Below are 72089 nucleotides of genomic sequence, written 5' to 3' on the forward strand. Positions count from 1 at the left end.
ACCTGGATGACAAAACCACACATCAATTACAAGATATACATTCCTTTAGAGTCAATTCTTGTATCACAGGACTCGCAAAATAGCTGCTTGGTGTCTAGATCACTTCGGCATTGGGTTAAAACTACCACACACATAAGCTATTTCTTCAGTCAGAGAGAAATGGCATAAAGTCACAATGCGAAAAAAAAAAGAGAGAAGGTATTTCTTGTGAAAGCAGAAGAGAATAAAATGAAATGGAGTCATGTAGAAAAACTAAGAACTTACTACTCTGGACAATCAACTCTGCAGGCCCTCCCCACAAATACCATCAATTAGAAATGGGAAATGCTAACACTTCCTTGCCGGTTCCAAACTCAACACGGTGCAAACCAAGGAAACTTATTACTACACTCACTCAAGTAGTGATTAAACGTTCTAAAGTTTGGCCTGGTAGCTTAAGATGATCAAATAGTAAATTTAGCTTCCAAAGAAGAGCTGTTTTAACATTCTATTATAAGAGCAAGAAGGGGGAAAAAATTCATTCAAGGATTAGCGTGGCCACTTCATTTCAGGTGCCACTTTTGTCTTTCGGTGAATATACATAAAACCAAACCATGTTCCATTAGTTTTCTATTTGGCTTCCCTAGCATCACTTACAGAGTTTAATACAGGATAGTGCTTTAAGAGCTTTCTTATCTGGGACAAATTTAACTCTAATTCACACGGCAAGTAATGTACAAATATGTTTGGAACTTGCCAATCTGTCAAGCATCTTAAGAGTCCATTAACATACAAAGCAATATAATATTTATAACCAGAACCTGTATTGACTGGTAAGTAGACACATCATATCATCTGTTTTGTTAAACTCTACCCAACACATTTGCTGTTTTTTTTTTTTTTTAATCAAAAAAACTTAAACCTCAAGTTATATGGTTTTACAATCAGGTCCCATTGAAGTAGCACACAGTTTTCCTTTCTTACAGACAGGTTGATATTCAGGAAGAACCCACTGACAGCACACTGGCAAACCTGACATGTTGTACTCTCTGGACTACAAAAAATCTTGAATTAATCTGAAGACTTGGCAAGGAATTACCAGAGAAATTATGTAGTGGCCTTGATTTTTATTTTTCTTTATCGAGAATTCTACAACTCCAAAATTTATCAATTGATTTATCTTTTTAATAAACAGCACCAGTCTTGCCCATTGATACAATTAAAATTTGACCTTTTCAGTTCTTAGTTCACAAGTTTATTATGAAAAACACTGCAGTGCTCTTGTGCAGTAACATCGTCTTATGGGGCGGGGGGGGGCGTGGTGGGGAACAGTTCTGTTCAAAACAACTCACCAGGTTCTGACAATAACAAAGAACAACATGGGGCTGAGATTGAAGAGGGAAATAAACTGAGTGCAGACAAATCGTACAATTAAATTAACCAATGTCCCTGAAAATAAAACAATTTCAAAACTCACAAGTAGAGGGGAGGCCTTGGTACTTATTTTTAAAAATGTTCATTAAGCTCCAATGATTGTTTGATGCTATCCTTATCTACAGTCATGCTGAGTAAAGCTATAGCTAAATGGAAGTTAAATTGTATTCACGAGGTGTTAATGTTTACATCTTAATATCTGCAGTCTCTCTGAGAAAGCAAAAGTAACTACAAATAGCTCTATGCCAGAAACTGGTTTCTTGACCAACAATGTCGCTTCAGCATGCAATGAACTGGTTCATTCTAAAGTGGTCACGGCTGTTGATGACAAGAGGCTTTGTATTTTTATATGGCACATCTTTTGGTCCGTGTGAAAACAAGTTTTTTTGAATGTAACTATTCTGATATTCTGGAGTTACTGTTGCTCTTCCCATTTCCAATAGGTCAATACATGGTTCGTGGCAATACTGTACAAGTTTAAAAGCTCATTACAGGAAGTAGTCTGGAGTACGACGAGTAACATGTGGTTCGCCTCTGCGAGGCGCTGGGTCAAACTGCAAGCTGGAAAACAAGACATATTTGCTGTTTATATTCCACAATATCGATGTATTGACAATCATAATCAAGAATTATCAGTCTTTCAAACTTTGCACATCTTTTTTCCTATCCAATTTCAGCTTGCCTTATTGTAACAGCACCCTAATCACAGCTTCATCACGCATTTCATGTTAAGTGTCTGCTAGATGCACTCCTCTCCAGAAAAGCCAAAGTAACTGTGGCCACAGAGGCTGTGCTTTCATACACTGGGGCTCCTTCTAAGCCTGTTTAAAAGGAGGGCTCTACTAAATGAAGTTAAAAAAATCTAATGTACTTATCTGTAATCTTATCCTCAGGATATACTTTATTAAATCCACAATAAAAACATGGGCTTAAAAGTTAAAACCCTAATAATTTTATTACGGTCTATATATAAGTTAGTTTCTGTTGATGTGTTTCAACATACCACAGGTCTACTTCATAGAAAACTTAAAAATCAAATTAGAATCTGATTTAGCATTAGCTCTTTAACTCTTAATTTAATATCTCATTAAAACCACATATTCAAGTAATGGCAACCAGCTGCTCAGATGTAAATACTTACAAAGAGTATTTTAGAGTATCATCAAGTTCCATGATTGCAGCTTGGTTACCACAACGATAACAATAGTTTGGAGCACTGAAAATTGTTACTACGTTCCGGTCATGGCACCAGTTATAACCCTACAAGGAAAAGAAAGAGTATTTAAAAACCTACTTTTATTCCCTTATGTACACAAAACTAAATGTGACTGCACTCGAGAGAAAAGATGATCTCCTTTTCTCTGCATAAGGCTTCAGAAATGCTCTTGCTTTACTTTTGGGTGACTTAATCATTTTCTGTACCTTGCACAATATAAAAAAATATACATATATTTATTTTTTCACAATACTTTTTTATTATAAAAAAAAAAATAGCACTAACCACCAAGAATAAACTGATTATATGTGGCCTTTTGAAAGTACATCAGTGTCTTATTAAAGAGACACTGAACATGACACAAGAATGAATACGTATATGGACATTCCTTTTAAAGGCAGACCAGGCAGACTCACTCCTAGAGACCAAAAACAAAACCCATTGCCATCAAATCAATTCCAACTCACAGCAACCCTACAGGCAGAGCAGAACTGCCCAAACAGGGTTTCCAAGGAGCGGCTGGTGGATTCAAGCTGTCGGCTTTTTGGTTAGCAGCCAGGATCTTAAAAATTCTCTAACCAGTCAGGTGAAGGCCTTAAGTTGGTCCCTGGCCAGGTGCAAAGGAAAAATGCCTCTAGGATGTCCAGCCTCACTCCCCCAAAGTCCATCGGAAACCATGAGCTACTTTTTAAGTATTCTTCACAAATTTCTTTCCCTATCTTTAGAAAAGTCAGACTTTATTGACAATCACATAATTAATTGTATCAGCATTAATCTAAATACGCCCTATTTTAAAAGTACACTAATCAATGCCGTATGTTAAAAAACTTTGTCTCTCCTTTAGTTCGTTCTTCTTTCAAATCACCTGTAATCCTAGCATCCAAAGGACAACAGTAAACATTTTGCTTTATTTCTTCTCAATCTCTCCTCCATACATACATGTGTTAAATACATGAAACAAAGTTAGGATCACAGAATGTTACATCCTCTTGCCGCAACTTACTTTCTTACCCTTATGTTCCAAGCACTTCCTAGCCATTTAAGAATTCTCTGGAAACATGTATGTCCTTGTGACAAAAAGCTTGAGATTTTAATTCTAGTATCTGCAACTACTGAAAGGGCTCAGGCTATAATGGCAAACTCATCAGAAGGAATATATGGAATGTTCTCATTCAAATCATTAGTTTAAAACTAATATCTTCTTTACCAAATTTATTAAAAAGCAAACCAAGTTTCAAAGAACAGAACATACCTCCATTACCAGCTGGTGAGCTCTAGATACCAACGTGAGGCCATTGGCATGATTAAATGTCTCAGAAATATCTTGTCCAAAGGTGTAACCAGCTCCTCGAGGAGATATACCCCAACCACCTCGGTCATCTGGATCTGACCACAGCAAGTCACACATTGGGCCCTAAAAAACCAAGTTCAAGTTATAAACTGCCACTTACAAAAATGGTCAACACAGAATTTGAGTAATTCATCAAAAACAGCACCCTACTAATAAGGTGCAACTTGACTGGTATTTGCTGAAAATGGTAATAGATTTTGCAGTTGAAGTCAAATATCTGTGTACCAATGCTAGCTCAAATAATAAGACACACCTCCCAGATGTTCTTATGAGGCACAGCCTACATCAGTGGGCCCCAACAGCAACATGCCCTAACTAACTGTTCTGCCTATAGTATGTAAATTTCAATGTTAGGCAGTACAATCTAGTGGCTAAGGCTCTGAAGTCCAACAACCTTAGGTCTGTGATCTTCTGAAGAATGGGGTCGATAAGATGAACTAAGTTACAATTACGTCCCTCTTTTCCCTAAGAAGTTTTCCGAGAAGATTTTATTAGCAAATAAAAGTCAGTACCTCATGGGGAACTTCTTGTAGGCGATCAAGTGCTCTGATGTGATCCAGTGTATCTATGGATGGTGAGAGGCCACCATGTAGACAGAAGATCTGAAAACAGTGGTTTATAATGTTAACTTCACCCAAGAGAAGCTCTGAATATTCTGGATTAAGCTGCAGGAAAGTTAGCCCTCATCACTTGGCCCCGCTACTGTTTCTATGCTCTACCTGAACCAGGCTTGTCTTTGGAGGACCATTCTCACCTCCAACCAGCTCTAAACTATGAGTACACATTCTCTGTCTGATAAACCATCATTACTGCATCTAGACTCGACCTCAATCAGCTCCTTTAAGAAAACGTTTCCCTGACCTTAAGCCCACCCCTCACTCCCCACCCACAACAGAGAATAGTATCTTCATTGTCACAAAATTTTCCTGCAAGCCTCTACCAGGACCAGTGAACAGCTAATTACATCTCCCAGACTTATCCAGAAACACCCTGAAAGGATGGATGGGCTACATCTTCCATCCCTGCAATCCAAACACACAGTGCACTGCCTGATACAAAGAAGGCACTAAAAAAAAGGTTGGTAGAATGAATGCTATCAATGTCCACCAAGAAAAGCCCAAAAGGGACGTGTGGGTGGAAAAAAGTCACTGGTGCCTAAACACTGAGAAAGTAGATTCCTGAAAATAATCAACAACGTGAGTTTTAAGAAGAACCACATACCTGCCCATCCACCAAGGCAGTGAGAGGGAGATAGTCAAAAAGATCTGTAAAATATTTCCACACATTCGCATTTCCATATTTCCTTAAACATTCATCATAGAAACCATATACTTGTGTTATCTGTCTGCTCTCATGATTCCCTCGAAGAATGGTGATGCGTTCACGGTAACGAACCTAGAACAACAAAATGGAAAACATAAAATAGCTGGCTCTTTCAAAAAATCAAATGACAGCTCAGGAAACTTTGAGGGAAATCCAGAATTCCAATTTTGTGGAGATAAACATCGCTATACCCTCACATCTCACCAAACAAATCAGATGTGTCTGCCTACCTCATCTCAACTAAAAGCAAGCTCTCCCTACCACCAGCTTTACAGCAAGCATACTCATGGCATGTAAACTCCATACATGGATTCCCTTTTTTTCTTACAGTTTGGTTATATAACCATCACAATCCAGCTTTAGAACCTTTCCATCATCCCGAAAAGACCCCTCATGCCTGCTTGCAGTCACTCCCTGCTCCCAGTAACCACTGATTTACTTTCTGTCTCGATAATTTTGTGAACTATGAAAACAGCCTTGCAAGCTAACCTGTGCTTAAAGCTTTCACTTCTAGATGTTTCATATAAATGGAATCATATAACATGTAATCTTTTGTGCCTGGTTTCTTGGATTTAGCACAGTATTTTTGATGTTCATCCCTGTTGTAGCATGGATTAGTGGTTTGTCCTTTTTTACTTTTTGTTTGTTTTTGTTCTTTTCTACTGCTACACAGTATTTCATAGTATGGCTACACCAAATTTTGTTTATCCATTCACCAGCTGATGAACACTTCAGCTGTTCCCAGTTTTTGGTTATCACAAATAACGTTGCTACGAGCACTGCAGGTAAAGTTCTGTATGGACATACGCTTCTGTTTCTCTTGGACAGATTCCTGGGGTATAACTGCTGTGTGTTAAGTATATGCTCTGCTTTCCGAGAACTGCTAAACTATTTTTCATAATTGTACCATTTTATATTCCCATCTGCAATGTATGTTTGTTGTTATTATGTATGAGGGTTTCAACTTCTCCATCAACACTTGGTATTATCCATCTCATTGATAATGGCCATTTTAAAGGGTATGAAGTAGTACCTCACTGCAGCTTGAATTTCCTTAATGACTAATGGTGTTGAACATCTTTTTATGTGCTTATTCAACCATTCATGTACCTTTTTCAATGAAATGTTAATAAAATATTTTGCCCGTTTTAAAATTGAATTTGTCTTATTAAGTTGTAAGAATTTTTTTTTTAAATATATTCTGGATATAAGTATTTTAACAGGTATATGATTTCTAAATGTTTTCTCTCAGTCTGTGACTTCTCTTTTTTCTTAATGAGAAGTTTTTTAATTTTGGTGAAGTCCTACTTATTTTTTTATGGATCATGATTTTGGTATTAACTCTAAGAAATCTGTACTTAACCCAAGGCTGCAAAGATTTCCCCCTTTTTGTCTTCCTAGAAGTTTTATAGCTTTAGCTCTTACATTTTGATCCACTTGTGTATGGTATGAGGTAAAGCTCTAAGCTCATTTTTTGCATATGGGCAATCAACTGGCCCAGCACTATCTGCTGAAAGGACAGTCCTTTCCCCCTCTTACATGAATTCCTAAAAGCAGCATAATCATTCCTCTTCTGAGCAGTGGGTCTCCTCCTGGGCTTTAAGCACAGGTCAGCTTGCAAGGTTGCTTTCATAGTTCACAAAATGATCTCTATGACAGTAGAAACCTTCCAGCACCTAATTCCTTTGTTTTACAGATGTAGAACGTAGCGGCCTCCAAAAATGTTTTGTAGCATTTTACATGATTCAGATTAATAGTTTTACACACATACACATTATATTAATCGCCGGAAGTTCAGCTCTTGCCAAAACCACATTTTACTGCTTCTCTAATTTAAGTTTGTGACAGTCAATTTATCATTCTGCACACTCTTCGATAAAAAGAGGTCTCCTGGCTAGGAAAATCAAAGATCTCTGCACATTTCACAAAGCTACAATTGGTATACCTATCGTTTCACAACTTGCTTTTTTCAATTATCACTTCTGCTGTTCTAGAATATTATCATGTCATATATAATCGCTGCAAAACATCCCACTGACATAAACCATAATTTAGAAATCCACCTACTGGATATTTAGATCAATTTTTTTCTTTTTGTGATATTAAAGGTAATGATACAATTTATCTTTTCACATAAATAAAGCTCTTTCCACTTGAATTTCTTTCTCAGTAAAATTTTAAATATAGGATTACTTTCTCAGGGGTATAAACATTTGACATTTAATATGTTTTGCTCCTTCAGATTACCTCACCACATCCCAATTTACTAAACTGAAGTTTCTATTTGACAGGCTCTATAACATGTTTTCAAATAATTGATTGAGGCATTCTCTTTCTTAGAGGATAACCCTTTTGTTTTTATTCTGTAACATCCCCTTACTCAGAATGAAAACAGACTTATGATTCATAAGCACAAAACCTGAATACTTGTATTCCTAAATGTGGAGTGTCTAAAGTTTAACATTCAGATGAAGAAAATTACAAATCACCAGGAAAATGCAAACTGAGGACCGTCTTAACCAGTTTGAAATGTCCAAACATAAATTTGAAATTACCTTAAGAGCTACCAGCAGTGTAACTGTTTCAACTGAATAATATCCTCTGTCAACATAATCTCCCATAAACAAGTAATTTGTATCTGGTGATTTGCCACCAATTCTAAACAGTTCCATGAGATCATGAAATTGCCCATGTACATCTCCACAGACAGTGACTGGACATCGAACCTCCTGCACGTTGGATTCTTTTGTCAGGATTTCTTTAGCCTACAGAAAAAAAGGGGAAAAAGTAAACCAATACATTTGGCATTAAACATTAGCAGATAAGTTTGCTTACGCTTTAATGCATCTTAAGGGGTAGACTCAGTACAAGATGAAAAGTTATTTTAATGTCTACTCTCTACAGGCATTTATGATTTCACTGAAATAAGACAAGATATGGCTGGATTCTATCCATTGGCTGTCTCACCCCTGATACCTAGAAAAATGTGTCTTGTTATGGGTAGCCCTGTTTTTCTCATCGATATCAGGAGTTTTTAGGCCTATCCGTTGTTATCTAGTTAATGTTAAAGAGAGAACCACTAGCACCCTTAAACAAGATCAATGAAAAATGGAACAAGACATTCAGGTACCTACTTCCTTAGCTTTAGGGTTCTAACTGTAATGCTGGCACTCCAGGATTCCAGGCTCCGAGGAGACGTTCGGAGAACTGCCTCAATTTTTTTTTTAATTTTTGAAAGGCATTAAAATTTTATTTCTTTATACCAAAATATAAAATTTTTGTTTTACATTTGTGACTGTTCAATAAGCATGTTTTTTATGCTGCTTTAAAAAGTTACACGGTAGCATATGCAGTCCCCTATGTAATCATAAATTTAGATGTTACACTTAAAGACAACATACCATTTCACTCAGTAGAAACACTAGCATTCATTCATTAAATTTTTATTCATCATTTACGGTATGCCAGAGACTGTACAGTGCATTGGGAGATAATCATTCATTTGCTGAACCATCTCAGTGACTACTATGTACTACCAGACCCTGTGCTAGCTACTGGAGATACGGCAGTGAACAAGATAGGGTCATTCCCATTGCTGTAGGGGGAAAAAGGCTACAAACAAGCACACCAGAAAGAAAAGGAGACTGTGCTTATTGCCATGAAAGAAGGGGGAGAGTAACTGGAGAAGGCCACTTTAAATAACATGTTATTACAACAAACAGGACACTCCATAAAAGCACACAGTCTAGCAGGAGAGTAAGACAAGAAAATGATCATTACAACAGAAAGGGCCAAGTGACAAGACATGTTCTGTGTAAGCAGCACAGTGTTCCAAGATCACGAACACTGATAGACAGCTAAGAAACCTGTCTGCCTGGGGTCCAAAAGAAGCACAGAAGTTATTTACAGCAAAGGGGTGGGAGTAGGAAACTGGAGGTGGTCTAGCACAGAGAGGTGCAATCATGTGTATAAAGTCCCAATAGTTACGAGGAAAAAGTTAACATCATGGCTGAAGCAGAATGCTCAAGATGAAGACAAGGCTAGACTGGAGTCTGGGTAGGGTGACCAACCACCTAGCCTAGTTTTAGCACTGAAAATCCCTTACCCCAGGAAATCCCTCAGTCTCAGGCAAAACATGACAGTTGGTCAACACAGGTGAGTGTGTACAGGTAGAACAGGGGCATGGTCAGGGACTGATGGACACTAAACAAGGGACTGAGATTAGAGAACAAGTCTAACTGAAGTAGCATTAAAACAATGATTCACTGACAGAAAAACTGATGAATGAATTTCGGGTTTCAGAGTCTTGGCCATTAAGGTGGGGAAGCCCTGGTGGCACAGTGGTTAAGAGCTCCGGCTGCTAACCAAAAGGCCGGCAGTTCCCATCCACCAGCTGCGCCCTGGAAATCCTATGCGGCAGTTCTACTCCATCACATAGGGTCGCTACTAGTCGGAATTGACTTGATGGCAAAGGGTTTAGTGTTTGGTGACCAATCTACCACCAAGTCTTGCCTAGTCTACCTCCAAAAATATCTCAAATCCATGTACTTCTATCTTTATAGCCACTACCCTGGTCCAAACTACAATTATCTCACCTGGGTTACTGTACCACCCTCCACACTAAACTCCCTGTTTCCATTCTTCCTCCCTCCCATCTATTTTCCATGCAACAAAATGACAGCTTTTTAAAAATAATTTTGTTAACATATGCAGCAAAAGCACACAACAATTTAAGTTTCTACATGTACAATTCAGTGACATTGATTATATTTTTTGAGTCAAAGTCATGGTTTTTAAAACGTTCAGATTAATTTTTTTCACCCTCCCCTGATTTTTTACTACTAAAATGTAAAATTTGCTAGGCATATTCCAACAAGTCTGTGCGGCATTAACACCATGCCTAGTTTTTTTTTTTGTACCTAGTACATACTGATCAAAATAGATGCAAATGAAATGATACTGCCAATTTCAAGGAAATTTGCAAAAATTACTCAGAAATTAAAAAAAAAAAAATGATGTGAGAAAACAAATGGACACTTACCCTGTAAATGCCGCTATGATGGCATGTGTGCATTTAATTCTATCAGAAGTTAAATTTCTAAGTACATCGCTAGATGCCTGAAATACTGATAGTACCATGAATAAAAGATACCTATCCTTATCTGCAAGGAGCCCTGGTGGCTCAGTGGTTAAGAACTCAGTTGCTAACCAAAAGGTTGGGGGTTCAAACCCACCAGTTGCTCCACAGGAGAAAGATGTGGCTGTCTGCTTCTGTAAAGATCACAGCCTTGGAAACCGTATGGGGTAGCTCTACTCTGTTCTATAGGGTCACTATGAGTTGGAACAGGAATGGGTCTTTTTTTATCCTTGTCTGTAATCAGCTACTAGCCTAAAAGGTTGGAGGTTCAAGGTTGCCCAGCAGCTCCACAGAAAAAGGCCTGGCAAACTGCTTCTTTCAAGTTCACAGCTAAGAAAACCCTATGGAATAGTTCTATTTTGTAACACATGGGATTGCCACGAGCCAGAATCTACCCTGAAACAAGTTTGGTTTAGTTCATAATTATTTTAAGGCTATTCTCTATAGAAATGAAAGTTTCTTCTAACACTCAAAATTTCTATTCAAATCATGAAAGGAAAATTAAGTCTAAATAAATACTATTTGTTCCTCTTAAGCTACTCACAACAATAAATACTGTACCTACTTTAATCATTTTTTAAAAATTATACAAGTTATACAGTGATACATTCTTGTAAAATATTTAAGCACAAACATAACTAAATATCCCCTCTAACTCGAGGGCACTGGGTGTTTTTTGGTTTTTTTTTAACCACTCTCCTTGTGTACCCTTTCAAATTTTTTTTACACATATGTTGTATGTCTACAGAAGCATAGTTTCCTTTACATTTTTATCTTAAACTACAAACAGTATCGTTTGGTAGGCTACTTTTCTCTCAAAAATATATCCTGGAGAATTCATAATTCATACATTCAGATCTGGTTAATTCCTCAATGGCCGAGAATTTCCTAACTGATGAACAATTACGATACTGTTTTTAGGGGGGGTATAGTAAAAAAGGAGCCCTAGTGGCACAGGGGTTAAAAGCTATGGCCGCTAGCCAAACGGTCAGCAGTTCGAGTCTACCAGCCACTCCTTGGAAACCCTATGGGGCAGTTCTACTCTGTCCTATAGGATCACTATGAGTCAGAATCCACTAGACTGCAATGGGTTTGGTTTTGGTTTGGGAGGGAAAAAGAAAAAAATACTGCAATGTATATCCTGGTATTTGACTCCTTTTACACAAATGCAGTTATGTACGCAAATTTCCTGAGAGAAGATACTGTGAAGTGGATCTATTAGTGTACCTAGTAGTTTGCATTTTTTAATGTTCACACTATCAAACTGCCCTCCAAAATAGAAAGGTTATAATGTAAAAATTTAACTTTTAAATCTGGGAAAGCTAAGCAAAGTTTCTTCTTCCCTTCCAACCAAATTTCACAGACCAGAAAAACAATTATAATGAAATCCTGGAGAAAACAGTGTTATGTATCACAGTCGATCTATTAAGGTAACTATATTTATGTAACCTTAACAAAGGTTTTAAATATGCCTTTTGTGTTTTGTCTCAATCGTCTCAAGATGATTTACTACACCAAGACACCCCATCCCAAGAACAATAAAGGCTGCAGATGTCCATATTAAAGTATGTTACAATAAGGAAATTTATCCACTGGCAGATGAAAAATCAGAACCCTCAGCCCACATACCTGGGGGTAACATTTTCATTTCAAAATAACCCATAGAATAACTTAGTTGAGGAAAAAAAAAATTCACAATATTAATGTAAAGTTTGATTCCTAAATAAAGCACTGATCTATCTTATTTGGATAGAGGACACAGAATAAACAGCCTCAGCCATCAAAATGTTTTTAAAAGCATTTATAATAAATCTCTAGACATTCAAAAAAAAAAAAAAAGGAAATCTGATCACAGAAACAGAGAAGTCTCAGAGAAGCTGCCCTTTTATAAGGCCTTGTAAGTCCCAGCAGCACATAACTGTACACCTCTGTGGGTTGCTTGAGTCGGAACAGACTCAACAGCAATGGATTGGATGGGTATGGGTCACTTGGGGCCCCCGTGGCGCAGTGGTTAAGTGTTAGGCTGCTAACCAAAAAGTCAGCAGTCTGAATCTACCAGCTGCTCGCTGTAAACCCTATGGGGCAGTTCTACTTTGTCCTAGAGGGTCGCTGAGTCGGAATTGGCTTGACGGCAACAGGTTATGCGTCACTTAATGGGATGTCTAACGGGCCACCCACTAGATACTAGAGCCTCCACCCTTTCATGAAAGTTTCAGAGATGGCTTCACACCTCAACCCTCGAGTTGAATGTTCCAAATAACGGTAGAATTAGATTTTCAAAATAATTTAACATTAGAGATTTTTTCTTAACAGCTACCCTTTCACTTTCTTATAAGTTGACTCCTTGTGTCATCTGAAGAACACACAGACGCAAATACACACTTTAAAAATCATTTAATAAAAAACTTTCCTAAATAAGGTTAGAACCGGAAAGATTATTTCATTAATAAAAGCTTATGGTAAGTAACTGTGGGAAGTTAAAAATTTTATAGCATCCTAGAATCTAAGCAATTTGGAGATCCACTTGAAGGAAAGCAACTTTTGGAGAAATCTGCTTATTATCGATGTCTTCTCAACATTCTGAGTCTGGATTAAGAAATCTTACAACTTTATTTTTCAGCTTGATATAAAAAAATCAGAAACCCTGGTGGCATAGTGGTTAACAGCTGTTCGAATCCACCAGGAGCTCCTTGGAAACCCTACGGGACAGTTCTACTCTGTTCTTTAAGGTCACTATGAGTCAGAATTGACTTGACGGCAATAGGTTTGGTTTTTTGGTTTATAAAACAATCAGCTATACATTGAGTGACCTACAGACTTGTTTCGACATTTTATTTTTATTGTGCTTTAAGTCAAAGTTTACAGCTCAAGCCAGTTTCTCATACAAAAACTTATACCAACGAACCAACCCATTGCCATCAAGTTGATTTCAACTCATAGCGACCCCACAGGACAGAGCAGAACTGCCTCATCGAGTTTCCAAAGAGCGCCAGGTGGATACGAACTGCCGACCCCTTGGTTAGCACCTGTAGCACTTAACCACTGCACCACCACGCTTTCCAAAATCTTAACACACATTGTTATGTGAGCCTAACTGCTCTCCCTATAACGTGACAGCACACTCCTCTCCACCCTGTATTTCCTGTGTCCACACTCCTCTCCACCCTGTATTTCCTGTGTCCATTCAACACGCTCCTGTCTCCCTCTGCCTCCTCATCTCGCCTCCAGACAGAGGCTAGCCACATAATCTCAATGTGTCTACTTGAGCTAAGAAGCACAAGCATCATTTCATGTCTTATAGCCCAGCCTAATCTTTGTCTGAAGAGTTGGCTTTAAGAACAGTTTTAGTTTTAGGCTAACAGAAAGTCCAGGGGCTATGACCTCTGGGGTTCCTTCAGTCTCAGTCAGACCACTAAGTCTGGTCTTTTTACTAGAATTTGAGGTCTGCATCCCACTTCTCCCCTGCTCCATCAGGGATTCTCTGCTGTGTTCCCTGTCAGGGCAGTCATTGATGGTAGCCAGGCCACCATCTAGTTCTTCTGGCCTCAGTCTCTGGTTTATGTGGCCCTTTTGTCCCTTGAGCTCGTATTTTCCTTTTGTCTTTGGTGTTCTTCATTCTCCTTTGCTGCAGGTGGGTTGTGATCAATTGATGCATCTTAGATGGCTGCTAGCTAGCTTTTAAGACATCAGATGCCACTCCCCAAACTGGGATGCAGAATGTTTTAATACACTTTGTTATGCCAACTGACCTAGATGTCCCCTGCAACCATGGTCCCCAGACCCCTGCCACTCTGTCCCTTGAAGTGTTTGGTTATATTCAGGAAACTTATCTTTTGGATTAGTCCCCTGTATTGTCTTGTTCTTCCCTTCACCTAAAATAATTCCTGTTTACTATCTAATTAGCAAATACCCCTCTGCCTCCCTCCCCATCCTTGTAATCATCACAAAATGTTTTCTTCTGTGTTTAAAGCTTTTCTTCAGTTCTTCTTATAACAGTGGTCTCATACAATATTTGTTCTTTTGTGACTAATTTCACTCAGCTTAATGCCTTCCAGATTGCTCCAAGTTATGATATGTTTCACGGACTTGTCATCATTCTTTATCACTGTACAGTATTTCATTATGTGAACATACCATAATTTATCTATCCATTCATCTGTTGATGGGCACCTTGGTTGTTTCCACCTTTTTGGTACTGTAAAGAGGGCTGCAATGAACATGGGTGTGTATATACCTATTTGTGTGAAGGCTCTTATTTCTCTAGGATATATTCCAAAGAGTGGGACTGCTAGATCATATGGTACTTCTAAGGAAGGACCAAATCCATTTCTAAGGTGGCTGCGCCATTTTACATTCCCACCAGCAGTGTATAAGTGTTCCAGTCTCTCCACAACCTCTCCAGTATTTATTATTTTGTGTTTTTTGGATTAACACCAGCCTTGTTGGGGTGAGATGGTATCTCAATGTAGTTTTGATTTGCATTTCTCTAATGGCTAACAATCGTGAGCATTTTCGCATGTACCTGTTAGCTGCCTGAATGTCTTCTTTGGTAAAATACCTGTTCATATCCTTTGCCCGTTTTTTAATTGCACTGTCTCTTTGTTGTTGAGGTCCTGCAGTATTTTGTAGATTTTAGAGATTAGACACTGATCACATCTGTCATAGCCAGGAATTTTTTCCCAGTCCGTAGGTTGTCTTTTTACTCTTTTGGTGAAGTCTTTGGATAAGCACAGGTGTTTGATTTTTAGGAGCTCCCAGTTATCTAGTTTCTCTTCTGGTGTTTGTGCATTGTTATTAATGTTTTGTATACTGCTTATGCCACGTATTAGGGCTCCTTGCATTGTCCCTATTTTTTCTTCCATAATCTTTATTGTTTCAGATCTTTAGGTCGTTGGATCCATTTTGAGTTAATTCTTGTGCATGGTGTGAGGTATGGGTCTTGTTTCATTTTTCTGCAAATGGACACCCAGTTATGCCAGCACCATTTGTTAAAGAGACTGTCTTTTCCCCATTTAACAGACTTTGGACCTTTGTGTTTTGACATTCTTGGATGTGCGCCATCCTAATCACCATGTTGTTATATGTCATCGAGTGGATTCTGACTCATACTTACCCTACAGGACAGAGGAGAACTGCCCCTGTACAATTTCCTAGGCTGAAATCTTTTCAGGAGCAGATCACCAGGTCTTTTCTACCGTGGAGGAGTCGGTGGGTTCGAACCTCCAACCTTTTGGTTAGCAGCTGAGCACTTAACCATAGCACCATTAGGGCTCCTTCTAAACCACCACAGTAACATGCAATTACAAATAAAGTAGACCTCATGGATCATCCATGCCAATATTTTTCAAGAAAGACAATTAAATGTATGTGTGTGCATGGAGGGGCCGTACTAACAACAGATTCACCAACTATTTATATATTAATTTCCTTAAGGGCAGACAATAGCTATTATCATTTCTAGTTAACTCATACTGTAGAAAAAGCCATGCAACACATTTATGCATTTTCCTACTATTAAATCAAGCAAATATTTTAAAGTACAAAATGATTACAACCATGTCAAAATTCTATGTATAAAGAACTGACTGAAAAACATCAAAATATTAAGAAATCTTGTTTATTTCAGTGGTGGAACTTCCTCCAATCTCACAGTGAGCATTCTTGCTTTACTAACTAAAAAAGCAGCACTTAAAATCTGAAAAAAATTAAGAGCAAAATGTTTTAAGTTGACCTTAATCCTACCATCCTAGCATAAAAACTAGTCTTAATTCTTTGCATTGTTAGCTGCCATCAACCCTGACTCATGTGACCCCATGCACAATGGAATCAGGCCTCTGTGATTCAGAGTTTTCACTGGCTGATTTTTTGAAAATAGACCCACCAGGTCTTCCTGCCTACTCTACTTCAGCGGGAAGCTCCGTGGAAATCTGTTCCACATCCTAGCAGCACGCAAGCCTCCAACGACAGGCGGGAGCTAAGTGTGCTTGAGGTGCACTGTCCAAGACTGAATGCACGTTTCCCACATAAAAGGCGGTAAAACCTTCCAGTTTTTATCCACAGGCTTTGATGTTAGGTGCCATCAAGTCAGTTCCGACTCACAGCGTCCCTATGTGCAAAAGAATGAAACACGGCCTGGTTACTCACACACAGACCTCATATTTATAATTGGTCAACACCTCATTCTGTATCTCAAAGCTTCATTTTCACTAATCCAAGTTCCTACAACATTATGGTGATCATTTTAAACTGCTGTATAATATTCTCCTGAACCGCTCTATACATGTATTATTTATTTATTTTCTTCCAAAAATTTTTCTTGAGTGGTTACAGAGCAAACAGCATGGACATTTTTTTTGTTTGCCAGGTTCTACAAACCTGGATTATGCCAATTTGGAATGAATAAAAGAATGTATCAGTTCTTCAGCTATTTCAGATTGAAATGTTATCTCATCGGTATTTTTCATTTCAGAGTTCAAATTTTTTATTCCTTATTTACTACCAGTCATTTCGTCTTGGAGCCCTGGTGGCAGAGTGGTTAAAAGCTTGGCTGCTAACCGAAAGGTCAGCAGTTCAAATCCACCAGCTGCTCCTTGTCATCAGTGTTCTTTGAACATCTATCCATTGAAAGCTAGATGCAGTTTAGCTGTGTAAGTTTTAATCTGTGATTTTAATTAACTTTTTTTTACACTTCATTTCCTTCATTTTTTAAATACATACTTCAATTTTTTCTGACCACTTTTACTTTGTAATTTTTCTCCTTGCTACAATTGTAAAAAAAAAAATAAAAACCATCACCTTGCCATTTTCTAAGTTTTTTCTGTTTTAGATTTATACTTTAATCCTTGCATTATATGACACGACTACTCAAGTTTGTTTTTTACATCAGTTACCTCAAACCTGAATACAATTTAAAACATTAAGAACTTTTAAAAATGTTCAGTAATGAAGTTGACATACTTTAGAATCCCATATCATCAAAGAGACTCGACAGCAGTGGAATCATCAAAGAATCGCTGAACTGGGATCTAGAATTTAAAAGTATTTTTCTAATTCTTTAAAAACCAATCATCGACATCTAATAAATACGGTAACTACTAAGTAGACTCTCACCCTTTGAGAACAGGTAACATTTACCGAAGAAGTGCTTTTTTCAAAGAAAAAATGAGATTGAAACAACAATCCTTACCCTCATACCACTCAATAGCAAGGCCATCTGTGAGAAGGGCAGGCAAGTTGTCTCTCTGGGTAGCAGAGCACTCTTCTTGCCACCACACTCCAGAGAAAATGCACAAGTGCAATTTTAAAAATAACTGCATCAGGATCTTAAGCAGTAATTTTCTTAGTCTCAAAAACACTTAGTCATATAGCAGTACTTATACTGGAACTAAGCCATACTAAAAGATAACATGCTTCAAATATTGGTTCAGTCTCTGGGTTAATAATATTCACCTTTGGTGTTAGTCACTTGAAAGGGATTATGTCGTAACTAGAAGCATTTTCTTAAATGTGTATCTTTAGAGTGCTTTCTTTCAAACACAGGAAGTACACCCTCTTGTACAAAAGCAATTACTAAGTCAAATGGTGAAGAACTCCAAGGTCTACGCTGAGGAAAATGTGTTCAGGTTTATCAGACGATGGATGATCTGTACTTAACTAAAGAAATAAACTTTTTGTAACATAATTTTTGGCCTTGGTGGAAAAAATCATTGTAAGTATAAGACAACTAACTAGCAATTCTCTAAAATAAGGAAAAAGCCAATGCTGGCCTTAATCTATCTTCTCTGTGGGATCAATCTCAAATGGGACACAACTGACCTCTTTACAATCTCAGTATTACCCTTAGTACTTTATTTGACATTGCAATCATTATTTTTTCTTTTTTTATTGTGGTGAAAACACACACACCAAAATATCTGCCAACACAACTTCCATATTTACAACTCGATGATACTGATTACATTTTTCATGTTGTGCCACCATTATCGCTATTCTCATCCAAAATATCCAGCCACCACTGACATAAACTCAATGTCCCCCAAAACAAAAACTCCTCTTTCCTTCCTCCTTCCCAATCCTGGTAACCATTTATAATCTTTGGTTTCTATATATTTGCTTATTTTATAAGTGAGATCATACAGTATTTGTCCTGTTGTGACTGACTTATTTTGCCCAGCATAAAGCACAATGTTTTCCAAGTTCGTCCATGTTGTGGCATGTATCTTTTCTCTTTACAGCTGCGTAATATTCCATTGTATGTATATACCACATTTTGTTTATCCATTCATCTGCTGATGGACATTGCAGTTGTTTCTACCTTTTGGCTACTGTGAACAGTGCTGCAATGAACACTGGAGTACAGGCTTCTATTTGCATTCCTGCCTTTACTTCTTTTGGGTACATACCTAGGACTGGTATTGCTGGGTCATATGGTAATTCTATGTCCAATTTGCTGAGGAACCACCAAACTGTTTTTCATAGTGGCTACACCATTTTATATTACCCCCAGCAATGGATAAGGGTTTCTCCATGACCTTGCCAACACCTGTTATTTCCTATTATTTTTTTTGTTGGTTGTTTTTCTTTTTTTTTTTTAACTTTAAATCATTGCTATTCAAATGGGAATGAGGTGATAATCTCATTGTGGTTTTGATTTACATCTCCCTAATGGCTACAGGGTCACTATCAGTCCGAATCCACTCAAAGGCAGTGGTTTTTGGTTAATGGCTAAGTGGAAACCCTGGTGGGCAGTGGTTAAGTGCTATGGCTGCCAACAACAACAACAAAGTCTGCAGTTCGAATCCACCAGGCACTCCTTGGAATCTCTATGGGGCAGTTCTGCTCGGTCCTATAGGGTCACTATGAATCGGAATCAACTCAACGGCGACGGGTTTGGTTTTTGTTTTTAATGGCTAATTGGAAACCCTGGTGGAGTAGTGGTTAAGAACTACAGATGCTAACCAAAAGGTCAGCAGTTCAAATCCACCAGGTGCTCCTTAGAAATCCTACAGGGCAGTTCTACCCTGTCCTATAGGGTCGCTATGAGTAGGAACCGACTAGATGGCACCTAACAACAATGGCTAATGTTGAGCACCTTTTTCATGTGCTTGTTGGTCATCTGAATAGCCTCTTTAGTGAACTAAGTCCTTTGCCCATTTTTTTTGGCTGAGTTGTCTTTTTGTTAAGTTGTAGAAGTTTTATATATATTTAGGATATTAGGCCCGTATCTGATACATGGTTCCCCAAAATTTTCTCCCAATCTGTAGGTTGCCTTTTTATGTTGCTGATAAAGTCCTTTGATGTATAAAAAGTATTTAACTTCTGTGAGGTCCCAGCTGTATTTTGTCTTACGGTTTTAGTTTTCATATTTAGGTCCTTGATGAAATCTACATTTTTGAAAGTCATTTTACTCTCAAAAAATCTGATTATTAATTCTAATGTTCACTGGAACACCCGTCCAAGTAAATTTAACATTCCACATGGTATCATATAGGTGAATGCATCTTCTACCAATATAGCCATAAAGACCTGAGAAACAAAACTGAAAAAAATTCAATAATTAGGTTTTGAATTTTACTCTTCAGCAGAATTGAAAACTTTTTTAAAAGATAACTATCTTTGAAAGATAATAATCCTTGCAGGCAAGAGTAGTTTTTTCCCCAATATCATAATTTTATTTTGCTTCATATTTATGAAGGTAGTTTAATATATAATTTTCATAACTGTGGGGGAAAAAAAAAGGTTCAAGATAAACTACTTTATCAGGCCAGATTTTCTTAGTGTGGTACATAAGGCAAGGTATATTACTAGCACTGGAAGCAAATGAGTCTTGAGTCAATTACCTTCAACTATCAACCTTTCTTCATGCTACTTGTTTTTCATTAATTATATTGAACAGATGCCTCCAATATTTTAGCAAACATTCTGGCCTTCTTTGATGAAAATCTCTGTGATTACACTTTAAAGTAATACAACCTTCCATGTAATGTTCAAGGAACTAGTTTTTGCAAATAGAGTCTAACTAAAAAACAAACCAAAGTTGAGGATGGAGGATAATTCTAATTAAATCAAAAGAAAATACAGAAATTGTTCTTTCCATTTGTTTATGTCAAACAATTACCTTTTCCTCTTATCAAATGGGACTACCATTTTCTTTAAAGTCCTATGTCTTACACGCAAAAGACTAGTTTTATATGTGAATGAATTAAATACTCCCAATCATGGGGGGGGGAGGTTAATCTAATAAAGAACAGAGAAATGTTGCCATATATGTAGTTGTTTAAAAGCTCTTACCAAATAAAATAAAAACTCTTACCAGAATAAACCATAATGAACAAGATTCAACTCTGGGTGTTTCCTCCCTCATCTGTAAAAGGCGATTGGCCTAGGTGGTCTTTAAGGTTCCTTTCATCACTAAAATTCTACTCCATTGTAAAGCACTCCTTATCATACATACTTATCGGTTGCCACCAAGTTGACTGCCACTCAGGGCAACCCCATGTGTCAGAGTGGAACTGTGCTCCACAGGGTTTTCAGTGGCTGATTTTTCAAAAGTTGATCACCAAATCTTTCTTTTCTGCTTCTGGTTGAACACTCAAAGTGTCAACCTTTTGGTTAGCAGTCCTCAGGGACTCCAAGCACTCCCTTAAGCCTCTTTTATTAAGAGTCAGAACCACTCAAAGGAAATAGAGAGTGGGCATTACTGCCAGTAGAAGATGGATGGTAGAGAAAGAAAAGTCACTTTATCACCACTAACACAAATGTTCTAAAACCTTTTCTATCTATCTAGAGTTTACTACAAGGCCAACTTCCTGGCTAATTGAAAACCCTGCTATTAATTAGAGCAAAAAAAAAAAAAAACTAACAAATCTCTATCCATCAAAATAAGACAACGCCGTTCAGGCAAAGCAAAATACTGAAAAATAATGCATATACAACACTGGTTGAATGACTTACAAAAATAAATGTACACTAGTATGTGAACTATACTTTTGTTTTCCAAAAGCAATTTAGAACATCAATTCTCAATCTGCTCTCAGCCTCAACACCAGAAAGGTAAAAATTCCAAGCTACAGTAGTAACAAAGTGACTAAAGCAGAGGTGGGGACAGGGAGTGCCAGAGCACAGGGGAACTGGTTCTGTATAGTTTAGAAAACACTCAGACTTATACACACATCCCTGTCAACTGCCTTGTTCATCCATTCCAAACCAAAATACCAATATATAATTTAGGCAAGAGTAACATTTTACCTGTGGCGAAATTAAACAGTTAACCCCAGCTTGTTCTTTACAGTTCTTTCAGATCCCATCTCCCAGCTATTTACTGGCATTCAGAGATTTCTATTTCAGTCTGTCTACCATTTCTGCTCCAGAAGCTGGAAAACAAACAAACGAATAACTAAATCTTCTCCCTTTCTAGTTCTAGCTCAATTCAAACTTCGCTTTTGTAGGAGAATGCAGGTTGAGGGCTTTGTCAAACAAGTATGGTAATGAGAAATGAATAAATAAAAAAGTGAAAGTAGAAATAAAGAGAAATGGGTCCAAAGTAGAAAGACAAAAGTAAAAAAAATGTTTCACCTGCCACACGTAACTTTTCCTATCTCTCCTCTGCACCCTCAAAATGACCCTCATCCAAATCCAGTGTCTCCTGTTTTCCTAGCTTATCTCCTTCAAACTACGGATTAAAAACAAAAGAAAAACCCACTGGCGTTAAGTCGACTCACAGCGACTCTATAGGACAGATCAGAACTGCCCTATAGGGTTTCCAAGGACTGGCTGGTCAATTTGAGCTGCTGACCTTCTCATTAGCAGCTGAGCTCTTAACCAACAAAGGACAAAAGATATCCCACAGGTAACTCTGACAAACCTGAATACAATGTGATAGGGAAAAGACTAGCTGCCATAAAGTGGGGGTGGAGGTGGGGGGGAAGGCACCAGACTGGTAATACAAATGTTATCCCATGCAAACATTCCTCCAGTGCCCATCATTTTTTCTATAGCACGAGTTTCATCTTGGCCCCATTGCCACTTTTTGCAGACACAGAACTCTTGGTATTGATGGAAAAAACAAAGGGGGTTGGAGGGTCTGCGTATCTGTATTCAGGACTATTCATCTTTTTTTTCTCATTAACTCAATCTAAAACCAACTGTATTACTGCTTCACGTCTTGGAGATCAAGAAAAACACACACACAAACAGGTTTGCCTGTGGAAGCTATGATGATGGGGGAAAAAAAAAGGCCTTTAGTAAGCTGTAATGAAAAATATATTATAGAACTTGGTCTCTAGATCATGATTTACACTAAGACTACACAGAAAATGAACTGTGGCTTTCATCTCACAAGTATTATTGGAGCCGCAAATGTAGTTAGCCATATCCAAATTAAAAAACAACTACTATTTCCTCCTCCAGGACTAAGTGGGACAACAGTATGTGACATGAGTAGGAAGCCTTCAAGCAATAAAGATAAAAATAATGCTTCATTTTATAGAATTGTTGATTCCACAGTTCGGTCTGGCTCCAGTTTACCTGTACCACTTTTCCATGATTAACACTACCTCAGCGAAGTGGGCTGTGAAGCATGACTACAACATTACACTTAGGAGAAGCCTGGGCAAACTCAATTTTAGGCACTATGGTCAAGTTGCTTTATCTTTCTGGGATTCGGGTTTCAATCTTAAGACTGAGAACAAATGTTTCATAAGCTCGTTAAGAGAATTATGTATGTGAAAGTATGATGAAAATAATATTCTATAATATGCCTCCCCCACCTGTTTGTTCGCAATTTTCAAATTACTTTTATGGAAATGAGCCAAACGATCATTTTAATTAAACACACACACACTCTCTCATAAAAATGTATTACCCACTTCATACAGGAATTTAATCCTGGTCAAAATATTTTCCAGCTCATCTAATTAGGAGGCTGTTTACTTTTTCCATACTCATATAACAAATGTTAAAATTAAGTAAAGCCTTAATGGCTGTATTTTATTTATAGAGCTTGTAGAGCAATGGAAAGCAGCATACCTAGGTAAAGAACTCCTTTGAAAAAAATTCTGGCTATCAAACAACATTCTCTACAAGTTTGGAAAGACCTGAAAGCACAAAGCCAAAAATCGTATCTAAGTTAAACCACTGCTGAAGTCATACTACAAAGACTGTTTATCTACTGCAACTAAGTCAGCAAGTTGATACTATTTACTTCTTCCAATCTGTAGAGGGAAACATGGAGGGACAGTTCTACAGATATACTAGTAATGCTACTGACTACAGAACCATGCCTGAGACAAAACTGCTTTCACTCACAACAAATTTTTAAACAATCAACAAATGAGGTCGAGGTTTACTGCAATAAAATAACCTGGCTTCAATGTAACCCTAAAGTATAGCTTAAAAAATTTTTTTTGACTACTCAATAACATAAAAACTATACTCACCATAGTCTAAAAATACACTTGGATTCTCCCCACTTGGAACACTTACCATTAAAAAAAGACACTGTTAATTCTTGATAGGATACCATAATCATGGCCTCAGCATTTTTTAACACAATGACCTCTTATAGAATGCTTTCAACATCAACTATCTAAATGTCTCACTCAGATCAGGCATCTTCAGGCAGGTAGAAGGTAGATTTTTATATTATCATTCCTTCTTATAATTAAAGAAAGTATCAGCTATTATCAAATAATTATTTCTAATAGGAGCCCTGGTGGCACAGTGGCTAAAGCACTCACCTGCTAACCAAAAGGTCAGCTGCTCCATGGGCTAAAGAAGTGGCTGTCTGCTTTCTAAAGATTACAGCCTTGGAAACTCTATGAGGGCAGTTCTACTCTGTTCTACTGGGTTGCAATCTGTTGAAATGACTCAAAGGCAATGGGTTTTATTGGTTTATCTCTAACAAGTATCTTAAAAAAACTATTACTATAATGGAAAAAAATTAAACTCTCAAAAATTTGTACAATTTCTACTCAGAAGCCACCACATCGAAGAGTATCATATAGTTTTCACTCAGTGGTGCTACTGGACATACAAATACTAACAGTGAAAAGAGAACTTTTGTTTCACTAGATTACAGAGAAGACCATTTCAAGTCATGCATCCTAACACATCCCACATATCTAAAAAGCTGTCTTCAAATAATTTACTTTGGAAGGTTAATATAGTTCCAAAAAATTTGGTGTATTTACAAGCTAACATCAGAATGACAACTATGTTATGATACTCCCCCACAAAAAGGATCCATTCCATTGGAACCTTTATGTAATACCTAACTTCAAATACTACGTTCATCTTTTTGGCTGTCAGAACTCAAACCTAAACATGCTGACTGAGCAATGCAGATCTGAGAATAAGTGATTAGCCTCACTATACCTTAGTTTTACAAAGATGTGGAAAACAACATTTACCACCCCACTTTAGTCTCCAACACAAACTCTCTACTTCCACAGTCCACCTCCTTACTGACTACCATGCCATGCTTGTCTCTCCAACTGAATTCAAAGCTCCTTGAAAACAGGCTTTGTTATTCTTTGTTGCTTTTCACTCCCCGCATAAGAGTAAGCAATCCTGGATAGTCAACAGATCTCCAATACTTAAACACAAAGTACTAATTTATGATGAAATTGTATAATCTTGCAAGATTAGAAGTGACCTTAGAACATTTGTTTTAACTCCTTATACAAAGGAAAATGAGGACCAAGTGATGTAATTGCTCCAAGTTCAGTCACAACTACTAATTCTGTGGCAGAAACAGGACTAGTATCCAGGTCTAACTCGCAGCTCAGTGGCCTTTCAATTACATCATTACCTCTCTCCAATGTTTTCTACACAAATGACTAGTCGTCTAGCAAAGTCTTTATACAGAGCAAGTACTGAACCCTAAAACTCCATAAAATGATTATTTATAGTACCTAGAAATTAAGCCCTTGGCAATATATTCTAAGTTTTTAACAGCCTAATCTTTAAACCTTTGAAATACATACCAACCTTATCTAATTGAAGAACTTTAAAATTAAGGGTCAAGAAAGAAAAGATTCAGTACACTGCTATCCATTAAAATTCAGCTCCAATAGATGATGTGCCACCTCATCAACTGGTAGTGGAGTTTTGCCCAGACTTGGGATAAATAAATCTGAATTTGACTCACTTAAATTCCTATTATTCACAGCAGCTTCTTAAAAAGTCCGTCTCGGGAGCATATGCATCAAATTCATAATCCTGATTTTCACATTAAACCACAAACGAGTCAGCGTAACAGCTCTCCTGTAACTCTTTTCACTAACACAACATACTAACATGATATCGCACTATTTTATATTAAAATGAAATGCTGCAAAGGTAATTTTGAAAAGGGAAGTTAAAATGTTCATAGAGATCAGCATTTTCTATACATTAGAAAACGGGGTTCTAAGAAATACAACACAGCTGAACAAGTAATAGATAATCTATTAAGCTACCTGTTTCACCAACACCCAAGGAAAAACTAGAATTAGTACAAAATTAAAGTTTAGCGTTATTAAGTGGGCTATGACATTTCACTTTCAACATCTGTGAAATTATTTATTTACACACTAAGCAGTGTCTGCAATACACTGTCTGGAATGAACTCTATCAACAGCTATCATTACTACTACTACTACTTGCAGCCACAGAAATACAATTAAGTAACTTTTTCAAAAAAGACCCAGGATATAAAACTTGCCGTCCTTCCAGTTCATCATTTTAAAAAACAAATGGCAAAACAGCAAGTATGTTCAGCTTAGGAAAGGGTTCACACTACCCAATTTGAATCAGCGTATAAATCATAAATTAAGCCGACACTTGATTTCCAATTCAATAGCTCCTTATGCAGTGTGACTCACCAAATTCTCCATTTTTTCCAACTATGAAGAATTAGTTACTCCTCCTCATAACTACCGTGACCTTCGCAGAAACTGGGTTAGAGACTTATGTATAAGATGTTTAATACAAACCACCCAGGATAGTGCTAAAGCTCTATGACCTTTAGACAGGTTCTGGGATCTGGCCTACTTGCTTGCCTTTGGGGACTCTCTGCACAACGCTGAATCTAAAAATTATGCCTGAACACAAGTAAAAAGCAGCTTACCCACCTCACAGTGGAGGCCTAGGCCCCATTCCCGGGCTGCAGAACCCAAGTCCCTTTACCTGAATCTCAACACCGTCCCTGACCCTGATATACAGGGTCTCCGCTCCCCCTGCCACCCCGCCCGGCGCCGAGGGCCGGAGCCTCAGAACCCCCTGAGTCGGGGGAACGGCGCCATTTTAGGCGGCGGCGGCGACAACCAATCCTTCAGCGAGAGACAGGGGGCGCCGGGTCGCTCGGGAGCCGCCGCCGGGCCGCGCCGGGCGCCGGACTGGGAGGCTCGGGGGGCTCTGGCCGGCGGCCTCCGCCATGTTGCACCCTCCCCACAGGCACCCCTTCTTGGCAAGATCGGCCCCGCGGCAGCACCCGCAGCTGGAGTGCAGCTCACCTTCTCGCAGAGGCTCTTGACCTGGGACTCGGACAGCTGCTTGCACTCGTTCAGCTGCTCGATCCACTGGTCTAGCTCCTTGGTGAACACCTTCTCGTCCATGATGCCACCCGCCCGAACCGGCTGCCTCTCCGCCCTACTCCCGCGCCGCCGCCCGCACACGGGCCACACGCACACGCCGCCGCCGGTTGCCGGAGTACTACTGTGGCTACTGGCGGTTGCTCGGCGCTAGCGCTGGCCCACTGGGTGGCCCCGCAATGCTCGGCCACCGGCCGCTGCTCCTCCTCCGCTGGCTCTAGCTCCGGAGCTCGGCTCTCTGTAATGGCGGCCGCCCGGCGTGGTGACGTCACGCCCGGCGTCAGAAGGCGGCGGGTGCGGAAGAAAAAAAGCGCCGGGACACGAGCGGCGCAACTGCAGATCAGATCCTGGTCTACCGCAAGAACCGAGTCAGAGGGGACGGAAACTAGGAGCCAACGCGCAGGCGCATTCTAGCCGGCTAGTAACTGACGCACCTTCTCTTTTAGGGCGTGGTCTCCCAGAAGGGAAGGCTCGCGGGGTGGTGGGATAAAAAAAAACCGAATCCGCGCAAGCGCTGTGCCTGCAGCTGTGAATCGGGATTATCTCCGAACGCTACGCCCTACGAGACGCCCGCGCGAGCTTCGCGCAGGCGCAGTCCTCGTAGAAGGGGGCTTCCTAGCTGAGACTTTTCACTTGGGGAGGCCTGGTAAAACGTGTTAGTTCTTCACCTGGGGATTGGGATCCAGATCATGGAAACGAGAAGGCGACCCCATGGCTCCTCCATGGTTCAACAGCACTGGAATTGCGTGGGATTCACACATCTCTGGGGGCAGGGACAGGGCACCCACTCACTGGCACCCTGGTTGGAGTGACCACCCCGCCCCTGGGCGCGGCTCACCCCTTGTAATTAGGTCACACGTGGGCGGAGGAGAGTGTACCTGCGGAAAGCACCTGACTTCCGCCACACACCTGTCCCTGGGCCCGGGCACTCGTTGGGCGCAGTGATGGAGGCTAAGGCTTGGGGCTTCTCTCGCTCTCGCACGGCCTTTCCTGTTGTCGCCTGCTCCAGGTGTGCCTCCTCCTCCGACTCCAGTTTCCCCGGTAATGAGAGACCCCAGCCGCTGCCTGCCTGGCCTCCTTTCTAGAGGGACACACCGGTCCTGACCGTGTCCCAGTGGTGGTAGAAGCAGCTGTGATTCGCATTTTAAAGCAAACTCCAATACCATAGAATCGGACCTCTGTCTAGTTTATGAATCTCTGGTGTTTGCGAAAACGTTTTCATATTCCACAGAGCACTAACTCTACGTAGAGTGCCAGATACCATGCCTGGAAATAGAGGGGTCATTCAAACAGAAGGTACCCTTTGTTAGAGAAGGTCACATTCTTCCAATAGTATTAGCTTAAATTGGTTTGGGGATAAGCAGAAGAGCGTTTATGATGCTTCCAGGATCTGAGAGGTAGAAGCTTTTCGAAGGGCATTCAACCATAAAGGACAAGGCAAGGGCTGAGCCTGGTCTCGTGTCTTCTAGACCCCTAGCCCCAATTGCAGTGGACCTGGCTAAACGATGTAGTTGGGCAGAACGCTAGCTCTGTGTCTCAGAGGGCCTCATCTTGACCAATAGGCTGAAGAAGGCCCTGGAGGCCTTATCAGCTAATAAACCAAAAAAAACCCATTGCCATCGAGTCGATTCCGACTCATAGCTACCTTATAGGACAGAGTAGAACTGCCGCATAGAGTTTCCAAGGAGCGCCTGGCGGATTTGAACTGCCAGCCTCTCAGCAGCCGTAGCACTTAATCACTATGCCAGCAGGGTTTCCATTAATGGCAGGACTGAAAATCCGCCGTCGTCCAAGACAACCTGCTTGACGAGGCCCGCTGGCTTGGCCTCCCCCAACTGGAGATAGCAATTCTGCTCTCCCTTCCTACCTCCCTATCCCCCGCCAGCGCGCCCGAAAGAAAGTCCCTCAGATCTATTCCCCAGAAGGCTTATCACATACTTAATTTACCAGGCTGGAAAAAAAGCTCTTTTAGTTCAAATTCTGACCCTGTTTTGCAGTTAACATCCCAAAATAATAGAGGAACAAATTAAGGCCATGTGGAATGATTATAAAGCCATACCCAGTGTGCCGTCTCATCTTATTATTTACCCCTGCCCCGTACTTGTGGGAGAACTAGTCCTGTATAATAGGTCAAGAAGCAGTTGGGCACTCAGAAAAGAGAAGGGATTTGCCCAAGGTAGTGGCCAGGATTTAAAACTTGATTCTACCAAGTGCAAGGTCTTGGTCACAGTTATACAACTGACCTTCCAAGGACTGAAATATGGAATGGGATCAATCTAATTTTCCTTTGCTTGGGTTTTCTACCTAGAAAGGTGGTGGTGATATTAGTTTGATAGATTAATAAGTATTGAGCACTCACTATGTACTAAGGTCATGATGAGTTTTTCCAAAGCACTTTGAGCTCCTTAGTGGAAGTATTAATGGAAGTGTTATTTTCTCTTGATGCAGATGACTTGGCTCACCACCACCACGAAATGGAGAGAAGATATAATTATATGTACTTAAAACATCCTGCCAAATAATTAGATGCCATGACTTAACTTCTTAAGGAATGAATTCTAGGAAGCTCTCATTAGCATTCAGGCAGTGAAGTAAAGCATACATGATTATAAACAATACAGAACTAAAGTAAACCAAATATCTTTTCCTTTAAAAGAAAGGAACATTTTTTCCTTTAGAAGAAATCTGGAATGTTTTCTTACTCTGTAGCACTCAAAATAACCAATGGATTTGACAATTCAGCTTAAATAATCTGGTCTTAACTAATGTGAATTTACTGACTGAATTCTAGAGCTGAGGAATACTTGAAACAAAAATTTAAAGAAAACCAAAAAAGAATTGTTCTTTTACTTACTTGGCAAAAACCAGAAAGGGAATAAAGCAAATATGCTTGGAGAAAGAATCTCTGCTCAGATGGCAAATTCAGTATACATCGAGTCTGAGTGTTGCCTATGATGTTTTAAACATAGCTATAAATAAAAATCATCTGATGATGGGGCTGGGTAGGGGGAGGATAACCTTGAGCAACTAGTTTTATAATAGGTACTCTCAGCCAAGATATAAAAATTTATATTAAACATGGAGAAGGAACAAGATGTATCTTATTTCTAAGCAATTCTCTTGGCCTTTCGTTAGCTTTATTTTGTTGTTCTTTCCAGCTCCCTGATTTCTAAACTTACCGAGACAGAAAGTAGATCAGTGTAGGTAAGAAAAGGCACTGGGGTCGGATGGACGTAGGTTTGAATTCTGGTTCCCACCTTCCCAGCTGTGTGACCTTTGCAAGTCACCTAACTTTTTCTGAATTTCAGTTTCTCTCATCTACAAAGTGGGGATAACTGTAGTAGCCAAATAATAGGATTCTGCTGAGAATTAAATGAAATTGTGCCTGTAAAACACCAACACAGTATATAATAAATGTCCAAATAAGTATTAGATATTATTATCTCCAAGTCGTCTCTGATTGGAGCCCCTCAGTGTCTGTTTTTTACACAGTGAACAGAACATGTTTTTGTTAGCTGCCGCTGAGTTGGCCCCAACTCATGGCAACCCCATGTGTTACAGAGTAGAACTGTCCCATAAGGTTTTCTTGGCTGTAATCTTTATGAACTCATAGTGAGTCAGAATCGACTCACTGGCAGTGGGTTTGGTTTTTGTTTGTTTGGTTTAATTTTTATGGAAGCAGTTTGCCAGGCCTTTCTTCTCCAGAGCTGCTGGGTGAGTTTGAACAACCAACTCTTAGGTTAGCAACCGATTATAAACTGCTTGCGCCACACACTCCTTGCATAGAAGATAAGGATATCAAAAACATCATATAGAGACAAGGCTATAGGCTGAAGTGGGGATGGCGGAGGAGCTTAAAGGGAAAAGAGTTGGAGATGGAGCAAAAAGCACACCCCTACTCTCCCTTTACCATCAAGCAGACATTCAAAAAGCTTGTATAGAGAGAAAGTCACTTAGGAATAAATCCAAGATCTAATACAGCTGGTGAATGTCATGCTCCTGTCAGCTCAGAATCTTATATCTGAGAAAGGTGCCATATTTGAAAAGGATAACATGCCCTCTGCACTGAGGCCTTCTATTCTTCCAGAAGCCCCCAGAATAAAGGCCTGAGCAGTCAGCACCTTAGTGGCTCTGCCCAGGAAAAGCCAGCCGTGTTTTGGCCATCTGGACCTGCCAACTACCAGAACATTTCTGCATTCATCATACGCAACGATGCCTGCAATTTTTTGGTATCTATCATTATTCCTTTCCTTTGTGGTTTTCAGAAAAATTAAGGTTATATCTCCCTTTCACCCGGAATTAGAATTTTACAAATGTGGCTAAAATTCTGTGGCTAGGAACTTTGCCACTGGTATTATGCAGCCCTTCCCCCTAGCTATTGCAGTTTGGCTACAGAAGAAAGAGAGAGAAATGATCTTGTACCCTGATGATGCCCAGTTCGCCCAGATGCCATCTTCAGAGGGAAATTTTTTTTTTCTCTGTTGCAGAAAAATAAACTCTGAAGTGGAAGGCAAAGTTCATCACTTCAGAAGGCTGGTAAACTTAAGAATACTGTCACCAACTCTGCAGCTATTAAAAATTCTATCATAGAAGAGTGATTATTGACATAGGACATTATTCACAATATGTTGTTAAGCAAAAAAGTACCTTTAAAACATTATGTATGCTATAACCCCAATTTTATTAAGAATCTATTATAAATATATGGTTATAGATTATGGAAAAATGCACAGCAAAGTATTAATAGTGACTGTTTCTGGTGTGTTGGATTGTATTTTATTTTCTTTTTGTTTATTGATACTTCTGTAATGAATACATATTACTTTTATATTTGTGGAAAAAATCTTTCAAATATTGGAGTAAGCATGACAAGGCACTTATTGGGGAATCAGAGGCCTAAAGAACACATAGCCAGCAGTTCTACTACATATTCCACTGTGCCCTGGAATACAGGTAGTCCAATGACTCTTGTAAATCAGTTTGGACGTAAGTCGAATATGTCATTTTTTTTAGTTTTCACTATTACCTTTTATTACCAGTATCTTTATAAATCATAACAGTGAACATCTGTGAGTGAATATCGAGGATAACAACATCAGCAAATTATGCACTGCAATATTGTATGTAGTACATATTACTAAAGATAATATGTACAAAAAAAAACCCCACAGACAGTTTTAAGTACAGTTCTTTGTAATTCAAATGCATCCTAAATCAGGGACTACCTGTATTACTTAAGAGTCCCTGCTTCCCGCTCCCCCCCCCCCTTTTTTTAATTGTGCTTTAGGTGAAAGTTTATAGTTCAGGTTAGTTTCTTATACAAAAATTTATACACACATTGTTATGTGACCCTAGTTGCTTTCCCTCTAATATGACAGTGCACTCTTCCTTTCCACCCTGGATTTCCCATGTCCATTCAACCAGCTCCTATTCCTTTTTGCGTTCTCATCTCACCTCCAGACAGGAGCTGCCCATTTAGTCTCATGTGTCTATTTCAGCTAAGAAGCACTCTCTTCATGAGGATCATTTTATGTCTCATAGTCCAGTCTAATCTTTGTCTGAAGAGTTGGCTTCAGGAATGGTTTCAGTTCTGGGTTAACAGAGAGTCCAGGGGCCATGTCTTCCAGGGTCCCTCCAGTCTCAGTCAGACCATTATGTCTGGTCTTTTCACTAGAATTTGAGTTCTGCACCCCACTTTTCTCCTGCTCTGTCAGGGACTCTCTATTGTGTTCCCTGTCAGGGCAGTCATTGGTGGTAGCTGGGCACCATCTAGTTTTTCTGGTCTCAGGCTGATGGAGTCTCTGGTTTATGTGGCCCTTTCTGTCTCTTGGGCTACTATTTTCCTTGTGTCTTTGGTATTCTTCATTCTCCTTTGCTCCAGGTGGTTTGGGGCCACTTGATGTGTCTTAAATGGCCATTCACTAGCTCTTAAGACCCCAGATGCCACTCACCAAAGTGGGATGCAGAACATTTTCTTAATAAACTTTGTTATGCCAGTTGACCTAGATGTCCCCTGAAAGGGTCCCTGCTTTCTTATGAGAAGACGTCTCAGCTCTCCCATGGTCTTCTCACTCAGTTTCCTCACAAAGCATTCCAATATGCCTTTTTCTCCTGCCTTCCCTCCTACTACAAGCCCTTCCCCTTAGCTCAGCCAGCCCTCTTTTTCTCCCAGACCCAAGCTGTGCTCATCTATTCCTACTTTCACCCCCTTGCTCACTCTGTTACTGAATTGTCCTGTCGTATCTATCAGAACCATACCTGTCATTCAAGATCAGTTCAAGCTGCACACACTCTGAAAAGCCTTCTCGAATGACTCCAGGTCTCTTTTGATTGGGGGTGCCTAGAAGATCAGCAGAAGAGACGCCAAGAATCAGGTGGAACAGCACAGAGACCCAGCCACTGTCAGTGCAGAGGGTGTGAATGGAGAAGGACTTGATGAGCCCATGTGGGTGTTCCCAAAGACTCTCAGAATTCAGAAATGCTGGCAGAAGGGGGCTTGTAGGGAGCCAAAGGGAAAATTCCTTTATATATATATATATATATATATATGTATTTTCCAGATTAACCAGTTTACCAGTGCTCTAGCTTGACTCTGGACAAGATTCAGAAATCAGATTTCACAAAACACGTAAATTTGCAAGCATAAAGGCATCCAAGCAGTGCTGTGAAATTCATTTGCAGGGAAAGACAGATGCATAGTGCTTCCCTGTCAAGTGGGAAGAAAGAAACTCTCCTCACAAGAGTGTATATTCTCTAAGAGACAGAGGGAACATGAACCAGGGAGACCCCTCAATTATCAGATACTTCTGTGCTCATCTTTAAATCCTGATTCTGGAGGATGGTAAAGGAGTTGGGTCCCCAAACAAAAGAAGGGACAGATAATGTGAATACACACACATAAACTAGCAGGTCAGTTAGTGCCTACAAGTTGATGGTTGCTTCTTAGAGGAGAAATGCTAATCAGATGTCTATATCTTTGGAGGAAGAGGAGATGAGCCTCTGTCAAGTAGTAAGGATAGTAAGGGCCAGCATTTACTAAGGCTTTACTATGTGCCAGATACTATTCTACATGCTTTACATGTATTGTGTCATTTATTCTTCACAACATATGAGATAGGTGCTATTATTCAAAATGAGAAGAAGCAGCTGTGAACATCGATTAATAATTGGAACGGGGAATGTACAGAGTATGAATCAAGGATAATTGGTGAAGTTGTCAAAAATGAAATGGAACAATTGAAGATCGATATCCTAGGCGCTAGTGAGCTGAAATGGACTGGTACTCGCCATTTTTAATTGAAGAATCATGTGGTCCACTGTGCCAGGAATGACAAAGTGAAAAGGAATAGTGTCACATTCATCATCAAAAAGAACATTTCAAGATCTATTCTGAAATACCGCACTGTCAGCATAGGATATTATCCATAAGCCTACGAGGAAGACCAGTTAATATGACTGTTATTAAAATTTGCACACCAATCAGTAATCCCAAAGATGAAGAAACTGAAGATTTTTACCAACTTCTGCAGTCTGAAATTGATCAAACATGCAATCAAGATATATTGATAATTACTGGTGATTGGAATGGGAAAGTTGGAAACAATGTCATTGGAAAATATGGCCTTGGTGACAGAAACAATGCTGGTGATCACATGATAGAAATCTGCAATACCAGCAACTTATTCATTGGAAATACTCTTTTCAACAACATAAACAGCAAGTACACAGGTGAACTTCACCTGATGGAGTACACAGGAATCAAATCAACTAAACCTGTGGAAAGAGACATTGGGAAAGCTAAATATCATCAGTTAGAACAAAGCCAGGTGCTGACTGTGGAACAGACCAAAAATTGCTCATATGCAAGTTCAAGTTGAAGCTGAAGAAAATTAAAACAAGCCTGCCAGAGCCAAGGTACCACCTTGAGGTATATCTCACCTGAATTTAGAGACTATCTGAAGAATAGACTTGATGCCCTGAACACTAATGACTGAAGACCAAACTGAGTTATGGAATGACATCAAGGACATCATACGTGAAGAAAGCAAAAGGTCATTAAACAGACAAAAAAAAAAAGACCAAAATGGATGTCAGAAGAGACCCTGAAACTTGTGTTTAAACATAGAGTAGCTAAAGTGAAAGGAAGAAATGATGGAGTAAAATAGCTGAACAGAAGATCATAAAGGGCGACTCGAGAAGACAAAGTATTACAGGCATACCTCGTTTTATTGCGCTTCACAGATATTGCATTTTTTTTTTTTTTTTTACAAATTGAAGGTTTGTAGTAACCCTACATTGAGCAAGTCTCTTGGCACCATTTTTCTAACAGCATGAGCTCACGTCACATCTCTGTGTCACATTTTGGTAATTCTTGAAATATTTCAAGCTTTTTCATTATTATTATATCTGTTAAGGTCACCTATTGTCAGCAATTTTTGATGTTACTATTGTAATTGTTTTGGGGCGCCACGAATTGTGCCCGTATAAGATGGTCAACTAAACTGATAAATGTGTGTGTTCTGACTGTTCCACTGACTGGCTGTTCCCCCATCCCTCTCCCTTTCCTTGGGCCTCCCTATTCCCTGAGACACAACAATATTGAAATTAGACCAATTAAAAACCCTACAATGGCTTCTAAGTGTTGCAGTGAAAGGAAGAGTCACACAACTCTCACTTTACATCAAAAGCTAAAAATTATTAAGCTTAGCGAGGAAGGCATGTCGAAAACCGTGAAAGGCAGAAAGCTAGGCCTCTTGTGTCAAACAGTTAGCCAAGTTGTGAATGTAAAGGAAAAGTTCCTAAAGGAAATGAAAAGTGCTTCTCCAGTGAACACACCAATGATAAGAAAGGGAAACAGCCTTATTACTTATATGGAGAAAGCTTAGTGATCTGGATAGATCAAACCAACTACAACATTCCCTTAAACCAAAGCCTAATCCAGAGCAAGACCCTAACTGTCTCCAATTTTATGAAGGCTAAGAGAGGTAAGGAAGCTGCTGAAGAAAAGTCTGAAGCTAGCAGAGGTTGGTTCATTAGGTTTAAAGAAAGAAGCTATCTCCATAACATAAAAGGGCAAAGTGAAGCAGCCAAGGGCTGATGTAGAAGCTGCAGCAAGTTATCCAGAAGATCTAGCTAAGATAATTGATGAACGTGGCCACACTAAACAACAGGTTTTCAATGTAGACAAAACAGCTTTATATTAGAAGAAGATGCCATCTAGGACTTTCATAGCTAGACAGGAGAAATCAATGCCTGTCTTCAAAGCTTCAAAAGACAGGCTGACTCTCTTGTTAGGGGCTAATGCAGTTGGTGACTGTCATGGATTGAATTGTGTCCCCCCAAAAATGTGTATATCAACTTGGTTAGGCCATGATTGCCAGTATTCTATGGTTGTCCTCCATTTTGTGATTGTAATTTTATGTTGAGAGGATTAGGGTGGGATTGTAACACTTCCCTCACTCAGGTCACCTCCCTGATCTGAGGTAAACGGAGTTTCCCTGGGGTGTGGCCTGCACCACCTTTTATCTCTCAAGAGATAAAAGGAAAAGGAAGCACGCAGAGAGTTGGGGACCTCATACCACCAAGAAAGCAGAACCAGGAGCAGAGCGTGTCCTTTGGGCACAGGGTCCCTGTGCCTGAGAAGCTCCTTGACCAGGGGAAGCCTTCCTCCAGAGCCCACAGAGAGAGAAAGCCTTTTCTGGAGCTGACGCCCTGAATTTGGACTTGTAACCTACTAGACTGTAAGGAAATTAATTTGTTTGTTAAAGCCATCCACTGGTGGTTTTTCTGTTATGGCAGTACTAAATGACTAAGACATTGACTTTAAGTTGAAACCAATGTTCATTTATCATTCTGAAAATTCTACAGCCCTTAAGAATTACGCTAAATCTACTCTACCTGTGCTCTATAAATGAAGCAACAAAGCCTGGATGACTGCACATCTGCTTGCAACATGCTTTACCAAGTATTTTAAGCCCATCACCAGAAATTCAAGCCAGATTCAGAAGAGTACGAGGATATCATTGGAACAAGGGATATCATTGCTGATGTCAGACAGATCTTCGCTGAAAGCAGAGAATACCAGAAAGATGTTTATCTGTGTTTTATTGACTATGCAAAGGCAGTCAACTGTGTGGATCATAGCAAATTATGGATAATGTTGGGAAGAATGGGAATTCCAGAACATTTAAATGTGTTCATGAGGAACCTGTACATAGATCAAGAGGCAGTCATTTGAACAGAACAAGGGGTTATTCATGGTTTAAAATCAGGAGAGGTGTGCATCAGGTTTGTATCCTTTCACAATATTCATTCTATCTGTAACTGAGCACGAGGGTTTCCATTTTTTTGTTTGTAAACTGAGCAAATAATCCAAGAAGCTGGACTATATGAAGAAAAATGTGGCATCAGGATTGAAGGCACACTCTAACAATTTTCAATACGCAGATGACACAACCTTCTTGCTGAAAGTGAAGAGGACTTGAAGTACTTACTGATGAAAATCAAAGATTACAACCTTCAGTATGGATTACACCTTAATATAAACAAAACAAAAATCCTCACAACTGGACCAATAAGCAACATCATGATAAACGGAGAATGTATTGAAGTTGTCAAGGATTTCGTTTTACTTGGACCCATAATCAACTCCCATGGAAGCAGCAAAGAAATCCAACGACATATTGCATTGCCAAATCTGCTGCAAAAGACCTCTTTAAAGTGTTAAAAAGTAAAGATGTCACTTGGAGGATTAAGGTGCACCTGACCCAAGCCATGGTATTTTCAATCTCTTCATATGCATGTGGAAGATGGACAATGAATAAGGAAGAACGGAGAAGAATTGATGCCTTCTAACTGTGGTGTTGGCAAAGAATATTGAACATACCATGGAAGTACAGCCAGAATGCTCCTTAGAAGTGAGGATGGTGATATCTCACCTCATGTACTTTGGACATGTTATCAGCAGTGACCAATCCCTGGAGAAGGATATTGTGAAGAGGGTCAGCAATAAAGACAAAAACCTTCAAAGAGATGAATTGACACAGTGGCTGCAACAATGGGCTCAGACATAGCAATGATTGCGAGGATGGCACAGGACTGGGTAGTATATCATCCTGTTGTACATAGGGTTGTTATAAGACTGAACGAGCTAGACGGCCCCTAACAATAACACTATTATTTTTCTTGTTTTACGGATAATGAAACTGAAGCACAAAGAGATTCCTTAAGTTGTCCAAGGTAAAATAGCTAAGAAGTAGAGGAAATGGAGTTCACACTTAGTCTGGCTTTAGCATCCAAGCTCTTAACTACTATAGAGCCTTTAGCAACAGATCACAAGAGATTTTCATGAAAAGAAGACCCTGATCATTTGACATCCTCAATTCCAATGCTTAGGAGTCTCCAAGAATAAAAAACATAACTCATATTCTTAATGATTCAAGCCCAGAGAGCAGCCTGAGGCCCAGCCAGCCACATATCAACCTGTGACTCCCCAACTGCACCCGTCCTCCTCCACTGCCATTTCCCTGTATCGTGCTCCTTTGCTCTTTTCATCTCCTCCTTCTCTTCTTTCTTTTTCTTCTCTTTCTTTCTCTCCTATGGTTTGGCTCCTCTTTTGGCAATCAGAATAAAAAAGGCTGCTGGTCCCTGAACTATACCTTTTCAAGTGACCTTATTTGGGAGTGAGACCCTTCCCAGTCCATAGGCTGAGCACTTGAGTCTCAGCTGCAACAGGCGGCCTAGGAAGTAATAGGAAGGCGTAGGAATGTCTGTGGGAGAGGAGCGATGAGGGGAGGTGTAGGGAAAGGAGAGGAAACTCAAAGATGCATACACAATACACAGTTCACTGAGCTTATGCGCTAGCAAGGGAAGACAGACAGACAGGGAAACAAATAATTTATTAAACATGTACAGAAGAGGGATGGCCTTGTTGGTTGGGGCAGATGAGGAAGTGTTTCCACAGAAGTTGATGCTTGGGTTACATTTTTTTTCTTCTTTTTTGGTGGGGTGCAAGCATGAAATGGGCTTTATTCTCTTTTCTTGGGCTACTTCTTGAAGAATAATCCAGAATTTTTCAGCTGAGAAGAGAAGAGCTAACTGTTAAAATCTTTCTTAAATTATATCTATTCTAGATGTTTTTAAGGAAACTTAGAAACCATGCCTACATTTGTTTATTCTACAATGTTAAGGTGTCAAATTCTTCAACTCCTGTGTGCTGGTGCTGAGGCCAAGGGATTTTTTTTTCCCCTGAGGCTATTTTCCACCATCTTGTCCAAATTGGATACCAGATCCTGCCTGCTTAGCTTGGGAAAGGCATTTTATCTCTGGCGCTTTGATCACATCAGAGCTTATATTTAAAGCATGAGTGATGAGAAGAGACCGCTGAGAAGTCTCTGGCTCTGTCCCATCCCTAGAACACCCTCCTCCTCTGCATCAAAGGCTCTAGAAGCCAATCCTGCAATGGCCGATGGGAGTCGGAGGTGACCAGAGCCATGAGTAAATCTTCTCTGCCCTCCAATCACTGGGATCTCGTTTTCCACAAAGGCTCGTCAGAAACCCTCAGTGGCTGGGTGCTCTGGTTCCTCCACATGTGCCCCCTCCGAGTTCACTAATTGACTGGCTTGTGTAAGCTGTGCCTCAAACCCCCTGTGGCGACTGTTTCTCTTTGTGGATTTCAGGCTCGGCAGTTGGCTGTTGGGTTACCACTACTGTTTTCAGGGAGATTGTTCTTGCCTAGCCATCTCTGGGTCAGGGAAGTCTACCACTAGGCACACCTTTCAGGAGCCTTCCAGAAGCCCAATTCAAGACACCACTTCTTATGATTTCTCATGCAAGTTATTTTACCTTGTAAACCTCAGTACCTTCATCTGTAAGATAGGAATCATAATAGCACCTTCATCATAGGATTATTTTAAGGTTTAAATAAATTAACCCATGTAAAGCTCTTATCACTTAACAAATATTCCATCTACATGAACTATTATTATTAACGTCCATTTTTATAATAGAATTATTTCTGCTTATAAAAGAATTAATGATCACTGTAAAAATTATAAACTACTGACAAGTTTAAGGAAGAAACATCCAGAGATAAATGGTATTATCACTTTGGTGTATAGTCTTCCCAACTTTTTTCTGTGCATATATATATATGTAACAAAAATAAAAATCTGTGTTCACACTGCATATATCTATTCCATATCCTGCTTTATTCAACTGATATATCATGAATATTTTCCTATATCCTTAGATACTCTTAGGAAATAATATTTTTTAAGACTATCTAGTTTTCTAGAATACCGGTATAACCTGATTTATGTTAACTAATTTTTAATCCCTTAGTTTGTACTTAGATTGTTCCCTATTTTTATATTTATAAATAGTACCAGGATAAATGTATTTGTTTACAAATTTTTGTGTACACCTCTGTTTATTTCTTTAAGATAAATGCTTAGAAGTGGAATGAATGGGCCCCTGCTTTTTTAATATCAGGTACACAGAATTGGATCAAACATAATCCTTAGTTCATGACATACTTTCATTATTGATACATGGATAGCCAATTTTATTAATTTAGGTAGTAAATTCATTAGTTTTAATAACACAATCAACACCTGTGAATCCACAACCCAAAACAAAAGCTAAGACATTGACAATAACCAATGTCTAACCACAGGGTCACTTCCGTGTACCTCTTCGCCCTGTGTTCCCCAACGAAGGGAACCATCATCCTAAATTCTATGTTCATTTCCTTGCTTTCATTTTTATATAGTTATATTTGGTTATATTCCTAAAGAGTAATTTTTTTAATTGTTGTTGGCTTTGTAAAAAGGATATCATGCTACATGCAATGTCGGGACTTCATTTTTTCACTTACTATTGCTTTGCTAAAATTCACCGGTATCATTGCATTTCACTGTAGTTCATTCATTTTGAATGATGTAAGATAACCCAATCTGTAAATATACCATGGAGTCTCTGGGTGATGCAAATGGTTAATAGGCTCGGCTGCTAACCAAAAGATTAGTAGTTTGAGTCTACCCAGAGTCTCCTCAGAAAAATGGCCTGGGATCTACTTCCAAAAAATCAGTCATTGAATACCCTGTGGAGCATAGTTCTACTCTATCACACATGAGATCACTATGAGTTGGGGTCAACCAATAGCAACTGGTTAAATATACCATAGTTTACCATTCACTCCCTGTTGTTGTTAGGTGCTGTCGAGTTGGTTCCAACTCATAGCGACCCTATGCACAACAGAATTAAACACTGCCTGGTCCTGCACCATGCTCGCAATCATTGTCATACTTGAGCCTATTGTTGTAGCCAGGGTGTTAATCCATCTCGTTGAGGATCTTCCTCTTTTTCGTTGACCCGCTACTTTACCAAGCATGATGTCCTTTTCCAGGGACTGATCCTTCTTGATAACATGTCTAAAGCATGTAGGATGTAGTCTTGCCAACCTTGCTTCTAAGGAGCATTCTGGTTGTACTTTTCCCAAGACAGATTTGTTCATTCTTTTGGTAGTTCATGGCGTATTCAATATTCTTTGCCAACACCGTAATTCAAAGGCATCAGTTCTTCTTCGGTCTTCCTTATTCATTGTCCAGCTTTCTCACGCATAGGAGGTGATTGAAAATACCATGGCTTGGGTCAGGTGCACCTTAGCCTTCAAGGTGACACCTTTGCTTTTCAACACTTTAAAGAGGTCTTTTGCAGCAGATTTGCCCAACACAAGGCTTTGTTTGATTTCTTGACTGCTGCTTCCATGGATGTTGATTGTGGATCCAAGTAAAATGAAATCCTTGACAATTTCAATCTTTTCTCAGTTTATCATGTTGTTGCTTATTAGTCCAGTTGTGAGGATTTTTGTTTGCTGAGGTGTAATCCATAACGAAGGCTGAGGTCTTTGGTCTTTATCAGTGAGTGCTTTAGTCCTCTTCACTTTCAGCAAAGAAGATTGTGTCATCTGCATGTCACAGGTTGTTAATGAATCTTCCTCCAATCCTGATGCCCCACTCTTCTTCGTGCAGTCCAGCTTCTCCGATTATTTGTTCAGCATACAGATTCAACAGATATGGTGAAAGGATACAACGCTGATGCACACCTTCCCTGACTTTAAACCACGCAGTATACCGTTTTTCTGTCCGAACAACTGCCTCTTGATCTATGTATGAGTTCCTCATGAGCACAGTTAAGTGTTCTGGAATTCCCATTCTTCACAACACTATCCATAATTTGTTATGATCCACACAGTCGAATGCCTTTGCATAGTCAATAAAGCACAGGTAAACATCTTTCTGGTATTCACTCCCTATTGATGGGCAATTGCCTTATTTCTAGGATTTTGCTTTTGTGCAAACTGCTGCTATGAACAGTACTGTAAATGTCTCCTGTTGTACATGTGTTAAGAGTTTCCCTAGGGAACCAGTTTACTCTCCTACAAGCCATAGATGAGAGGTCCCCTGGATCCACATTCTCTGGTATTCCTGCTTCTGTGGTTTTGATCTACGTTGTCAGGTTACTCTCCAGATGGCTGGGTCAGTTCACATCTCCAGAAATGTATTAACACCCATTTCCCTAAACTCTTTCCAACACCAGGGATCATTTAAAACTTTGACCATTTGTTAGGAGAAAGATAGTATCACCCTACTCTTTAGCTTTGTGGCAAGGTACTGACTTCTCTAATAGCTGAGAGAGAAGAGGTTCGGCTCAGAAAATTGTTCCCAGTCTGATAACTTCGGTGACATTTCTGGGACTGATTCCTCAGTGGCTTAGCTGCTTTCCCATGTCCTAAAAGAGGTGACACAGTTAGAGAGGGGGAGTAAGGCGGGCCAGGATGGGAAACAAGCCCAACTAACTACAGTGAAAGCTTGTCTCCCGGTCCCAGCCCCTGCCAGTGTCAGATCACTCCTTCTCCTGATGAAGCAGCCAGTATCACCCCCATCCCCACCCCCAGCAAGAAAAGCCAGTATAATACTACCCTTTGTTATTTGAATTGATAAAATTAAACCTCCTTCCCTGCTCTGCAGTAAAAGAACTTTCTATTTTGGGCTTTGTGACAAAGCCAAAACCAAGCAGAGAGCAGCAGGCTACAGCGTGAGTTAATAGTCTTTCTTCAAGGGAGAGCAAGAACCCACAAGCAAACTGAAGGATCATCTAAAATATGTCGTCTGCATAGCAACATGCAGCCTATTTGCCCATCTTTCTGCTGACAGACAGATACACTCTAAGGCTGAAAACTGAATACTACATAACCTTCAGAGTAAGCTGATGAATTAATCCTGAACTATCAGGTTTCTCAATTCAATTCAATTTACCAAGAATTTACTGAAGCTCAATAAAAGTTAATAAAAAAAAAAAGAATTTACTTCTGCCCTCCTACCTAGAGCTGTATTTGGTACTATCAGGAAAGATAATTCTGTCTTCAAGGGGATTTTTATCCACCAGAAATTAGCCTGATTTCAGGAGTGCCCAAAACATATGCCTAAGGATATAATTTCCTCTGCTAATCTGTTTCTGTGCCTGGATCCCCACCATTGCAGGAAGATCCTGGGCCTCAAGAAGACTTCAGGCATGTGTAGGGACACATTCATAAAAGGGGCAATCTATTTAAAACACTGGCACCATGAGCACATAGCCATGGTCCAGGAAGAATGAGACAGGACAAGTAAGTCCTCCCTGCCCCCTCTTTTAAAATTTTTTTTTCTTATGGAAAGTTTCAAATATGCACAAAACCAACTGCCATCAAGTCAATTCTGACTCATAGCAACCCTATAGGGCAGCATAGAACTGCCCCATAGGGTTCCGAAACTGTAAGTCTTTACAGAAGCAGATTGCCCTATCCTTCTCCTGCAGGATGGATGATGGGTTAGAACCGCCAACCTTTCAGTTAGCAATGTAACACTTTAACCACAGTGTCGCCAGGGCTCCTGTGTCTACAAAAGTAGAGATAATAATATAATACCCCCATGTACCTATCACATGGCTTCAACAATTATCAGTATATGGCAATCTACCTCTCCTTCATGCCCATTTTAAAGCAAATGGAAAGCAAATCATAGTATTTTCATCTGAAAATCTTCCTGTATGCATCTGTAAGAAATAAGAACTCTTTTTTTAAATAACCACTGTATCAGCATCACACCTAAAAATTCAACAATAATTCCTTACTATCATCTAGTATCCAGTTAGAATTCAGATGGCCCTGATTTTCTGAAATGTCTTTCTACAATCGGTTTGTTTTGATCAGGAGCAAAACATTGTCATTTGCATTCGCTGATACAGCTCCTGTCTCTTTTAGTTTATAATGTTTTAGTTTTTAAGTGCTAGTCCCTTTCTTATTTCCTTTTGTTGTTGTTGAAGATAATGGGTCTTTTAGCTAATATTTTTTCTAACAAACTACCCCAAACTTAATGGCATAAAACTGCAACCAATTTAGTATGCTTACGGATTCTAAGGACACAGTGGGAATGGTTTCTCTCTGCTCCAAGCTATCTGGGGCTGAGAGATTCAAAGGCTGGGGACAACTTCAAAACTGGAGCTGGAGTCATCTGAAGACTTGTTTACTCGCATATCTGGTGCCTGGGCCAGGGGCGCTGAAAAACCAGGACTATCGACCACAGCACCTACATATGGCTTCTCTATGCAGCTTGGCTTCCTCACAGCATGGTGGTCTCAGGATAGTCATCCTTCTTACGTGGTGGCTTAGAGATCCAAGTGTAAGTTTCCCAGCTGACAAGGTGGAAGCTGTATCATCTTTTATGACCTAACCTCAGGCATCATGGAGTGTCAGTTTTGCTGCATTCTATTGGTTACAAACAAGTTACAAGCTCACGCAGACTCATCCCACTCAAGTGGAGTCAGACTCCACCTTTAGATAGGCAGTGGCAAGATTCCAGAAGAACGTGTGGGATGGGAGATATTGTTGCTCCACTTTGCAATTAGGACGGTCAATCAAGCCCACCTTTCCTATACCAACCCGGAAAGATGTTGCTATCAATGGGAACCTGGTGGAAGAGAGAAAGGAGGAGGTTATTTGTTTGCAGGGCCACATCCTACAGTTATACAGATTGTGCCTTAAACAACCAAGGGGGTGCCAAAGCCAAAAACCAAACCTGTTGCTGTCGAGTCGATTCTGACTCGTAGCGACCCTATAGGATAGAGTAGAACTGCCCCATACGGTTTCCAAGGAGCACTTGGTGGGTTCAAACTGTCAACCTTTTGGTTAGCAGCCATAGCTCTTAACCACTACGCCACCAGGGTTTCCCCGAGGGGGTGTGTAGGGGCTGAAACCACCTCCATTTGCCGTGCCTTGTGCCTTACTGTGGGTCCGCGTTTGCCAGGAGAAAGAGGTGTCTTTTCTAATGCACGCAAAGACACCATATGGGCAAGCAGTGGCCCTGAATGGAGAGTAAAAAGTCATTTGATCTAATTTATAGAGTACCTCATTCACTGGGTTATCGAATGCATGCTACTTTGGAAAACATTAGGGCTTGTTTTGGTTTAAGTTACACACAAGTTGGTCAAATACCTCAGAGTACTTCAAAAATAATGCTGGGTTTTCTCAAATGTATATATTAATGGTACAGGTTTTTAGTGCCAGGTACTTTTTGATTGCACTGGCCTAGAATGTTCTTGCTCCTCTGGTTTGGATATGTACCAGAAGCCTCAGTCATGTCTTGGAAGTCAGCCAAGACACTATTTCAATGACCAAGGGCCCAGCCTGATACATCTGCAGCCACCCTTGGCTAGATGTAAAAAGAGGGCACAGGATTTCTAGGAAACTGGACCAAACAGAATTGATGATTTTGTTTTCTTCTTTGCAGTGCCCATTCTTCATTAACATAGCTTTTATGTTTTGGTCCAATTCCCAGGGGAGTAAATGCTATCATTTCTGTTTTTGACTTTCAGGAAGATAAGACCCTGTTAAATAATATACATAAAAAAAGGCAAGGTAAATTCCAAGGATTTTAAGAACCAGGACAGCATCAGACATCTGTGAGTTTGATAAGGACAGGCAAGGTATAAGATGGCTCACACTAGTCCAGATATAAATCTCTGTCAATGGGATTATTACAAAGCTGTACTCATAGCCATGCTGGTGGTCAAAAGCTGGGACAAGAAAAGCTTCAGACGAGAAGGCCAAGGGCATTTAGTTTTTTTCTTTTTTACTTATTAGACCTCAGGTCTGGACTGTTAATCACACTTATCATTCACGGCACATTACTCTATAATCAATCTATTCAAAGTCCCTCTCTTATTTTATGTATGTCTGAGTGCATGTATACATATATTTCCTCCTAATCTTACTCCCTACTTCTGCCCCCTCTGCTCTCCATAGGCAACTATTCTATGTAATTATATTATTATTTGGCTTGCATACGTTCATGTGAAGTGTGTGTTGTTGTTTGGTTTGTATTTTAATTTACATACACAATATTGTGTTATACATCTCATCTGTGTCTTTTTCACTCAGCACTCTGCTTTAAGACCTATCTGTGTTGCTACGTGCACGTCTAGTCCATCATTCCTGAATGCTGCAGAGTACTCCACAGTGTGCACTGACCACATTTGGCTCTCTGCTTCTCCAGTAATGGGTAATCCTAGTGCCTCTAACTTCCTACCACCAAAAACAGTGCTTCCATAAACAGCCTGGTACGTGTCCACTACGGACCTGCATGGAAATCTCCTTAGGTAACCTCTCACCCTTATGGTGTCTTTGTGTACAATCCTCCTGATGGAGCGAGCCCCACAGTAAAAAGCAAGGCTTGGCAAGTGGAGCTGAGGTTGAGTTTCAGCCCATATTTACTCCCTCAGTTGGAGACTCATTCAGGGCACAATCTGCAAAACCATAGGAGGTGGCCCTGCAAACAAACATACAAAAAAAAAATCCTTTCTTTCTTCCATCAAGTTTCTGTTTTTTCTACCATCTCCAATGGTTAGTGTAGGAAATGGGGGAGGGTGTCAACTGACCACAGAAATCTCATCATAATAGATGTTGTAAAAATGAATGACATGGCAGAGGCATCTGATCTCCTCATCTAACTTCACAAGGGGAAGGAGAGAGAATCATTATCAGCATGAACAGCCCAAGGCTGATTCACATGAAGCAGAGGTCAGGCATACCTACTCTTTCTAACCTTTTTACCAATTCTGACACCTAGACATCCCTCCTATAGCACTCTCTACTTCCTGCTGGGTTCACCGCAACTCACAGATAATACCCACAATTATGGGGTTTATTAGGGAAGTAACAGGTTACAATTCAGGATCAGAAATGACTCAGGACACAGTTCTTCGAATAGGACAGCCTCTTATCAGCCGTGCCTGCAGGCAGGCCTCTCTCTGGCCCTTGGCCCCTCCGCCCTGCTTGGGCAAGTATTACAAAGCTCTTTTAGCTCCGCTAATAAGTGCCTGGAGGCACACCACTCCACTAGCAAGGCTCGTGCTCGAAGGCACTTAGCTTTCTCGCTCTGTGGGCAAGGAAGCTCACAGAGCTGTCCCCTGCAGGTTTCCGCGTTCTGTTAACCTCTGCTGCTGCTGTTTCTCTGCAACTGTTTCTCACCGTTTTGCCACTTCTGGTATTACAGCTCTCTCTCTCTCTGTCTCCTACATCTAGGAGGGTCTCAACACAGGGATCCTGGGTCCAATGGATGCACTCTATTCACATCTCTTCTTCTTGGTAGTAGTCAGGGTTACTTCTGCACTGGGATTGGCTCTCTTAAACCTAGCAGGATGGCAAAACTGACCAATCCCCTCATTAGGATTCCATACAACTTTTTTGCATGATCCCATCCCACAGGGTTCCATGCACATTATTTGCATTATTAGCAAGCTGTCCAATCCCCTCGGTGGGCCACAAGCACCTCATTTGCATAGTCCCACGCAGCCATTTGGTGGGAGTTACAAAGACTATGGCTAGAAGGACCATGTTAAGTAATACACTGCACTGCAATGCTGTTGTTGTTAGGTGCTGTCGGGCTGGTTCCAACTCATAGCAACTCTATATACCACAAAATGAAACAGTGCCCCGTCCTGAGCCATCCGTACAATTGTTATGCTTGAGCCCATTGTTGCAGCCACTGTGTCAATCCATCTTATTGAGGGTCTTCCTCTTTTCCACTGAACCTGTACTTTACCAACATGATGTCCTTCCCCAGGGACCGATCCCTCCGGACATGTCCAAAGTATGGAAGACGCATTCTCGCCATCCTTGCTTCTAAGGAGCATTCTGGTTGTACTTCTTCCAAGATGGATTTGTTCGTTCTTTTGGCAGTCCGTGATATATTCAATATTCTTTGCCAATACCACAATTCAAAGGCATCAATTCTTCTTCGATCTTCCTTATTCACTGTCCATCTTTCACATGCCCAGGAGGTGATCGAAAATACCATGGCTTGGGTCAGGTACACCTTAGTCTTCTTTGCTTTTCAACACTTTAAATAGGTCCTTTGCAGCAGATTTGCCCAATGCAGTGGGTCTTTTGATTTCCTGACTGCTGCTTCCATGGGTGTTGATTGTGGATCCAAGTAAAATGAAATCCTTGACAACTTCAATCTTTTTGCCATTTATCATGATGTTGCTTATTGGTCATGTTGAAATATAATCCATAGTGAAGGCTGTGGTCTTTGATCTTCATCAGTAAGTGCTTCAGGTCCTCTTCACTTTCAGCAAGCAAGGTTGTGTCATCTGCATAATGAAGGTCGTTAATGAGTCTTCCTCCAATCCTGGTGCCCCGGTCTTCTTCATATAGTCCAGCTTCTCGGATTATTTGCTCAGCATACAGATTGAATAGGTATGGTGAAAGGATACAATCCTGACACACACCTTGCCTGACTTTAAACCACTCAGTATACTCTTGTTCTGTCCAAACAACTTCCTCTTTATCTATGTACCATTTCTTCATGAGCACAATTAAGTGGTCTGGAATTCCCATTCTTCATAATGTTATCCATAATTTGTTATGATCCACACAGTTGAGTGCCTTTGCGTAGTCAATAAAACACAGGCAAACATCCTTCTGGTATTCTCTGCTTTCAGCCAACATCCAGCTGACATCAGCAATGATATCCCTGGTTCCGTGTCCTCTTCTGAATCTGGACTGAATTTCTGGCATTAACCTGTCAATATACTGTTGTAGCCGGTTTTGAATGATCTCCAGCAAAATTTTGCTTGCATGTGGTATTAATGATATTGTTCTATAATTTCCACATTCAGTCGGATCACCTTTCTTGGGAATAGGCATGAATATGGATCTCTTCCAGTCGGTTGGCCAGGTAACTGTCTCCCAAATTCCTTGGTATAGACAAGTGAGCACTTCCAGTGCTGCATCCGTTTGTTGAAACATCTCAATTGATATTCCGTCAATTCCAGGAGCCTTGTTTTTCGCCAATGCCTTCAGTGTACCTTGGACTTCTTACTCCAGTACCATTGGTTCCTGATCATATGGTACCTCCCGAAATGGTGGAATGTCGACTAATTCTTTTTGGTATAATGACTCTGTGTATTCCTTCCATCTTCTTTTGATGCTTCCTGCATCTTTTAATATTTTCCTCATGGAATCCTTCACTATTGCAACTCGAGGCTTGAATTTTTCTTCAGTCTTTCAGCTTGAGAAACACTGAGCATATTCTTCCCTTTTGGTTTTCTATCTCCAGCTCTTTGCACATGTCATTATAATACTTTACTTTGTCTTCTCCAGCCACCCTTTGAAATCTTCTGTTCAGTTCTTTTACCTCATCATTTCTTCCTTTTGCTTTAGCTGCTCGATGTTCGAGAGCAAGTTTCAGAGTCTCCTCTGACATCCATCTCAGTCTCTTCTTTCTTTCCTATCTTTTCAGTGACCTCTTGCTTTCTTCATGTATGATGTCTTTGAGGTCATTCCACAACTCATCTGGTCTACGGTCATTAGTGTTCAATGAGTCAAATCTACTCCTGAGATGATCTCTAAATTCAGGTGGGATACACTCAAGGTCGTATTTTGGCTCTTGTGGACTTGTTCTGATTTTCTTCATTTTCAACTTGAACTTGCATATGAACAATTGATGGTCTGTTCCACAGTCAGCCCCTGGCCTTATTCTGACGGATGATATTGAGCTTTTCCACTGTCTCTTTCAGATGTAGTTGATTTAATTCCTGTGTATTTCATCTAGTGAGGTCCATGTACATAGTCACTTTTTATGTTGGTGAAAAAAGGTATTTCCAATGAAGAAGTCATTGGTCTTGCAAAATTCTGTCATTCAATCTCCGGCATTGTTTCTATAATCAAGACCATATTTTCCAACTGCCGATCCTTTTTCTTTGTTTGCAGCTTTCACATCCCAACCACCAGTAATTATCAATGCATCCTGATTGCATGTTCGATCAATTTCAGACTGCAGAAGCTGATAAAAATCTTCAATTTCTTCATCTTTGGCCTTAGTGGTTGGTGCATAAATTTGAATAATAGTCCTTATAGGCATATGGATATTTTCCTATCACTGACAGCGCTGTACTTCAGGATAGATCTTGAAATGTTCTTTTTGACGATGAATGCAACACCATTCTTCTTCAAGTTGTCATTCTCAGCATAGTAGACCATGTGATTGTCTGATTCAAAATGGCCAATACCAGTCCATTTCAGCTCACTAATGCCTAGGATATCAATGTTTATGAGTTCCATTTCATTTTTGATGATTTCCAATATTCCTAGAGTCATACTTTGTACAATCCAGGTTCCGATTATTAATGGATGTTTGCAGCTGTTTCTTCTCATTTTGAGTCATGCCACATCAACAAAAGAAGGTCCCGAAAGCTTTACTCCATCCACATCATTAAGGTCAACTCTACTTTGAGGAGGCAGCTCTTCCCCAGTCATCTTTTGAGTGCCTTCCAACCTGGGGGCTCATCTTCCAGCAGTATATCAGACAATGTTCACTGCTATTCATAAGGTTTTCATTGGCTAATTCTTTTCAGAAGTAGACTGCCAGGTCCTTCTTCCTAGTCTGTCTTAGTCTGAAGCTCAGCTGAAACCTGTCCTCCATGGGTGACCCTGCTGGTATCTGAATACCAGTGGCATAGCTTCTAGCATCACAGCAACATGGAAGCCCCCACAGTATGACAAAGTGACAGACACGTGGGGGGTGCACCACAATGCGTACACTTAATTTGACCATGTAGTGCCACATTGTTAAAGCACTTTATACATGGGCTAATGAAGTATGTGTGAGCGCCACGGCTTGACTGTGAGCTCTACAAGTACTGGGGAGTCAGGTATGGCTACAACACACTGGTGGTAGAGAAAATGTACCTGCCTGAGGCCAAGGTGAGGGGCCTAGGCACTGAGCTCGTTTGCTTTGTCTTGAAGATGGGCAGAGAAACATCTTTTCCCTTAACACTGTTGTCCTTCTCATGTTTAAAACATAGAGAAAATGGCTGGCCTCATATCTGCAACTTAGCAGTGCCAGGTGGCTTTGCCACAATTTGTGGAAGCTATCCATTCTGCCTTTGCCCCTTGGTGACCATCCTGTGATAGACACAAGTAAGGACTGACAGTCCTTACTCAAGGTCATCAGGGCAGGTTTGGATTCAACCATTTAGGACACTTCTCTTAAACCAGTCAAGTTTCAAATTCATTGGCAATTCTTAGTGGCAATTCAGGAACATCTGAACCCTCTTAAAATAACTGTGTGGAAATAATCGAAACAGCTAAGTTATAAAGAATGTTGTTACTTATTTTCATGCTGCCGTTTTCTCATCTATCAATGAGGATAACCACAGCGGGAACTTTATAAGGAGATGGAAGACTCAGTTCATGATTTTCCAGGAAATAATAAATGGCCTTTTCAGGAGATACCTGGATGAAAGTTGGCCCTAGAAATCAAATATTTCTAGATCCTTTTTGTGAATTTAGAATTACACTTCAGTACTTGCTCAACTGCTAACCAAAAAGTCAACAGTTTAAACCCACCAGCCACTCTACGGGAATAAGATGTGGCAGTCTGCTTCCATAAAGATTTACAGCCTTGGGAACATTATGGAGCAGTTCTACTCTGTCCTGTAGGGCCATTTTGAGTTGGAATTGACTCGACAGCAACAGGTTTGGTTTTTAGTAGTTATAATAAGGCTGGGTAATAGTCATTATGCAAGGACATGAGCCACACTGAGTACCATAGTCATTACCACTGTAAAAATGCAAGGAGGTGGGCTTTGCAAAGCAATGCAGAGGAATAGAAATACAAATCAATTGAGTGCATTAACAAACATCACGGTCCAGATAATATTTACCACTGAATGGGCCTATGACATAAAAACCATAATCCAAGATTGGCATTCAGAAAGAGGAACACAAGGAAAAGCCTAGAGGTGACCACCACATGACAAGAAAGACCCAGAGATTCACAAATGGTCTGTCTGGTACTATCCAGTGAGACCAGACTTATCTTTCCTGAAGGCTCCATCATGGCTCCGTCCCCTTTTATACCTCACCCCAGAAATGTTATCACCCTTTGGGGCCCTAGAGCCAGCCTGTTCCTGCTCCCCTGCTGGAGAGAGTGCCTGCTATGATATATCAAAACAAAGCAAAAATCAAAAATAAATAAAATAACACCTTAATGCCTCTTGGACAGCAGACAATAGCAAATCATATAAAGAAATGAGACAAGATGGCTTAACCAAGTGACCAAAGTAAAGGGGCAAAAAAACTTCCAGAGAAAGAGATGGTAGTTGAACTGCCTGATAATGAATTCAAATGGCTTATATATAGGGTCCTCAAAGACATCAAGGAAAACACAGATGAAACCCTAGAAGAATTCAGGACAACAATACAACAACAAAATGAGAAATTAAATAGACAATTAGAAATCCTAAAAAACAGCAACTAGAAATCCAGGAGATTAACAATAAAATATCAGAAACAGATAACTCAATCAAAGGACATAGAAGTAGAATTAAAGCAATGGCAGAAAGAATTGGCAAAATAGAGGACAAATTCCTTGATACCAATTTGTTTGAGGAACAATCAGAAAAAAAAATTTTTTTTAAATGAAGAGAGACTAAGAGTTACGTGGGGCACTATGAAGGGGAATAATTTACAAGTGATTGGAATCACAGAATAGGAGGAGACAAAAAAAGTGCAAAGAGAATTTTTGAAGATCTGCTGGAAGAAAACTTTCCCAACATCATGAAGGATGAGAAGATTTCTATCCAAGAAGCTCAATGAACCTATACAGGATAGACCCCAAAAGAAAATCACCAAGACATATCATAATCAAACTTTCCAAGTCCAAAGATAAAGAGAGAATTCTGAGAGCAGCTTTCAAAAAACAAAATATCACCTACAAAGGGACTCCAGTAAGACTAAGCTCTGATTTCTCAGCAGAAACCATGCAGGCAAGAAAGCAATAGGATGATATATATAAAACCCTGAAAGAAAATAATTGCCAACCAAGAATAATATACCCAGCAAAACTGTCTCTCCAATATGATGGTGAAATCAGGACATTCTCAGGTAAATAGAAATTAAGTGAATTTGTAAAAACCACATCATCCTTACAAGAAATATTAAATGGAGTCTTTTGGATAGAGAACCAAATGACATCAGGCAACAACCTGAGAGTAAGACACACAATGACATCACTGAGATGCCAACCCAGATAGGGAAATCTCAAAAGTAAAATAAAGTTACGGAATCAAATGTCAATCTATAAGCACAATGACTTCAAAACAAAAAGGGGAAATAAATGGTGTAGACAAAGAACTTCCAAATGGAGAGGAAGTCATGGTGATATCCAGAAATAGCAGACTGCTTTAAATTTAGGAAGATAAAGATAAACATCAGAGTAACCACCAAAAAAAGTTAATAATCTACTCACCAAAATAAGAAGAAAGCCATAAATATTCAGTAAATACAAAATCAAGAACAAGAAGGAAATGAAAAGAAAATACATAAACAAAAAGAACTCCACATAGAAAACTAAGAAAAACAAAGGAAATGGCAACACCACAACAAAAAGCAAAACAAAATGACAACAGTAAATTCATACCTATGGATTATCACACTGAATATAAATGGCTTAAATGCACTAGTCAAGAAATAGAGAATAGCAGAATGTATTTTAAAAAATGACATATCAATATGTTGGCTACAATAAACCCATTGCCATCGAGTCAATTCAGACTCATAGCGACCCTATAGGACAGAGTAGAACTGCCCCATAGGGTTTATACACTTTAAACATTAAAAAATCAATCAATGTAATTCACCACATAAATAAAACAAAAGAAAAGAATCACATGATCAACTCAATTGTTGCAGAAAAGGCATTTGATAAAGCCTAATACAACCATTCTTGATAAAAAACTCTTGGCAAAATAGGAATAGAAGGGAAATTCCTAAACATGATTAATGACATATATACAAAACCAACAGCCAACCTTATTCTCAATGGAGAGACTGAAAGCATTACCCTTGAGAATGGGAACTAGACAAGGATACCCTTTATCACCACTTTTATTCAATATTGTACTGGAAGTCCAAGTTAGAGCAATAAGACAAGATAGGGAAATAAAAGGAATCCAAATTGGTAAGGAAGAAGTAAAACTATCCCTATTTGCAGATGACATGATCCTATACATAGGAAACTCCAGAGACTCTGCAAGAAAACTACTAGAACTAATAGAAGGACTTAGGAAAGTGGCATGAGACAAGATTAACATACAAAAATCAGTCGGATTCTTCTAACCAAGGGAACTCCGAAAAGGAAATCAGGAAAACAATACCACTTACATTAACCCCCCCAAAAATAAAATACTTGGGAATAAACCTAACTAGGGATGGAAAAGATTTATACAAAAAAAAAATTACAAAAAAACTACTGCAAGAAACTGAAAAAGACCTGCCTAAATGGAAAAACATATCATCCTCATGGATAGGAAGACAATGTTGTGAAAATGATAATACTAACTAAAGTGATCTACAGATATAATGAAATCCCATCCAAAGTCCAAAAACACTTTTTAACGAGATAGAAAAACTAATCACCAACTTTATATGGAAAGGAAAGAGGCCCCGGATAAGTAAAGCATTACTGAAAAAAAAAAAGAACAAAGTAGGAGGCTTCACACTTCCCAGTCTCAGAACCTACTGTACAGCCATGGCAGTCAAAACAGCCTGGTACTGCTGCAACAACAGGTACATAGACCAATGCAACAGAATTGAAAACCCTGGAAAAAAAACCACCCACCTAAGGACAGTTACTCTTCCACGAAGGGTAGAAATCCATTAAATAGGGAAGAGATCATCTTTTTAACAAATGGTGCTGGCAAAACTGGATATCCATTAGCAGAAAAATGAAACAGAATCCATACCTAACACCACACACAAAAACTAACTCAAGATGGATCGAAGACCTAAATGTAAAACTTAAAACCATAGAGGTCATAAAAGAAAAAAATAGGGGCAGACCTAGGAGCCCTAATTTATGGCATAAATAGACCATCAAACATAACTAAAAAAGCAGAAACAGCAGAAGTTAAACTAGACAATTGGGACCTCCTGAAAATTAAATCCTTATGCTCATCAATTACTTTTCCAAAAGAGTGAAAAGAGAACTCACAGATCGGGAGAAAAAATTTGGCTATGAATATTGACAAGGGCCTGATCTCTAAAATTTATAGAAAACTCCAACAACTCAACAAGAAAAAGACAAGCAAAGAAGAAGTCCAGGCAGCCAACAAATACATGAAGAGATGCTCACGATCATTAGCCATTAGAGAGATGCAAACCAAAACTACAATGACACCGGTAATAACAGCACTGATCCAAAATCTCAGAAAAACAACAAATGCTGGAGAGGCTGTGGAGAGATTGGAACTCTCATACATTGCTGGTGGGAATGTGAAATGGTACAACCATTATGGAAAACAATATGGCACTTCCTCAAAAGCTAGCAATAGAAACACCATATGATCCAGCAATCCCACTCCTAGGTATATATCCTAGAGAAATAAGAGCTGTGACACGAATACACATATGCACACCTATGTTCATTGCAGCATTATTTACAATAGCAAAAAATGAAAACAGTCTAAGTGCCCATCAACAGATGAATGCATAAACAAACTGTGGTACATACACACAATGAAATACTATACAACGTTAAAGAGTAATGACAAATCTGTGAAACATCTCACAACATGGAGGAACCTGGAGGACACTATGCAGAAGGAAATAGGTCAATCAAAAAAGGACAAATATTGTATGAGATCACCATTGTAAAAAGTCTAGAAAAGGTTTTCACAAAGACAGAAACATTCTTTGATGGTTACCAGGGATGAGGGGAGGAGGGAAAACCACAAACTATATAGTAGACATGCACTAACTTTGATGAACAGAGAGATAATATACAATATGGGGGAAGTCAGCACAACATAATCAAGGTAAAGGAAGACACTGAAAGGTACGTAAAAGGCAACAAGGGTAAATACTAATATATAATCCTGCAACAATAATAATAACAAACAATAATGTATGAATGGATATATAGGTAGATATGTAAGCTGAACAGGGGTGAAAGGGCATATGGAAACACACCTATACATATATATATGTGTACATGCTGCAAATATACCCATGTATGCAATAGAGCACACAGGGGACACAGTCATGAAAACTTGTTAGCCATAACCATACGGTTCCCAGGACTGAGATACTGGGCTTGAGGGCTAGGGACCATAGTCTCAGGGGACATCTAAGTCAATTAGCATATTATAATTCATATAGGCAATGTTCTACTTCCTACCTTGGTGAGTACTGACTGAGGTCTTAAAAGCTTGCAACTGACCATCTAAGATACAGCAATTGGTTTCTTCTGGTCCAGAGCAAAGAAGAGTGAAGAAAATCGAAGACTCAAGGAAACAATTAGTCCAGAGGACTAATGGACCGCATGAACCACAGCCTCCATTAGCCCAAGACCAGAAGAACTAGATGGTGCCTGGCTACCACTACTGACTGCTCTGACCAGGACCACAATAGCAGGCCATGGACAGAGTGGGAGAGAAATGCAAAACAAATTTCAAACTCATAAATAAAACTAGACTTACTGGTCTGATAGAGACTGGTGGAACCCCCGAGACTATGGGCCTTAGATACCCTTCGAACTTGGAACTGAAATCACTCCCAGAGATCACATTATAGCCATATAATAGACAGGCCTATAAAAGGAACAATAACACCAGTGAGGAATGTATGCCTCAGGACAATCAACTATACAAGCCAGACCTAAAGGGCAGCGTTTGCCCAAAAGCAAAGTTCAGAAGGACGGTAGGGGCAGGAAAGCTGGATGAATGAACATGAGGAACCCAGTTGGGAAGGAAAGTACTGACACATTCAAGGGTTTGCAACCAATGTCACAAAACAAGGTGTGTATAAATAGTTGAATGTGAAACTAATTTGCTCTGTAAACTTTCACCTAAACAACAATAATTCTTAAAAATAAATAAAGAAGTTATTGTGTCACTAGATGACTAAGCAAGAACAAATGGGCCAAAATTTAAGGCAAAGGAGATAGGGCTGGCTCATAAGGAAGTATTTGGTACAAAGGGAAATGTAAGGTTTGACTAGGCCATGGGCAGGAGGATGGGAACTTCATCTCATTCCAGGAGACCTTTAAAGGAATGGACAGAGCAGGGCAACTTGCATAGTCTAGATTCAAGGCTTAAAGCCAGGGGGACCTCTCAGAGCTCCTTTTGGGTGGTGCAAAGGGTTAATGCGGTTGCTGCTAACCAAGGTTGAAGGTTTGAGACCACCTAGAGGTGCCTCAGAAGAAAGCCCTGGTAATCCACTTACAAAAAATCAGCCACTGGAAGCCTATAGAGCACAGTTCTACTCTGACACACATGAGGTCACCATGAGTTGGAATTGACTAGATGGCAACTGGTAAAAACACCTCAGAAAACCAGATGTTGTATCTGAATATTTTGTTCTTAACAAGTAGAAAAAAAGTACCTATTCCTAGAGGAATAAGGAGGGCTGAGAGCCTGTCTAGGATTCCAAGAGCTCAGTCTACCTGGCATGTCTGACCTTCTGAGCCCAAGTGTGAGCTTGTTGCTACTCACTTTCTTAACCACTTTTAGGGGGTGAGAAAAGGGAAATCTTAAAGTCCATTTAGTAAAAGAGACTTTCAAATAAGCAAATAAGTCTTACCTATTGTGTTCAAGCGACATTTGCCAATTATCTATTCAGAACTACTATAAAAGTTTCTACTAAGAAAACTTCCTGGAGGTATTGAACGATGCTAGACGGAGGAGACATGAGATCACTGCATTCCTGGTGAGCTCCTCAGGGCACACCGGTGAACAGGTTCTTCCCAACAACCACGCGCTCTCTACCCCGTCTCAGCTGGGGCCAAACTTGTGCATGAAAAAGTTTCACTCTGTTGCCTCAGCCAACAGCAACGGTATACTCGCTCCCCATACCAGGTTCCTTAAGCAATAGATGAATCCTCTTCACTTCCTCCTTTACTTCCTACCAAGAGTGTAGTTCCACTTTCAGTGTGGAGGTCAGAAAGGGGTGACAACATCACTACTTCCCTTGAACTATTCACTCAGTCATCCTAGCAGGTTTCTTGAGAGGTAAGCCCCAAACTTCCTTTTGAAAATAAAAAAACTAGAGATTATAGTTCTCAAACTGAACATTCTATTTTCTTACCCCTTGATTCCCGTTATTTTAAAACCTTCAAAACAAGCCCCTAAGGTGGATCTCTAGGACTTGAGGTTGGCTGACAGAACTGAACTATTTAGGAGAACTGCCTTCTAGATGAGCCTTCCTACATAACTGTGTGATCTTGAGCAAGTTCACTCAGAGCCTCTGGCTCATCTTTAAAAATGATGCTATGGCCTTTCTCCAGCTTCTCAGATCTAAACATTGCTCATTCTGTCCTCTACCTAAAGGGTGATCATGTGTCTTTTTTTTTGGAAGTAAAATTTCAAGCATATAAAAATAGTCCTTTTGTAAAACTAGTAACTATTCACCAATTTATACATTGAATAGTATAATGATTCCCCATGTACCCATCATCCAGCTTCAGCAATCATCAGTTCACGGTCATTAGTGTTTTACTTGCATCCCCACCAGCTTCCCCAATCTTATGCTGTTTGGAAGCAAATCTCAGGCATCGTATCATTTTATCTGTAAATATTTCATACCCACTGCCACCAAGTCAATTCTGACTCATAGTGACCTCATAGGGTTTCCAAGGCTGTAAATCTCTACAGAAGCAGACTGGTACATCTTTCTCCCTTGGGGCCACTGGTGGTTTTGAACCGCCAATCTTTTGGTTAACAGTCCATCGCTTTAACCACCACACCACCAGGGGACCAAATGTTATATGTTTCTCTAAAAGTTAAAGAGTCATTTTGTAACATAATTATTCAAATTAATGATAATTCCTTAATATCCATGTGATCATGTTTTAGGAAGCAAATGAAAAACGTTGACCATTGGTGAGAAGTGAAATACTGCCATTTCCACAGGCTCTGCCATTACATGGGACATGTTTGTAACGTTGCTGAAAAGTTTCCAGAAAGTGGGTGACAAGATCTCATAACCAAATCCCAAGTGCTTCTCATTTAGAAGGCAGACCTAATTTTTACTATTTGTTTATTCTGCACTTAGGGGTGGGGAAGCATGGGACAAACACCCCATGAAAGGAAAATCAGAGAGCCTGCCTCATCATGAGTGATTCCCTTTGGATAAGTGGAGACGCTATGTAATTAGCCAATGTCATGGTGTCACATATTAACACAGCTCAGGAATGCAAGCACTGTGGGAGAGGGAATTACTTGCAGATCCAGAACACAGTCCAGAAACAACAGTCTATGAGAGTTTTCCAATGCTTTATTTTGTTGGTTTCAGTTTCTTTGGAAATATTTTAGGAATTTATTACAAACATATAACATGTTTAGTGCCATCCATAAGGATTAGACGAGACTATGGAGTCATGTAAAAAAGAGTTTTAGTTTTAAGGGTTACGGTGTGATGGATCGCTTTATATGGCCTTTGAAGACATGGTCTTGTAACTCCCACAAAATGATTGGGTGAGACCATGCAAATAAGGTATATGGAACCCTAATGAGGGGATCGGTCAGTTTTGCCACCCCGCTAGGCTTAAAACAAGCTGTTCCAGAGATGGAAAGTGGGGACCTCACTACCACCAAGAAGAGACAGGAGTGGAGAACATCCTTTGGACCTGGGTCCCTGTTCTGAGAAACTCCCAGACCCAGGAGACAGAGACAGAGACAGCAGAAGACAGCGAAAAGTATCAGCAAAGACACAGCAGCAGCAGAACCAGGAGACTGGCGTGAGACAGCACAGTGGGCTTCCTGGCCCACAGAACAAGGTGGTTACAGTGGGTGTGCAGGCTCACAGAGAGTGCCTCCAGGCAAGGAGGATTCCTAACGGAGTTGAGTGCCACCAGGCACTCACTGGAGGAGCTAAAGAGCTTTGTAACACTTGCCTGAGCAGGGCAAAGCTAGGCTAAGGAGCCAAGCTGTGCTGAGAGCCAGAGAAGCCTGCCTACAGGCATGGCTGAGAAGAGGCTATCCTGATCCAAGAACTGTATCTTGAGTCATTCCTGAACCTGAATGGTAACCTGTTACTTCCCTAATATACCCCATAACCGTGAGTATGGTCTGTGAGTTCTATGCGGCCATTACAACAAATTATCAAACCCAGCACAGAACTAGAGTGTGCTGCGAGAGGGACAGCTGGTGTCAGAATTGGTAAAAAAGGTTGAAGAGAGGAGGTATGTCTGACCTCCGCCTCACAGGAATCAGCTTTGGGCTGTTGGATGCTGATAATGATCTTCTGTCCCCGTCCTGAAGTTAGAGGAGGTCAGACATCATTATTACAGGGTATACAGGCAGTCTCTGGGTTACAAATGAGATCCGTTTCTGAATGTGTCTTTAAGAATTTGTAGGTAAGTCAGAATAGGTGCATATGATTCTTAATTAACCTTATTTTAGGGCAAGAAAAGGCTCAAAGACTTTCCAATGATTTAAAAGCTGCACATGCAGCAAATGAAGGTGATTATGATAAAGAATTTTTGTGAGTAGGGGATGGTTCAAGGAGCCCTGATGGCGCAGCGTTTAAAGTGATCGACTGGTAACAAAAGTTCAGCAGTTTCAAACCACCAGTGCCTCCACAGGAGAAAGGTGTGGCAGTCTGCTTCTGTAGAGATTTACAGCCTTGGAAACCCTATGGGGTTGTTATGAGTTGGAATTGACTCGATGGCAGTGGTTAGCAACTGGTACAATCAATCAAAGTGGGGGCAAATTTACATAACATTAAAGGGCAAGTACCAGTTGTCCTTAAGTCGAAGTTCGTAACATAGGGACTTACTGTATATATACTCCTCATATTTCTTTGGAAGATCGACTGAAGTTTCCTTAAGAATGTTACACATAAATGTAACTCTGTTTATACACTTTTCAAAGATTTATGTGCAAAAAAACTCTTTAAACCAAATGCTATTTTAAAAGCTTTAAGAGAGAGCACATTTGTAAATTTAATAATTATTCCCTAATTTATGTTCTTTGTGGGTCTCAATTTTAGAACACGTATTTTTTTTTTTTTTTCTTAGAATGAAACCACTGCACCCAGGCTCACAGGAGCAAATCACATAATCTTGGAGCCATGCATGCTTTTCTGCTCCTGCACCACTACTGTAATAGTCGCCTAACTGGTTTTCACACCTCTCATCCCACCCCTTCACACTGAGTTGTCTTCCCAATGTATATATCTGGTCCTGCCACTTCATTAACAGGCATTCAATGCTTCTATCACTTTCCAAAAATCCCCCGTTTCCTTAGCACAGCATTTAGTGTTCTCTGTGATCTGTCCCTGACTTCTTGTAACACTCTTATTTTCCACTGCTCTCCTCCCTTCACACACCCTATTCTCTAGCACATCAACTAGTAAATGTTTTTAAAACATGGCTCATGTTTTTCCAAACACCATACCACTTCCTTCCCTGGAATAAAGGACAGTATAGCGTAGTGTTTAAAAAAATACCCTTCGTGTCCAGCTAGATCGAATCCTGACTGTGTCACTTACCAGCTGTGTGACTTTGAGAAAATCATTTAATCTGCCTGAGTCACAAGTTTCTTCAGCTCTAGGGTTGCTGGGAGGGTTCAGTGGGATTAGGTGTGTTACATGCTTAGCACAGTACTGGCACATAATAAACATCCAATATATGACAGCTCTTAGTCTCCCATATTTCCACTGGTAAAGAGTCCATCTATCTGTCAAGGCCCAGCTCAGCTGACATGACTCCAGGAAGCCTTTCCAGTTCCCCCAGCTGCAAGTCATCATTCCTGCTTCTGGATCTCGCAATGCTCATTCATACCTTTTTCACAGCACTAAGTACTTTCTGCCTTGTATTATAATTATTTATAGACCCATTTTTCTCTGCTCTATTTTACTGAATCCCTACCATGGGCTAAGTCTTATGAGGAATAAAAGATGAAGAAAACTTAGTTCTTTACCCTACAAATGCTCACAATCTAGGAAACAGACATCGGCAACTCAAACACAACTCACCAATGTTTGCTAATACTGAGTAAAGCGATGGCTCATTATCACTATTATGCTTTTCTGTTTTCTTTTACAGAAGAATCTCAAAGTACTAGCTAGATTTTAACTGAGAGACCATTTCCCCTTCTATTAAACTGACTTTACCTCTTGAGAACAGATACAGCAAAATACAATTGGACATATCTGAGTTTAGGTTCAAGTTGAAGCTGAAGAAAATTAAAACAGGTCCACGAGAGCCAAAGTATGACCTTGACTATATCCCACCTGAATTTAGAAAGCATCTCAAGAATGGATTTGATGCACTGAACACTAATGACTGAAAGTCAGGCAAGTTATGGGAAGACATCAAGAGGCCCGATGAACCGACAGAGAGAGAGAAAGCCTTTCCCTGGAAATGGTGCCCTGAATTTGGACTTCTAGCCTCCTAAGCTGTGAGAAAATACATTTCTGTCTGTTAAAGCCCTTCACTTGTGGTATTGCTGTTATAGCAGCACTAGGTAACTAAGACAGATGACATCAAGTACATCATGCATGAAGAAAGCAAACGGTCATTAAAAAGACAAGTAAGAAAGAAAAGACCAAAATGGACATCAAAAGAGACTCTGAAACTTGCTCTTGAATGTAGAGTAGCTAAAGTGATTGGAAGAAATGATGACATAAAAGAGCTGAACAGAAGATTTCAAAGGTTACGTCAAGAAGACAAAATAACTGCCACGGATAGTCAAAACAGCCAGGTACTGGTACAACAACAGATATGTAGACCAATGGAACAGAATTGAGAACCCAGACATAAATCCATGCACCTGTAAAAAGCCAATATTTCACAAAGGCCCAAAGTCCATTAAATGGGGAAAAGACAGTCTCTTTAACAAATAATGCTGGCATAACTGGATATCCATCTGTAAAGAAATGAATCAGGACCCATACCTTATACCATATACAAAAACTAACTCAAAATGGATCAAACACCTAAATATAAAATCTAAAATGATAAAGACCATAGAAGAAAAAATAAGGATAACACTAAAGGCTGTAATACATGGCATAAATAGTAACCATAACTAACAATGCACCAACACCAGAAGAGAAACTAGATAACTGAGAGCTCCTAAAAAAAATCAAACACTTATGTTCATCAAAAGACTACACTAAAAGAGTAAAAAGACAACCTACAAACTGGGAAAAAAAATTTGGCCATGACATATCTGATAAGGGACTAATCTCTAAAATATACAAGGTACCGCAACACCTCAACAATGAAAAGACAAATAATCCAATTAAAAAATGGGCAAAGGATATGAACAGACACTTCACCAAAGGAGACGTTGAGGCGGCTAACAGACACATGAAGAAATGCTCACGATCATTAGCCATTAGATAAAAGCAAATCAACACTAAAATGAGACTCCATCTCACTCCAACAATTCTGGCACTAATCCAAAAAACACAAACCAACAAATGTTGGAGAGGTTGTGGGGAGATTGAAACTCTTATGCACTGCTGGTGAGAATGTAAAATGGTACAAGCAATTTGGAAAATGATATGACATTTCCTTAAAAAGCTAGAAATAGAAATACCATATGATCCAGCAATCCCACTTCTAGGAATATATCCTAGAGAAATATGAGCCATCACATAAATAGACATATGTACACCCATGTTCACTGCAGCACTATTCACAATAGCAAAAAGATGGAAACAACCTAAATGCCCATCAACAAATGAATGGATAAACAAATTATGGTACATACACACAATGGAATACTATACAACCACAAAGAACAATGATGAATCCTCGAAACACCTCACAACATGGATGAATCTGGAAGGCATTATGCTGAGTGAAATAAGTCAGTCAAAAAAAGACAAATATTTTACCAGACCACTATTATAAGATCCCAAGAAAAGGTTTACACACAGGAAAAAGCATTCTTTGATGGTTATAAGGGTGGGGAGAGGAAATCACTAACTAGATAGTAGACAAGGGTCAACTTCGGTGAAGGGAAGGACAGCACACAATACAGGGGAAGTCAGCACAACTGTACCAAAGAAAAAGCAAAGAAGTTTCTTAGACATATCCAAATACTTTAACGGACAGAGTAGCTGGGACTGGGGAGAGGGAACCGCAGTTTCGGGGGACATCTAGGCTAATTGGCATAACATAATTTATAAAGAAAATGTTCTACATCCCATTTTGGTGACTAGTGTCTGGTGTCTTAACAGCTTGCAAGTGGCCATCTAAGATACATCTATTAGTCCCATCCCACTTGGAGCAAAGGGGAATGAAGAAAACCAAAGACACAATGAAAATACTAGCCCAGAGGACTAAAGGACCAAATGATCCAGAGACTCCACCAGACTGAGACCAGAAGAATTAGATCATACCTGACTACCACCAATGACTGCCCTGACAGGGAACACAACAGAGAGTCCTGGATAGAGCAGGAGAAAAATGTAGAACAGAATTCAAATTCACATAAAAAAGACCAGACTTAATGGTCTGACAGAGACTGGAGTAACCCCCAAAACTATGGCCCCAGCCATAAACTAAAACCATTCCTGAAGCCCACTCTTCAGATGAAGATTAGACAGGACTATGAAACAAAAAATCATACATGCAAGGAATGTGCTTCTTAGTTCATTCAGATATGTGAGACCAAACGGGCAACTCCTCTCCAAAAGCAAGATGAAAAGGGATAAGGACTGGTTGAATGGACACAGGGAACCAGGGTGGAAACGGGGAGTGCAGCCACAGTGCGGGGATTGTAACCAATGCCATAAAACAATATATGTATAAATTTTTGAACGAGAAATTGACTTGAGCTGTAAAACTTCACCTAAGGCAGGATAACAATAAATAAATAAATAAATATTTTTAAAACCTCCCTAAAATTAGTTTAAAAACAAAAAAAAAGATAAAGTATTATAATGAAATGTCCAAAGATTTAGAAAGCCTAATGGGAAGAACATGCTCGGCATTTCTAAAGCTGAAAAAACTGAAGAAAAAATTCAAGCCTCGAGTTGTGATATTGAAGGATTGTATGGGCAAAATATTGAATGACACAGGAAGCCTCAAAAGAAGATGGAGGGAGTACACAGAATCACTCTAACAAAAAGAATCTGTCCACCTTCAGCCATTTCAAGAAACAGCATATGATAAAGAACTGATGGTATTGAAGGAAGAAGTACAAGCTGCACTGAAGGCACTGGCAGAAAACAAGTCTCCAGTAATTGATGGAATACCAATTGAGATGTTTCAACAAATAGATGCAGTGCTGAAGATGCTTACTTGCCTATGCCAGGAACTTTGGAAGACAGCTACTTGGCTGTGATGGTTAAGATTGTTGCGTCAGCTTGGCTGGGCCATGATTCTCAGTGTTTATATGAGATCACTCCCATGATTGAATCTGCTATGAGTAGCCGGTCAGTTGAAAAGGAGTTTCCTTGGGGGTGTGGCCTGCATCTGAATATATGCAGATGTTCTGGTTTTCTTGCTCACTCTGGGTCTTGCGCTGCCTCCTGTTCATCTGACCTCCAGTCCTTGGGACTTTTCTACTTACCTGCCAATTTTGGAATTCTTTGATCTTCACAGCCTGTGAGCAAGAGCCCTGCTCTCTGACCTGCCGATCTTGGGTACACCAGCCCCTGTGGCTAGGTGAATCAAGAGAAGCCTCTATCCTGATCCACGGACTTGGGACATTCCAGCCTCTATAATTGCATGAGCTGTTTCCTTGATATAAGTTTCTCTGTATGTATTTATATGCTTTACTGGTTTTGCTTCTCTAGAGAACCCAGCCTAAGGCATTGGCCAGCTAACTGGAAGAGATCCATATTTGTGCCCATTCCAAAGAAAGATGATCCAATGGAATGTGAAAATTATCAAACAATATCATTAATATCACATGCAAGTGAAATTTTGCTGAAGATCATACAAAAATGGCTGCTGCAGTGCATTGACAGGGAACTGCCGGAAATTCAAGCCAAATTCAGAAGCGGATATGGAATGAGGGATATCATTGCTGATGTCAGATGGACCTTGGCTGAAAGCAGAGAATACCGGAAAGATGTTTACCTGTGTTTTATTGACTATGCAAAAGTATTCAACTGTGTGGATCATAACAAATTATGGATAACATTGCAAAGAGTGGGAATTCCAGAACACTTTATTGTGCTCATGAGGAAATTGTACATAGACCAAGAGGCAGTCATTTGAACAGAACAAGGGGATACTGATTGGTTTAAAGTCAGAAAAGGTGTGCATAAAGGTTGTATTCTTTTACTATACTTATTCAATCTGTATGCTGAGCAAATAATCTAAGAAGCTGGACTATATGAAGAAGAATATGGCATCAGGATTGGAGGAAGACTCATTAACAACCTGTGATATGCAGATAACACAACCTTCTTTGCTGAATGTGAAGAGGACTTGAAGCACTTACTGGGGAAGATCAGTGTGGATTACACCTCCACATAAAGAAAAAAATTCTCACAACTGGACCAATAAACAACATCATGATAAACGGAGAAAAGATTGAAGTTGTCAAGGATTTCATTTTACTTTGATCCATAATCAATGCCCATGGAAACAGCAGTCAAGAAATTAAAAAATGTATTGCATTGGTCAGATCTGCTGCAAAAGACTTCTTTGAAATATTTAAAAGTGAAGCTGCCACATTTAGGACCAAGGTGTGCCTGACCCAAGCCCTGGTATTTTCAATCTCCTCACATGCCTGCAAAAGATGGACAATGAATAAGGAAGGCCAGAGAAGAACTGATGCCTTTGAATTATGGTGGTGTTGTTGTTGTTAGGTGCCGTCGAGTCAGTTCCGACTCATAGTGACCCTATGCACAACAGAACGAAACACTGCCTGGTCTTGCGCCATCCTTACAATCATTGTTATGCTTGAGCCCATTGTTGCAGCCACTGTGTCGATCCACCTCGTTGAGGGTCTTCGTCTTTTCCGCTGACCCTGTACTCTGCCAAGCATGATGTCCTTCTCCAGGGACTGATCCCTCCTGACAACATGTCCAAAGTATGTAAGATGCAATCTTGCCATCCTTGCCTCTAAGGAGCGTTCTGGCCGTACTTCTTCCAAGACAGATTTGTTCGTTCTTTTGGCAGTGCATGGTATATTCAATATTCTTTGCCAACACCACAATTCAAAGGCGTCAATTCTTCTTCAGTCTTCCTTATTCACTGTCCAGCTTTCACATGCATATGATGTGATTGAAAATACCATGGCTTGGGTCAGGCACACCTTAGTCTTCAGGGTGACATCTTTGCTCTTCAGCACTTTGAAGAGGTCTTTTGCAGCAGATTCGCCCAATGCAATGCGTCTTTTGATTTCTTGATTACTGCTTCCATGGCTGTTGATTATGGATCCAAGTAAAATGAAATCCTTGACAACTTCAATCTTTTCTCCATTTATCACGATGTTGCTCATTGCTCCAGTTGTGAGGATTTTTGTTTTCTTTATGTTGAGGTGTAATCAATAAAACACAGGTAAACATCCTTCTGGTATTCTCTGCTTTCAGCCAGGATCCATCTGACATCAGCAATGATATCCCTGGTTCCACGTTCTCTTCTGAAACCAGCCTGAATTTCTGGCAGTTCCCTGTCGATATACTGCTGCAGCCAATTTTGAATGATCTTCAGCAAAATTTTGCTTGCGTATGATATTAGTGATTCCATGGACTGCCAAAAGAATGAACAAATCTGTCTTGGAAGAAGTACAGCCAGAATGGTCCTTAGAAGGGAGAATGGTGAGACTTTGTCTTATGTACTTTGAACATGTTATCAGCAGGGGCCAATCCTTGGAGAAGGACATCATGCTTGGTAAAGTAAAGGGCCAGGGAAATAGGAAGACCCTCAACGAGAGGGACTGACACAGTGGTTGCAACAATGGCCTCAAACATAGCAATAATTGTGAGGATAGTGCAAGACAGGGCAGAGTTTTTTCTGTTGTATGTAGGGTGGCTATGAGTCCGAACTGATTTGACGGCACCTAAGAACAACATAGCTGAGTTTAGGATGCTATCAAAGGAAATATAATGCTGATGATGTTGTCAGATTCAAATGATACCACTTGTTATGGATTGAATTGTGTCCCACAAAAAATATGTGTTATAAATCTTAACCTCATACCTGTGGTTACAATCCCATTTGGGAATGGGTTTTCTTGTTTATGTTAATTAGGCAGTTGTAGTGGAGGTTATGTTTTAAGTCAATCTCTTTGAAATACGAAAGAGCAGAGATGGAGGGGAAATAGATGCTATGCCACGTGAAGATCACCAAGGAGCCAAGGAACTAAGCTGAGAAGAGACAAGGACCTTCCTCCAGAGCCAACAGAAAGAGAAAGCCGTCCCTTTGAGCCAGAGCTCTGAATTCCTAGCCTCTTAAACTGTGAGAAAACTAATTTCTGTTTGTTAAAGCCATCCCCTTGTGGTATTTCTGTTATAGCAACACTAGAGACCCATCGAACCGTGACTTCTGTGCTCCCAAAGTTTTTGCCTGAAATAAATGAGCAATGTTGAACCTAAAATATGGCACAGGGCTATAAATCACTTGTAGCTTCCTTTTGCCTACGACACACTTATGAAGGACATATTTTTTCTTTTTGTATTGTGCTTTAAGTGAAAGTTTACAGTTCAAGTCAGTTTCTCATACAAAAACTTAAAAAAACTTATACATAGCCTATTATGTGACCTTAGTTGCTCTCCCTACAATGTGACATCACACTCCTTCATTCCACCCTGTATTTCCCATGTTTGTTCAACCAGCTCCTGTCCCCCTCTGCCTTCTCATCTTGCCTCCAGACAGGTGCTGCCCACATAGTCTCATGTGTCTACTTGAGCTAAGGAACACACTCCTCACCAGTATCACTTTATGTCTTATAGTCCAGTCTAATCTTTGTCTGAAGAGCTGGCTTCAGGAATGGTTTCAGTTCTGGGCTAACAGAGAGTCCAGGGACCAGGACCTCTGGGGTCCCTCCAGTCTCAGTCAGACCATTAAGTCTGGTCTCTTTACTAGAATTTGAGGCCTGCCTCCCACTTTTCTCTTGCTCTATTAGGGCTTCTCTGTTTTGTTCCCTGTCAGGGCAGTCATTGATGGTAGCCAGGCACCATCTAGTTCTTTCGGTCTCAGGCTGATGGAGTCTCTGGTTTATGTGGCCCATTCTTTCTCTTGAACTCATATTTTCCTTGTGTCTTTGGTGTTCTTCATTCTCCTTTGCTCCTTGTGGGTTGAGACCAATTGATGCATCTTAGATGTCCACTTACTAGCTTTTATACCCCAGACACCACTCACCAAAGTGGGATGTAGAATGTTTTCTTAATACACTTCATTATGCCAGTTGACCTTGATGTCCCCTGAAACCATAGTCCCCAGACCCCTGCCCCTGCTACTCTGTCCCTTGAAGTGTTTGGTTGTATTTAGGAAACTTCTTAGCTTTTGGACTAGTCCAGTTGTGCTGACTTCCCCTGTATTGTGTATTGTCCTTCCCTTCACCTAAAATAATTCATGTCTATTATCTAATTAGTGAATACCCCTCTCTGTACCGCCCCACCCTCGTAACCATCAAATAATGTTTTCTTCTATGTTTAAACTTTTTCTTGAGTTCTTATAATTGTGATCTCATACAGTATTTGTCCTTTTGTGATTAATTTCACTCAGCATAATGCCATGAAGGACATTCTTGATGCATTTGTAATTGAAGGGCAGAACAGTTGGTGAAGTTTGCATGTCCATGCTGTATCCTTTCACCCTGCCTACAGAAAGTCAAGGCCATAAGGTAAACCACTACCATTGGGCTTCATCTGCAGATAGCCAGGAATCCTAACTGCTGAAGAAATCGTATGCTTGTACTAAATGACATTTTAAGTCAATGTTCTCAGTGTCAATGAGACTTCAAGTGAAACTACTTGGGCTCCTGCTTCACCCAAATACCAGAAGATGACACCTATGATGCCTACTCCAACAGGAAACAATGCAGTTGGACAGCATATTTTGGTCACGTGAACTGGGCACATGCTATCAAGATGGCTTCTCATGAAACAACTGCCCTGGCTATCAAGGAAGAAAAACTGGCTTGTTCTCCTGGGCAGAGCTGGCCACCCCCTTTCTCCTGCTGCCCTCCACTCCAGGCTAGCTGAGCACTATGACCTTTTGTCAGGGCTAGGCTGCTTTCTTCACTCCAGCTCCTCAGTTCTAGAGCTCTGCAGGTAACTGTGGGAGGGGGAGCTTTATTCAATTTGTGCAATTCTGCATTTCTAAACATAATGTGTTTCTGAAAACATTTTCAAAAGTCAAATATATGAAATTCAAATAATAGCGTTATGTATTTTTAAGGGCAATTCATTCCCAGAAAACTATAAACATTATAAAATCCCTGATTATACCTCACATTGTAATCACAGTACTGAACAATAATTTCTCACACTTGTAGACATTTTTTCCTTAAAAAATTTTTTTCTTCTCAGATTACCAAAGGACTAATGGACCACATCTACCACGGCCTCCACCAGACTGAGTCCAGTACAACTAGATGGTGCCTGGCTACCACCACTGACTACTCTGACAGGGTCCCAGACACAGCTGGAGAAAAATATAGAACAAAATTCGAACTCAAAAAGAAAGACAAGACTTGCTGGCCTGACAGAAAATGGAGAAACCCTGAGAGTATGGCCCCTGGACACTCTTTCAGCTCAGTAATGAAGTCACTGCTAAGGTTCACCCTTCAGCCAAAGATTGGACAGGCACATAAAACAAATTGAGACTAAAGGGGCACACCACCCCAGGGGTAAGGACTAGAAGGCAGGGGTAGGGGGTGGGGAGAGGAAAGCTGATAATAGGGAACCTAAGTTTGAGAAGGGAGAATGTTGACATGTCATGGTTTTGTTAACCAATGTCATAAAACAATATGTGTACTAACTGTTTAATGAGAAACTAGTTTGTTCTGTAAACCTTCATGTAAAGTACAACAACAAAAAAAATTTTTTCTTCTCGATTAAACACAGATTGACTACTAGATGAGTCTAATGAGTCATTGCTCTAGGTACCTCCAAGGGGCTCACCTTTATCTTCTTAATGGTTTCACATTTATGAGAGAGATGCTTCTAGTCATTTGTGTCAACAACCTCATTTTCCCACTTCTATTTAGTTTTACTTTTACAAAAAAAAAAAAAAGAAGAAAATATCCAAATTATCACATAAACACCACTGTGTCAACAATGACAGCGACACTGTCAAGACTGCACTAGGGAACTGGCAGAGGCTGCCACACTGTAACAACTCAAATGATAGGTGACAGCCTGGAGACATGATAAATGATGGGTGACAGCCTGGAGACATGATAGGTGTACTAAGGGAGAAGTTGTAAGTACAACTAGTAGAAAAGTAAAAACAAGGGCTGCTTGTTATATTAAAACTACCTATGTATATCACTTTACAGTTCCGTCGAGTTGATTCCGACTCACAGTGACCCTATAGGACAGAGTAGAACTGCCCC

At 40.0% G+C, this 72089-nt stretch overlaps 1 protein-coding gene across 1 annotated transcript; it reads right to left on the reverse strand.

Annotated features, from left to right (window-relative positions):
• Positions 1–596: 596 nt before the first annotated feature.
• On the reverse strand, positions 597–27384 carry PPP2CA (protein phosphatase 2 catalytic subunit alpha). The gene is made up of 7 exons (XM_049873653.1): positions 26934–27384; positions 7859–8068; positions 5202–5375; positions 4493–4582; positions 3882–4043; positions 2555–2673; positions 597–1974 (listed from the first exon to the last, which is right to left on the reverse strand). The coding sequence occupies exons 1-7, from the start codon at positions 27033–27035 to the stop codon at positions 1902–1904; spliced, it is 930 nt and encodes a 309-aa protein (XP_049729610.1). The 5' UTR covers positions 27036–27384; the 3' UTR covers positions 597–1901.
• Between the last annotated feature and the right edge of the window lie 44705 nt (positions 27385–72089).

The sequence above is a fragment of the Elephas maximus genome, chromosome 2 (genome assembly GCF_024166365.1).
Source record: "Elephas maximus indicus isolate mEleMax1 chromosome 2, mEleMax1 primary haplotype, whole genome shotgun sequence".
Taxonomy (NCBI): domain Eukaryota; kingdom Metazoa; phylum Chordata; class Mammalia; order Proboscidea; family Elephantidae; genus Elephas; species Elephas maximus.

Excerpts from the sequence above, each read along its gene's own strand:
- PPP2CA (XM_049873653.1), bottom strand. The coding sequence starts at position 27,035 with ATGGACGAGAAGGTGTTCACCAAGGAGCTAGACCAGTGGATCGAGCAG. Across the intron at positions 5,376-7,858 it reads CACTGCTGGTAGCTCTTAAG|GTTCGTTACCGTGAACGCAT; the intron begins GTAATTTCAAAT and ends TTGTTGTTCTAG. Across the intron at positions 1,975-2,554 it reads GATACTCTAAAATACTCTTT|CTTGCAGTTTGACCCAGCGC; the intron begins GTAAGTATTTAC and ends CTTGTTTTCCAG.